The sequence below is a fragment of the Schistocerca cancellata genome, chromosome 2 (assembly GCF_023864275.1).
Source record: "Schistocerca cancellata isolate TAMUIC-IGC-003103 chromosome 2, iqSchCanc2.1, whole genome shotgun sequence".
Classification (NCBI taxonomy): domain Eukaryota; kingdom Metazoa; phylum Arthropoda; class Insecta; order Orthoptera; family Acrididae; genus Schistocerca; species Schistocerca cancellata.
This window is the reverse complement of record NC_064627.1, coordinates 570,157,683-570,229,771: the sequence shown is the minus strand read 5'-3', so window position 1 is coordinate 570,229,771 and position 72,089 is coordinate 570,157,683. Positions and strand designations below refer to the sequence as shown.

General features: G+C 43.8%; 1 protein-coding gene across 1 annotated transcript; it reads left to right on the top strand.

Moving 5' to 3' along the window:
* Positions 1 to 19,852: 19,852 nt before the first annotated feature.
* LOC126146916 (uncharacterized) lies at positions 19,853 to 41,663 on the top strand. The gene is made up of 2 exons (XM_049915652.1): positions 19,853 to 20,007; positions 40,588 to 41,663. Exon 2 carries the CDS (start codon positions 40,597 to 40,599, stop codon positions 41,380 to 41,382), a length of 786 nt encoding a protein of 261 aa, XP_049771609.1. The 5' UTR covers positions 19,853 to 20,007; positions 40,588 to 40,596; the 3' UTR covers positions 41,383 to 41,663.
* The last annotated feature ends 30,426 nt before the right edge of the window (positions 41,664 to 72,089 follow it).

Below are 72,089 nucleotides of genomic sequence, written 5' to 3'. Positions count from 1 at the left end.
TATGTATGGTCACAGGACACTTATTCCATCTTTTATTTGAGCTTCTGTATGTCGGTAAAATTGGCTCTGAACTGGGAATGCAACTCAGACCGCCCTTAACGCGGAATTTGATCCCTTCGTGGCAATACAGCTCGGCTACAATTTGTTGTTTGTTCAAAACTGCAGATTCCTCAACACCTTCACATATTATGCGTGAATGGGATCTGATCCTGGCCCGGCACTAAAGATTTAATTATGTATTATCAAGCTCTAGCATGAGAACACCTATCTGCTGGTGGATAATAAATTTGATTTTTAATGTATTTTCATTCGCTGTCAACACTAACGATATCTGACGTTTTTAACTCCCAGTGAGACACAGAACTATTTGCGAGATGACTGTAAGTTCAAGATGCTCTTCTGAGCAGCTGGTGGAGAAAACTTCGGTAGCTGACGTCTCTTTGTGTGTAGTCAACAACGATATGTGTGGGGCTCTATTCTCAGTGAGCGCTGAACTCTTCGTCATATTATTTCAGTTCAAACATGCTCACATGTCACTGCTGGTGCAACAAACCCATATTTAACGTTAGTTTTCTCTAGAATATAACAGCGATAGGTGCCGGGTTGGAGTCCTGGGAAGGAAAAAAATTAATGTTTCGTCTCGTCATTTCCGTTAACACATCTAGTTAATGCCGCGAAATTCCGATATGTCACATTTGACTGTGCTTCGATAGCAATCCGATTAGGTTCCGGGTTCGAATCCGTGTCCAACACACAGCTTTACCTCACGGCATTTCAAGTAAGTTACTTGTGAAGAAGCAATATTTAACATCTCTCGTAGTTCGTTAACAGGGACAATAGATGCTGGGTAGGAATTCGCGTCTGTTAAAAATGTTTGCGTTATGCTATTTAAAGTTGATATTTGCTAACTGATACTGTCTAAAATCGAGGTATATCACTCTCTGTATGCCTAATCAGGAATGACTGTTAGTTTCCGTCAGTCACGAAAACTTTGCTTAGTCTGCATGAGCTGGGTTTGAATCCATATGCAGAACAAGACGGTTCGTCGTGTCATTTAATGTTCATACATATTCTCAACTAGCTGCTCGTGAATAACTTAAATTTTTAATGTCATTTTGTGTTAAATAGTTCAAATGGTTCAAATGGCTCTGAGCACTATGGGACTTAACTTCTAAGGTCATCAGTCCCCTAGAACTTAGAACTACTTAAACCTAACTAACCTAAGGACATCACACACATCCATGCCCGAGGCAGGATTCGAACCTGCGACCGTAGCGGTCACGCGGTTCCAGACTGAAGCGCCTAGAACCGCACGGCCACATCAGCCGGCCCCCACCATCTGGTCTCAATGCATTACCTTATAATCCATTATATATAATCATTTTCATAGTACACTTGATATTATAGATGAGTAGGACACAAGACAGGACATAGATAATGTCCGTTTGATGTCAACAGTGTGTAACATTTTACTTTTTTTGAATAGGACACTGTTCCTCTCCAATAATTTTTAGATTAGTTACAATAAGGTTACGCTGCAAGAGAATTCGCTTGTATTTTTCAATATGTGGTCTGTTGTCGGTTTGAAGGCCTTCCATAACATCGGCAACGTAGTGCAACTCCACCGAGAGCTGTCTGGAGTAGGGTGGAGATAGCAATGTGAAAGTTGCGAGCTGTCGAAGACGATCTTCATATTCCTAATGCGATTAGGACATCGTATACTCTTGACGACGTTTAGCACCTGTGCGGTCAGTCACCCAATTTCAGAATTCATTTTGAGTAATCCTGCTAAATTCCCAAAATATTGTCTTTTTATATTGATGAGTAATATGGATAGTCGTCACGTTCATGTGCCGTCTACAACGCAAATTTAATGTTACTATCCTAGGAACTAACCTGCAATACGTTTTGTATTTCATAATCGGAACTATCTGCATTAACCGTCATCAGAGCAATGTCAGGGAACAGAATGCAGCAGTGCCTACTTGAGGACCTGCTTGAGTCGTGTTCTAAGGAAAGGGTAGTTGCTGATTCACATTATATTACACTAGCGAGAAGTACCGACTTTTCCTTTTCTCTGCAAACATCTAGAACTAAATTCAGTAACTAAATGCTAAGAATATATTTGCATTGTGCCAACTCAAAGATCAATAGATATGGATATAGATATAGATTTTTATATTTAAAGCCATTCTCGTTCTGCGTTGGAATAAACATCATTCATTATTTGCTTGTTCTTGTTACGATTGTTATTGTCATTCTCTCACTCGCAAGAGTCTTATGCTGATGCAGTACGAGTAAATTATGCCATTGGATACAAAGCGGTTTAGTTTTGAGACCTAACCCACGAGGGGGGAAGGCACAGTGGTCTGCTTCAGGAATTCCAAGCAATAAAACACAAAAAACAACCCAGGAAGGGTTCGAACAGCTACTTTCACGCAGAGACATGCATTTGGAATCTGTTCATCGTTACGGGGTCAAACAAGAGGGTAACATTACAGAAACAATGATCGGGCTACTTAGTATATAATAGAGCATACAGATTTCAAGGAGGAAACGTATGAAGACGCAGACTTCCTCGTTATCAATGCGGCATATCTTTCGTGTTAACGAAAGTAAATTCCCGCTTTACCTCTTCTTACGTGTCAAATGAAATGAATGCCATGAGGAATAGAATATTTGTTGACTGCGTCTCTTCTTGCTTCCATCCTCACCAACATATTTCTTCATTCTCGTGGTAATCATGACATTCTATGTGCATGCTGCAAACGATTGCAAGTGGACAAATTCGACATCGAGGTGCAAAGAGTTTGGTATCTTACATTATATTCAATTCGAATAAGCTTCCGGTGTATTTTTACTTCGTTTGTATTTTCAGATGATTATGAACGTCACGGAAATTTATCTCACATCCTTTATGTTGAATGAGAAACATTGAATGATCCGTTTTGCTTTCCCTACGTTGAAATGATATAATGTCGGCGTCAACAGCCTTCTTCCACGCCGGAAGCTGAAACTTGTATCATTCTGGATTAATGATAATTGAATGTCTCATATGTATACATAGCCCACAAGGCGACGTCAGAAACCATCAGGGGAGAACGCCGCATAAAAACCAAACGTGCGCGCGCGTCTCCACTCTGAAGAACCGTATCGGAGAATCACGGCAAGCATTTCGCTGAAGAGCTGCCTCGTCAGAGAGCCGAGAAATGGCAGCGTCGTAGCAAGTATTTGTCAACACTCTGATAGTGCATTTACTTCCGGGTGTAGGTCGGCGTTACCTCGCTAAATTCACTTGACATTCGTTTTCCACATCGAAGACTCGTACGATATAATCCACTGCAAGATGACACAATTAGAAAGCATATTTAATTTCTGGACTCCAAGAACGGCGTTCTTCACATAAGTAACACCTGTTTGTGTGTGCATTCGGGAGGACGACGGTGCAATCCCGCGCCCGGCCATGCTGATTTAGGTTTTCAATGATTTCCCTAAATCGCTTCAGGCAAATGCCGGGATGGTTCCTTAGGAAGGGCACGGCCGATTTCCTTCCCCATCCTTCCCTAATCCGAGCTTGTGCTCCGTCTCTAATGACATCGTTGTCGACGGGACGTTAAAACAGTAATCTCCACCTCCTCTGTTTGTGTGTTTAAGGTTGCGTTTTGAGGCTCAGGCAACATCGCAGTGACTATAGTCCGCCTCTGGCCGCCAGTGTGTCGTTAGCTCAGAGGTTCCCTTGTGCGTTGCAGTGCTTGTACTATAAGTTCGAATCACGGTAGAAGCCGCTGACTACAACCTTTTATTTTCCATTTTAATTAATGGAGTTGCAAACTGCTAGTAAAAATTTCTTATGCGAAATCTGAAGAATGCCTTTAAACATCAATCTTCGTCCGATTTCGGCTTAGTAAATTAAGTTAATATCATGGATTTCTGCTTTGCAAATTCCAAGGTGCTTCACTGTAAAATAGGTCCTGAAAAGATTCAAACCGACTGTCAACGATATAAATTTGAGCTTTGTTCGTCATATAGGTCTAACATGTCAGAAGGTTGTTTATGAAGTGCACATGTTCATTAATATAGTTCCCATCTTCTAAATTTTTGCAATAGCATTTAACTGTAGACGTTTTCTAACACCGGCGTTAGCAATTCCTTTCCGTTCTCTGAAACCTTCAAAACGACAGATTTTTCTGGTTTAAATCTGATGACCTTAACTATCACTTCCGATCAATAATAAATACTTCATGAACCCATACATGGAACTCCAAATGTGCAGTGTGCCTGCACTGCTACAGAGCATGCATTGCAAGGTATTCACACAGTTTATCGCATAGACTTACCATAAGGAATGAAACAAGAACTGTAATACACTTTACACCACAGACGCTCACTCTGGCTTGACGAAAACATCCAAACATTGACCAAAAGTTGCACAAATAATTAAGTTTGAAAGGAAAAGAAACGAGGTATGAAGCATTTATAAATTCATCGAATGTAGTGAGGTGGTTAAATTTCGTCCCAGTCTATAAAATTAATTTCGCGCCATACTCAGCGCTTGCCGATTACCCGCCTACTAATCAGGGCCTCTGTCTCCGTTGCTTTTGAGCGTGAATGGAAATTGTAGAAATTTTCTGTGGAGCAACATTTAATAATAAAGCGTTTTAAATCATCAAAAGCGATGAGCGGTAGCAGGCGCTTTCGATAAAGAACGGGGGAGTGCAGCGCCGCTGCTGTCGCCACGGCCGCTGCCAGTAGCCAGCAAATGGATCCCGGAGCTTTGCCGCATACGGCGTCCTGAGGAGGACAGTCTGCAGGAAATCTGCCGCAAAATCGTTACTAGATAAAATTTTGATATCGGTGTGTCACAAAGCGAAATAGATTGAATCTGCGCTACCATTACATTCACGTCTTCAGCATTCAGACAGAAGAGGCTATAAAAATATTTTATGCCAGCTGCTCTCGATCCACTGACATTATGAACAGAAACAACGCACGCTACCGCTAGACCACAGGCGTAATCAGCCTAGAGTCTCTCTATCTTGGGACAAGTTTTCCTCCAGGAAGTGCCGCAGTCTACAGTGTTGCCAGATTGTGCAGATAACCGGACTTAGAGAATTAGCGAGTTGGCCAGTTTTTTTGTACCATGTCGCGATCGGCGCGGACTTAGCCTCTGAAGCGGCCGGCCGCCGGTCGAGTTTTATGTCAAAGAGTGTACGTGTCACCTGTCAGTGACGTATCGTCCCATTGCACTCCAACTGCACACGCCCCACACCATTACAGAGCCTCCACCAGCTTGATCAGTCCCCTGTTGAGATGCAGGGTCCATGGATTGATAAGGTTGTCTCCATACCCGTACTCGTCCATCCGCTTGATACAATTTGAAACGAGACTAGTTCGATCAGGCAATATGTTTCCAGTCATCAACATTCCAATGTCGGTGTTTAAGGGCTGAGGCGAGGCATAAAACTTTGTGTCATGCAGTCGTCAATGGTACAGGGCTCCGAAAGCCCTACTAGCTGGAGGCATGCTTTGTCACAGAAAATGAGTGAACCAGACCCACAACAGTTGATGACGATTTATTAGAATTTTTCTGCTCAACGGCGGTTTCAAATGGCCTCCGCCACGTGGATTTCATGGCACGAGACATTGGGACTTGAAATCTAACGGTTGTCTGGTGCACTTGAGTGCCGTTCAACACCAGAATTTCTATACTTCCAGGCTTTTCCAGAATGTCGTCTTTGGTTTCACAAAGAATGGCCTCCTAATGTTTCCCAATTCTGCGAGAAGATGTACACTCCCGAGTACCAGTCTCAATGTGGACCTCTAGAAGTTGATGTTTTTATTAGTTTTACTTTTCTCAATAAGGTTTTACCTTCTGTAATCAGCTGTTACAGTAAGGCACACGTGCTGAATCAGAGGCAGAAGAGACGCAGTACAGCTCAGCATTCTTCCAATGATCAATCAGAAAACGTGGAAACGCGGTCATGTGGCAGCCAACTGCGTCTCTTGCAATTAGATTTTGCTGTAAGGTCAAATGATTTAGGCTATCTGCCTGAAACTGTCTTGCATTCCTCTGCTCTAAACATAAAACTCAAAACAACATTTTCTACCAAGGAATAAAACTGTACAATAAATAACCAAAAGAGATAAAGAAATTGCAAAAATACACTTATTTAAAAAGGCAGCTGAAAGTACCTGTTATGCAACACGTTTTATACATTGGAGGATTACTTAGATAAAACAGAGTAGGTGTTTGGTAAAGAAAATGTTATATAAATAAATAATAATAATGATTACAAAACATCCATCATTCCACATAACACATCCACACTACGTTTTTTTCCTTCTTTTTCCTTTTGTAGAAAAACTTACCCCCAATCTATTTATAGCACAATACTAACAACTCTTCCCCTTTCTGAGCTCAACATTTCACTCATTATAGAGGGATGCTGACTCAGTTTTTCAGGATAGCAAATGGGAAGTTGCGGTACAGAAAATGGCCCAGAGATCACCAGTGTGCGTGTGCTTGTGTGTGTAGTCAGCGAAGTGTCATGAAACTATGTGTGCATAGCGTGTGCAGTGACTGATAGTGAGATATGAGTGAACAGTGTGGCATTACATTATTTAACAATCAATTTGTAAAAAAGTATTGTATACCATGAATCTAATGATTGCCTCTAACTATAAGTCTGCAAATGTTTGTATATACTAATTAGTTTATTTTAAATTGGTCTAAACTTGTAAATTATTTTACATGTCCTATGTCCCTGTAAAAAGAGATCTACGGATGAATAAAGCTAATACTACTACTACTACTGCTACTAGATGACTATAGCTGCCTGTCTCTGTTCTTGTCGTAGTTCGCCTCTATTTCGCTCTTCTGCAGTGTTGCTGCCACAGAGCAGACAAGCTGTCTACCAATGTTAACTGTAACTGTTACTTGACCTTATAAATCTAGCTATTTCTTTTGAATACCTTAAAGTTATGTTATTCACCACTGTTGCCCATGAAAGTGGCATTCGACATAAATCCATATTTTCCGAAGTGTTTCAATGTAAATCGTATCATTATAACAAATTCAGTCTCTTCGAGAGGTACATATATGGGGGGAAATTATACAGGGTGATTCAAAAAGAATACCACAACTTTAGGAATTTAAAACTCTGCAACGACAAAAGGCAGAGTTAAGCACTATCTGTCGGCGAATTAAGGGAGCTATAAAGTTTCATTTAGTTGTACATTTGTTCGCTTGAGGCGCTGTTGACTAGGCGTCAGCGTCAGTTGATGCTAAGATGGCGACCGCTCAACAGAAAGCTTTTTGTGTTATTGAGTACGGCAGAAGTGAATCGACGACAGTTGTTCAGCGTGCATTTCGAACGAAGTATGGTGTTAAAACTCCTGATAGGTGGTGTATTAAACGTTAGTATAAACAGTTTACAGAGAATGGGTGTTTGTGCAAAGGGAAAAGTTCTGGACGGCCGAGAACGAGTGATGAAAATGTAGCACGCATCCAGCAAGCATTTGTTCGCAGCCCAGGAAAATCGACTCGCAGAGCTAGCAGAGAGCTGCAAATTCCACAATCAACTGTATGGAGAGCCCTACGAAAAAGGTTAGTTATGAAACCTTATCGTCTGAAATTGGTTCAAGCACTGTCTGCACCTGATAAGATTAAAAGAATCGATTTCTGTGATTTTATCCTTGCTCAAATGGAAACAGATGAATCTCGTTTCAAAGATTGTGTTTAGTGATGAAGCAACTTTCCACACTAACGGGAAAGTCAACCGTCACAATGTCTGTATATGGAGCACTGAGAATCCGCGGGAAACAACTCAGTATGAACGTGACTCGCCTAAGGTGAACGTTTTCTGTGCCATTTCAGCCAATAAAGTTTTTGGTCCCTTTTTCTTCGAAGGTGCTACTGTAACTGGACTACAGTATCTGGAGATGTTAGAGAATTGGCTGTTCCCTCAGCTCGAACAAGAAGCACAACAATTCATATTTCAGCAGGATGGAGCGCCACCACATTGGCACTTATCTGTCCGTAACTACCTGAACGTCAACTACCCGAGGCGATGGATCGGCCGCCAGTCAGCCCGTGACAGAGCACTTCATCACTGGCCTCCAAGAAGCCCTGATCTTACCCCCTGCGATTTTTTCTTATGGGGGTATGTTAAGGATATGGTGTTTCGGCCACCTCTCCCAGCCACCATTGATGATTTGAAACGAGAAATAACAGCAGCTATCCAAACTGTTACGCCTGATATGCTCTAGAGAGTGTTTAACGAGTTGGACTATCGGGTTGATATTGCTCGAGTGTCTGGAGGGGGCCATATTGAACATCTCTGAACTTGTTTTTGAGTGAAAAAAACCTTTTTAAATGCTCTTTGTAATGATGTATAACAGAAGGTTATATTATGTTTCTTTCATTAAATACATATTTTTAAAGTTGTGGTATTCTTTTTTAATCGCCCTGTATATTGTTGACTCTTCTAGGAAAGTACGCTCTCCGAGCTTTAACAATAAACCACGTCGTGGTGCACAACACCCCTCTTATGTTGTCTTTCAGTGGACTGGGATTAACATCTCCTTAACGCATTAGCGCTTTGTGAATGAACGTCTGACGAAAGGTGCTGTCATTCTTAGGGTCCTCTTTATTTCCTCTACTAATCATATTTGGTTCGGATGGCAACTGACGAGATTCAGGCAGTGGTCGAACGAGGGTTTTGTAACCTGTCTCCTTAGAGGATGGACTTTCCTCCAATGAATCTCGTTCTGACGTCTGCCTTACCTGCGATTAGTTTTATGTGGTGGCTGTACTTTAAACCTTCCATTACACATACTCCCTGAACTGATGTGACTGCTCTACCAATCATTTTTTGCAATATTATGAGGCAGTAAGTGACATTTCATTACACTGAGGCGACAAAAGTTATCGGATGCCTCCTAATATCGTGTCGGATCTCCTTTTCCGATGAGTAGTTCAGCAACAAGACGTGGAATGGAAGTCCTCTGCAGAAATACTGGGCAATGCTGCTTCTGTAGCTGTCCGTAATTCCGAAAGTTTTGTCAGTATAGGATTTTATCCACGAATTGGTCTCCCGATTGTGTTCCATAAATGTTCACTGTGATTCAGTCGGGCGATCTGCGTGGCCAAAACATTTGCTCGAATTGTCCAGAATGTCCTTCAAACCGATCGCGAAAGGCACTTGCGTCAGTCGTCTGCTGCCATAACCCTTTAACGCCAGATTTCGCCGCCCTGTCCTAACCGATACGTTCGTCGTACGTCCCACATTGACTTCTGTGGTTATTCCACGCGGTGTTGCCTGTCTGTTTGCTCTGACAACTCTGCAGACGCCAGCCACTGCGTAGCCCGTGATGAGAGGTAATGCCTGAAATTTGGTACTCTCGGCACACTCGTTACATTGTGGATCTCGGAATACTGAATTCCCCAACGATTTCACAGATGGATTGTCTCGTGCGTTTGCCCCGTTCTGCGTTCGAAGTCTGTTAATTCCCGGAGCGCGGCCACAATCACGTCGGGAACATTTTCATATGAATCACCTGAGTGCAAAGGATAATGCCTACAATCTTGCGTAAGCGATACTGCCGCCATCTGTATGTGTACGTAATGCTACCCCATGACTTTTGTCACCTCTTTACATGTTTGCACAAAGCGTCGATCCTCTGTAGGTATCCGTGCATTTCGCTACAATTTTCTAGCCTCTTATGAATATGACAGAAACTCTCCAATCCAAGGTAAAGGCGGACAAAAAAGCGTCGTAGGTAGTCATCAGCAAAAATAACTTCGTCCGTTTTGGATTTCGTCCGTTACAACTTCCATTTTTGTTTCACAGACTTTTAGACGCGTAAGAAGAATCTAAACACTCAACCCCTACTCCAGTTCATAGTCTAGTGTTTGCAGATGTGTGTGTGTGTGTGTGTGTTTGTCTAGATCTCTATATTGTTTGTCTAGATCTCTATATTGTCTACGCGGTCCCTCAAATTTAAGTAGGCTTTACTACATTAAGGGGAACTACAGATAGCGTGTAATATAATGCTCTGCTACACGTGTAAAACCTCATATGAGATTTGCTTAGTCAGGGACAATTGCAAGACTACACACAATTAAATGAAACTGATCATATTTTAATGGTATTCTCGTCGGCTTTAATTGATAACATTATCATTTTAAGGTCCACTGCTGCAAAAATGGTCTTTAAACATTTTTAACTGGAGTACACCGAAACTGCGAATACCGACTTTGCATACAGATGTCGGTCATTCAACTTACATAACACCATGCACATGACAGTTATAAAACGACATTGTACTCACATTTCGTCTTTCAGCATACGCACTTTAAAAAAAAAATGCAGTCATGTATATCTATCTTCACATGGTGCATCACTATTGGATGGGTATATAACTTAAACAACGCATCTACATTAAGCGAGAACGAGACTATCGACATTTATTTCTTTTTATTATGAACGTAGTCTCGTTCTCGCTTAATGTACACATATTATATTTCAATTACATATTTCGTATCGATAAACAGGAAGAAGTCCAAAAACGTTAGAATATCTTTCTGGGAACTTACCTTATTGAATGCACTGGAGAAGGCACGTCAATTAAACATTGACTCGTACTGTTATTTCACAACCACGATACATTACGTCGCTTCGCTTCCACTGATTCACCGTCTAATCTGTGTATATAAGTTTCATCTAAAGAAATCTGCAGCTTTTCGGCTCCGGTGTTTCATTTTGTTTTAAAAATCCAGTTTGGTTGCGCAGTCATTCCATTCGCACTTTGCAGTTCGTTTATCCTGGGGTCTTTCAATATAGAAGCGCACTGACAAAATATTTTTTTAAATTTTTTCCCTATTTTTAAAATTAGACTCTGTCCAAAAGACACAAATTCCCCAGGAAGTTATTGTTTTCCCCTGATGTCTTCTTTATTGGAAAACAGCTGCTTCACAGTTCGTTTGAACAACTAAGATTTTTGCATTGCCTATTTCTTTTATGGAGAATTCACTGCACCGCTAAAGAAACTGGTATAGGCTTGTGTATACAAATACAGAGATATGTAAAAGGCTGTCGGCAACGCCTACATAAGACAACAAGTGTCTGATGCAGTTGTTAGATCGGTTACTGCTGATACAACGACAGGTTATCAAGATTTAAGTGAGTTTGAATGTGGTGTTATAGTCAGCGCACGAGCGAAGGGACACAGAATCTTATAATTGGGGTTTTCCCGTACAATCATTTCACGAGTGTACCGTGAATTCCGGTAAAACACGAAATCTCCGACATCGCTGCGGCCGGAAAAAGACCTTGCAAGAACGGAACCAACGACGACGGAAGAGAATCGTTCAATCTGACGGAATTGCGATCCTTCCGCAAACTGCTGCAGATTTCAGTGCTGGGTCATCAACAAATGTCAGCGTGCGAACCATTCAACGAAACATGATCGATATGGGCTTTCTTAGCCGAAGGCCCACTCGTGTACCCTTGATGACTGCACGACACTAAGCTTTACGCCTCGCCTCGGTCCGTCAACACCGATGTTGGACTGTTGCTGATTGGAAACATGTTGCTTGGTCGGACGTGTCTCGTTTCAGATTGCATCGAGCGGATGCACGTGTACGGTTACGAATCGACTGGGGACTGTTGAAGCTGGTGGAGGCTCTGCAAAGGTGTGGGGCGTACGCAGTTGTAGTGATATGGGAACCATGATACGTCTAGATATGACTCTGATAGGTGACATGTACGTAAGCATCCTATCTGATCACCTTCATCCATTCATGACGGACTTGGGCAATTCCAGCAGGACAATGCGACATGTCACATGTTCAAAATTGCTACAGAGTGTCTCCAGAAACACTCTTCTGAGTTTAAATACTTCCGCTGGCCACCAAACTCCGCAGGCATGAACATTATTGAGCATATCTGGGATGCCTTGCAACGTGCTGTTCAGAAGAGAGCTCCAACCCCTCGTACTCTCACGGATTTATGGATACCCTGCAGGATTCATGGTGTTAATTCCTTCCAGCACTACTTCAGACATTAGATGAGCCAATGTAAATGGAAATGCCGTGTGTCTAGGTAGACCGTTCTCCTGGTGCAAGACTTTCGAGTCGACCCCACATCGGCGATTTGCGCTTCGGTGGGGATGAAATGATGATGATAAGGACAACACAAGGCCCAGTCCCTGAGTGGAGAAAATCTCCGACCCAGCCGGGAATCGAACCCGGGCAGTTAGATATGGCATTCCGTGGCGCTGACCACTCAGCTACCAGTCCAGTCAATGCCACATTTTATTACGGCACTCGCGAGGGCACTACACGCTATTAGGCAGGTGTACTAGTTTCTTTGGATCTTCAGTGTATATATCCTAATTCCACTCATCATACTTAACATTCCCTCTCACACACTTTTCTCGTAATATTTCAGTTTCTCAATGTCTGGCACTTCTAGTCGGATCTCTGTGGCTTCTGTTATTCTGGCCATCAAGTGAATTAGTTAATTAGTGACTGAAGTGCACAGGAAAGACGCCATTCTCGACCCAAAACGACTGGTAGTAAACGTCTCGCCCAAGGAACTCCGTGAATAAGCTATCGCTGGCTGAGCAAAAGTCTTTATGAGAATACCCACAGATGGAACCATTAGTGCTGTCGAAGCATCTCTGTTTTTTCTTCCGAAGGTTCAGGCAGAAGGAATAAGACAGTAAAGATCAAGAATTCTGTGTAAAGCGAAACCATCCGAAAGGACAGCTCTAAATGAATTCAAGAGAGACGAACGTATGGTGGTCACTAAGGAGGGTGAAGTTAATGCGAACTTTTTTTGGATGTAGTTGAATATTACAAGAAGAATGAAGAACTAATGGGGAAGCCGGTGTACCGTAGCCTCTAATGTGATCCGACGAACAAGGTCACAAAGAAACTGAAAAATCTGTTGTCAGACTACAGAATGGAGATCTCTCTTACCTTTATCAACCAAACAGCAACGGGTACCAAAGCTTCACAAAGAAGGATGTCCGCTCACACCTGCAGAGAACGGGATCATCCTCTAACGTACTTTTCAGTTAGGCATTTATCGGGAAAGCAGAAGCATCTCGTCGGAAAAACGAACTGTTTTATGAAGTGTCCAAAACATTTATAGGAAAAAACACTCACAGTAAAGGTATCAGCAACTAAAATAATGGCGAGCTTCGTGTCAAATCTTGCAGCAGCAGATACCATGGAGATCACTGGCGTAAAATTGCCAGAGACTTATGTGACCTGGTCAAATTATGCTTGCGGTCGAGTTACTTTAAATATAAGGGGACATTTTATGAACAGTGTGACGGGATTGCTATGGGCTTACCCTTGTCGCTTGTATCAGTTTATATTTATATGGAGCAATTCGAACAAAAGGTGTTAGGTAACACAGAACTAAAGCCATCTTGCTGGCTCAGCAATGTGGATCAGACGTTTGTTGTATCGACACATAATAAGAAAGAGGTACATAAATTCTTCAATTTTCTGAACAACTTTTATCGAAAGATCAGCTTCACCATGGAGATGGAGAGTGAAGTTGGCCTCCGGTTTATAGGTGTGTTGGTCTACAGACGACTTGATAAAACTCTGGCGCACAGAGTTTGTAGGAACCTTACCAACACAAATCGGCATCTAGACACCGCTTCGCACCGCCACCCAATCCAGAAGCGAGCTGCTGTGAGTACTACTCTATCTTCGCGTGCGTCTCGCAACAGTGACGGTAAGAGCTTGCGATCAGAGATAGATTTCCTTATGGAAACACTGATGGTCAACGGCTATGAGACCTTTCCATAAATAACAGTCTTCAAACAAAGCTGTAATACTAATAATGCAAATAAGAATGACGAGGAATCTCCTGCACATAACAGGAAACAACCGAGGCTGAAGCGACAGAACAATTTACATTTGGGATACCTTCCTCCCCCTCCCCCCCCCCCTGCCCCTCTCTGCCACTCTGTCAGTATCTGCTTTCACCAGCCGGCCGAAGTGGCCGAGCGGTTCTAGGCGCTACAGTCTGGAACTGCGCGACCGCTACGGTCGCAGGTTCGAATCCTGCCTCGGGAATGGGTGTGTGTGATGTCCTTAGGTTAGTTAGGTTTAAGTAGTTCTAAGTTCTAGGCGACTGACGACCTCAGAAGTTAAGACCCATAGTGCTCAGAGCCATTTGAACCATTTTTGCTTTCACCATTTACACAACGACGACGGTCCACCAATAGCAACCGGAAAATTTTTACCCGTTAATTACATTTCTCTGAAAATGCGTGGGAAAATAGTCTTTTATAAGCGAACGGGGCACTTCTTTCGGCAGTGTCGAGCCATCTACTGACATCAGTAGAATCCCGCAGAAGATTCCAGAAGAGGGATCAAAACGTCGATCACTGAAGAAATTTGAAGAGGAATATGACATGGCCTAACGACTCCAGAATATTTTATCGTCAAGTCGTATCTATCTGGGAACTCAAAGTAACAGCAATTTTCCCAATTAACGTGTGCAAATTTGTTTTAGCCCATTACTCAAATTAAGTGTGTCCTTGAGGAAGGGCGAATTGCTAACTAACACCCAACAACGTTTCGGAGATTTAGAATTAAAAAGCTTACTAAAGGAAAAGACATAATTAATCCAGTGCACAGCGAATGTTTTGTCACCAACTATCAGTTTCGCTGAAGGTGAGAGCGGGAGCAGAAATTTACAGATTGGCTCGCTAAGAAGTACATACCGTTGTCGAATTACTGTGCTGATAAACCTCTTACGTTATTTGATTTTCAAACAGCTGAGTAGAAATGAAAGTATTCATACATTTCTCTCTTTACTTATTCTGATCAACACTAAACTGACACACAATATTTTTTAGCGTAACCCAATCTGACTTTCAATAATCCCTACAAAAGAATGGCCCTGACTAACAATAGCCTATACCTTTCATGAATCACTTACCTCACAAAAATCTTCGTTACTCGAACTACTGCAATACAGCGAGCGCCAATACTGCCAGCTAAATAAAAGATTCGAACTACTGAAGGCTCTAACTACTGATAGGCATACTTAGCAAATGAAAGATTTTGATAGAGAACAAACAATGTATTTACCTTAATAATGTTCAAAAGTCATCATATATATATATATATCAGTTCATGATATCCAGTATTACAAATTTACTCTTTCTGATGGACAGACGTCCAGATCGTCCGCTCTCAAAATTCTGCCGTCTCTCTCCCCACATCCACCACTGCTGGCGCCTCATCTCCAACTGCGCAACGCTATGCGCTGTTCACATCCAACTGCCCAACACTACAATAGCAAATATTCCAAGAAAGCAAACCAGCCACAGACCGCACACAGCACAGTCAGTGATTTTCATACAGAGCGCTACATGGCGTTACCAACATAAAAACCTAAACAGCCTACTTACACATGGAACCTAAAGCTGATTGTGGAAACTGAAATCTGGCAGCCATAACTGCATTTCTAGAATCGACGTGTCCGATCACAAGTGAAATCTGCTTTTGGAACTCCATGTAAGCATACTAACGAACTCTACCACTAGTAGTTCATCAGTTATCAGCAATAAGCAGCTTCATACCACGATAAACGAAACCTTCAGTATCTTGATCGTAATATTTCGTGTAATTTTATGATTTTCTCTGTTCGTTATCTTTAATAACACTTTCAGTTAGGAAAAATATTGGTTGAAAATCAGTGAAGGGCCCTACACAAGCACCAACCAACCGAACGACCGATAAATTGAATGTGTGTCGGCGTTTTCAGCGACCGACCGACGAACTTTTCTTATCGAGATGTCGGGCGGGTAGGACCACACGGCATCGCTCCCCTCCCCCCCCCCCCCCCCCTCCACAAATCACTTCACACTTCACCAACAACTGGAGATTTTTGTGGGATATGTCGTGTGAGGAATATAGGAATAGAGATGAACGAATCCGTAGTGGTTTTTGTGGAACACAGAGATACTAAAAGATATATGTTTTATGATTAAAAATCCGTCGACCTTCAGTATTTCGGTTTTTAGAATTTATTTCGAAACTCATTGAGAATTAAATCTAAAAATCAAAATACAGACAGATTAGACACTAGATTTTAGATGCGATGCGTATCGAAAGTAAAACCTAAGAGCCGAAATATAGACAGTCAACAGGCATTTATTCTCAACATGTACTTGTTTCTTTACTGGCCTAATTCTAAACCTTCTGATAAGAAGAGCAAAATGTGATATTTTTTATGGTTCTAACAGTTACCAAGTCCTTCATTTATTATTTATATGTTATACTGATTATATGCTGTATGCCACCAACATTTTTAGTCTTTAATGAAATGATAACTAAATCGACATCCTAGCTGCAAACAGGCGTTGATATACATCATTGGGGACATGTTGAAAATGTGCGCCCTGACTGGGACTCGAACCCGAGATCTCCTGCTTGCATGGCAGACATTCTATCTATCTGAGCCACTGAGGTCACAGAGGATAGTGCAACTGCAAGGACTTATCCCTTGCACAGTCCCCGTGAGACCCACATTCCCGACATGTCCACTCCACTACTTTCGTGGTGCGCCTAATAGATGTTTGCCCATCACACTCATTACTCATGGCAGATTAATCTACCGAGTCCCATAGAAGTTGGGGATAGCATGTGCATTCGCACAAGAAGGTCAATGGCCAGGTAGCCATATTTTAACTATATATGAAGGAAGTACCTGTTCCAGAAATAACAGATACCATTGATGACCGTGCAGCTTCTCTAGAATGAAATGATAACAAGATCGACATCCTAGCTGCAAACAGGCATTGATATACGTCATTGGGGACATGTTGAAAATGTGTGCCCCGACTGGGAGTCGAACCCGGTATCTCCTGCTTACGTGGCAGATGCACTATCCATACATATATATTTTTTAATCTCATTTTGTTCGCTTTAGTTCGGTCCATCTGCTCGGGGCGGATGCCGTAAGTCATCCCTTTTAAGTTCGTCGTTGATCGATTAACACGCAGCAACAGCATGATTTCTGTTCGCAACACTTTGGAAAGGCGAACAAAACTGAAAAAATGGTTCAAATGGCTCTGAGCACTACGGGACTTAACTGCTGAGGTCATCAGTCCCCTAGAACTTAGAACTACTTAAACCTAACTAACCTAAGGACGTGAAATTTAAAATTTTCCCGGCGAACTGAATATTCAAAAAGATTTCGAGCTTGCAGCCGGTCGACGTTAGCTTCGATCCACGATATTTCGACTGGACAACTGCCAGCCATGCTCAGGTGAGCCATCGAAGACTGACGAAGGCGCCCTCCGTTCCGTAATATACAGGGTGTTACAAAAAGGTACGGCCAACCTTTCAGGAAACATTCCTCATACACAAATAAAGAAAAGATGTTATGTGGACATGTGTCCGGAACGCTTAATTTCCATGTTAGAGCTCATTTTAGTTTCGTCAGTATGTACTGTACTTCCTCGATTCACCGCCATGATTTCATACGGGATACTCTACCTGTGCTGCTAGAACATGTGTCTTTACAAGTACGACACAACATGTGGTTTATGCACGATGGAGCTCCTGCACATTTCAGTCGAAGTGTTCGTACTCTTCTCAACAACAGATTCGGTGACCGATGGATTGGTTGAGGCGGACCAATTCCATGGCCTCCACGCTCTCCTGACCTCAACCCTCTTCACTTTCATTTATGGGGGCATTTGAAAGCTCTTGTCTACGCAACCCCGGTACCAAATGTAGAGACTCTTCGTGCTCGTATTGTGGACGGCTGTGATACAATACGCCATTCTCCAGGGCTGCATCAGGGATTCCATGCGGCCGGCCAGTGTGGCCGTTCGGTTCTAGGCGCTTCAGTCTGGAACCGCGTAACCGCTGCGGTCGCAGGTTAGAATCCTGCCTCGGGCAAGGATGTGTGTGATGTCCTTAGGTTAGTTAGGTTTAAGTAGTTCTAAGTTCTAGGGGACTGATGACCACAGATGTTAAGTCCCATAGTGCTCAGAGTCATTTGATTCCATGCGACGGAGGGTGGATGCATGTATCCTCGCTAACGGAGGACATTTTGAACATTTCTTGTAACAAAGTGTTTGAAGTCACGCTGGTACGTTCTGTTGCTGTGTGTTTCCATTGCATGATTAATGTGATTTGAGGATAAATAATAAAATGAGCTCTAACATGGAAAGTAAGCGTTTCCGGACACATGTCCACATAACATATTTTCTTTCTTTGTGTGTGAGGAATGTTTCCTGAAAGTTCGGCCGTATCTTTTTGTAACACGCTGTATAGCGTGCAGCGAGTATTCCGCGCATTCGTCAAAATCATATGGAGAGACGAACCACACCGCCCGCCAGCAGCGTCCTCGCTTGTGGAACTGCAGAACTCACCTGTCTCCTGCGTTGTCAATTGCCGCGGCCATCGGAGTACTCTGACGTCTTCGTATGGAGCATACCTTAGAGATGACGGGGTTCCACGCATTATCTAGCTGGTAGCCATTGTCACGGTTGATAAGATTGTCTGTCATGCGAATTTCCACTGATTCTTTTATGACGGAGTCCCAAAAGGATGTTGCTGTGGCCAAAATTGTTGTCTTGTCATACTCCATTGAGTGTCCAGTGGAAATGCAGTGCTCAGCAAATTGCAGACTTGCTAGGTTGCAAAAGGCGAGTACAGCACTGATGTTAAGTGCAACGTTCTTCTACCGTTCGCAATGTTTGTCCTATATATGACATGCCACACTGAGAAGGTATTTTATAAATTCCCGCCTTCCGCAATACCAGATCGTCTTTCACTGATCCCAGCAGGTGTTTTTTAATTGTCTGTCTATTGTTTTACCTGTCTGCTTCGTATGTATTTTATTAGCATCATCATCCCTCTGTTCTTTGTTTTAAGTTCCACGATTTTTTTTTTTCGCCTTGTTACTCTTTAAATCTCCGATTTTATCGCCTGTTTTATCTTCATCTTTTTAACGAAGTCAGTAGGCTGAAGAGCAGCATACTAAGCTGCTGCTAGCCCGCCCCCTTCGGGGGGAATTGAAATTCAATAAATAAAAAAAAAGCGCCTTCGTCAGTATCGATGGCTCACGTGAGGATGGCTGGCAGTTGTCCAGTCGAAATATCGTGGATGGAAGCTAACGACGACCGGCTGCAAGCCCGAAATCTTTTTGAATAACCTAAGAACATCACACACAAATACAACAGCATTTAGAAACTGTTCAACTGAAAAAAAAGTAATGCCACGCTTTGCTTTTCTTAGTAGAGGGCTTGGATGTAGGATCGAATTTCTTAACACTCGTAGTAACGAAGCAAATGTTTCATGAATTAACGTCCGTTGAATGTCGATATTTCGGTTCTAGATTTCATTTCCGCTAAGCATCGGAAGTAAAACCTGAATACATACAGAAGTTCGAAGGATTTTTATTCTCTGTGCGTGACATCCGCAGTCTTTAAATTTTTCCAGAAACTCTGTCGTTGAAGTTTCGTCCGACTTCACCCAGTCATGTACATTAGAACAGCATTAATTACGTGCGTAGTGACAAAAGACGGACTTCTGTCGGGCGGTTGGTACAACAGCGCTACACGCGGGACAATTTGTTGGGTGGAGAGAGGGGGGGGGGGGGGGGAGATGTCGGCTGTCAAGTCGTCCTACTCGCTCAACATCCTGACAAGGATAGTTCTTCGGTCGGTCGGTCAAAACGCCTACACACGTCCAATTTGGGGGTCGGTCGGTTCGTTTGTGAGGCGTTTAAGTGAGACGCGAAGGCACGCGGCCTTGGCCTTCAAATGGGACCGCTGCGCCACAGCTGTATAATAAGGCGCTCCTCTCCGGCACATGACGTGTGATGTGTTAAGCTGCTAGCGTTGACGAAACGCACAAGCTAGCGCGCCAGTTAGTTCGGTCTCGCGTCTCACTGCGGTTGTACTCTGGTAGCTGCCAACATCTATAGCAGTCTTCGAAGTTATAAAATACTCGTACGTATTTTCACTGATATTTAAAAGCGTCCTTACGTTTCCAGTTATTCTTGAACTAAGGCGACTAAACTCTATTGCTGCTATTCAATTTGCTTCGTATTGCGCTAGTGAAATAGTGAACTACATCTTTTCACTTTCTACGTTAATTAAACTGTTGTTGTGATTTTATTTGGCAAGTTGTGGTGTGTGTGTTTGTGTGTGTGTGTGTGTGTGTGTGTGTGTGTGTGTGTGTGTGTGTGTGTGTGTGCGCGCTTTGATGATTTTTCCCTTGATTCAATCTACTTACTCTTCTGTTTTAATTTTATAATTGCCAGTTTAGGACTCTTCCTGCTACTTGATTGAGAAATTACCGTTCCGCGATTGAAACTAGTATAGATGTTTTCATGTTTGGGGGAAATTTACGACGGGAACGTGAGTGGGAAAACTGTGATGCTGTCTCCTTAGATAAAGTTGTGTTAGTAGCTTTTAAGCTGCTGCTGGTGGTGGTGGTGAAAGTAATAATGGGATTCGAAGGTCATCAAAGTTTCATTTTGCGAAGCTGTAAGTAGACTGAAATTCTTGACATTTCCATTTCTGAACAGCTCGTGTCGTAGTGGGTCCGTCAGGATATGTACCGCTGAACACCTTTATGATCTCCTATGCTTGTACGCGTGTTTATTTTTCTGCAGTGTGTCCGTTTCGTTTGTTATCACAAAGGCATTATTTATTTTCTTATAGTTCATTTAACGTTCAACATACTGGGAGTGGAGAGGGGGGATTCACAGTTCTGGAAATGTACTGCTCAGGAAAGGGATAAATTATGCTACCAACAAAATCTCTGAGAAATCCAGTACTATTAGCTGTGTGAAGTTAAATTTGCAAATTAGAAATGTTGTTTCGACCAACTCTTTACGTACACCAGAGAAATGGTTTACTGACGCACTTGTTTTATTGCAAAAGTATTACAGCTGTTACAAAACAATACTTTCTGTTAATTCGTTTGTAATTGGTCAGTGTGCAACCACGTTCAGATGCAAATTAACTTTGACCCATTAATTGGCTGGATCCATTTTATTAGTATATGTCGTCCAAGCGACCCATCGAATATTAAATAAGCGAATTCTATGTTTTTCGATATTTTCTACGAGCATTTAGATTTAAATTTATCTTTACTACCGTTTTGACTGATACGGACCGCAAAAATTTCCTCTCCTGTTCCAATCTTTGCATCTCGGGAAGTAATAACTCATCTCACTCAATTATTTGTCGGATAAATTCCAATATCTGTCCACCTCTAAAATTTGTGCTCTCTACGGCTCTGTCTAGCTTCGTGGAGGTTATTCCCTGTTGTCTCAAACCATGTCCTATCATCTTGCTACTTAAGATTGTATTCCTCATGCCGCGCGGGATTAGCCGAGCGGTCTAGGGCGCTGCAGTCATGGACTGTGCGGCTGGTCCCGGCGGAGGTTCTAGTCCTCCCTCGGGCATGGGTGTGTTTGTCCTCAGGATAGGTTAAGTAGTATGTAAGCTTACGGACTGATGACCTTAGCAGTTACCTGCCACAAGATTTCACACACATTTGACGTTTTTTTTGTTTTCCTCATACTTTTTTGCTGGCCGATTCTAAGGAGAACCTTCTTATTACCAACAACCAATTACATCACTGATTTCTATAAATTACGCAGAATATTTAGTGAGATCATTAAGTAGTCTCTTACTGAATCGTGTTAGTAACACAATTATAATTTCGAGTGACCCTAAATATATCAGTGATAAAATTCGCGTAAGGTATTGACTTGGCAGGAAGTACAACAACGTGGAAAGTATTACCGGAAGAAGGCGACCTGTACATTTATTCTAGCCGCGGCTTTGGGCTGGTGTAGGAATAATGAGTCATTCATTATATGGATAGAAGATGCGGACGAGACGTGAACCTGACACTTCGCCTGAAGATGGCAAGTAAGAAATTTGTTGAAACGTTGCCAGAGATCGACGCAATGAATCTGTCAACCCGAGGAGATTTTATCATATGGATAGAACGTTAAAGTGCAGTAATAATTGACGACAGCCTCCTCGAAACAAGTCATGACACACTCAGGAGCACCAATGGAGAAAGTGAAGGGCGATCATTCAGTACTGTTGCAGTATGAGCTAGTTTTATGTTTTTGTTCATTGATAGGAAATCAGTTAATTTCCGAAAGTAGCTGATTTCAAAATGTTTTATCAGTCTGTTGTTGAATATTATTGGAATGTTTTGATAAATTACTGAGCTAACGTAGGATTCAAATCTCTAGACAGTCATTGGCTTTAAGCTTCGTTAAAGATGCAAAACTGTGCTAGATATGTTAGAGAGCAATTAATTCCTACATAACGAACGGTATCATTAGGCCCACTAGTGATACTTAAACAACAGTTCTCTGCATCAGTCATTTATTGTACCATTAGACAGTTCAGTGGTTCACGTCATCTTCAGGAGAAAAATTACATAGCAACACTCCCAGTAGTGAGGGGGAAACACGTTTTTAATCCTTACTGAAACCAGATATCTAATTGCGTAGCTTTCCACCCGAATGAAATGCCTTATGGTGTAATAAGTATTTTGTCATCGTTGTATATTACACTGTTCAGACAAAACATTTATTGCGAAACTGATAACCTACTATTCTGGTACATTTCAAACAGTATGTCTAATAGATTATTTCGTCTAAATAGTTTACTGATTCAATCATAACATCCAGAAAGCATTTAACAGGTCTCACTCATCGCCTATACAGATTATTACTACATAATAAATGACTAACAAAAATTGTTTAATGTGTGAAACTTCCTGGCAGATTAAAACTGTGTGCCCGACCGAGACTCGAACTCGGGACCTTTGCCTTTCGCGGGCAAGTGCCCGCAAGAGCACTTGTCCGCGAAAGGCAAAGGTCCCGAGTTCGAGTCTCGGTCGGGCACACAGTTTTAATCTGCCAGGAAGTTTCATATCAGCGCACACTCCGCTGCAGAGTGAAAATCTCATTCTGTTTAATGTTTGTCTGCAGTAGCATACTCTCGATGAGATAGCTAATGATCTCGTAAAATTTATGGTGATATGACGCCCACAGTGACGAACACTGGAATATCGAGAGGCTTCCTCCATGAGCACAGTAATAGTGGAGTAGAACATGCACAGTAGCATAGGGATATGCCATGGCAGCACTTAAAACAATGTTTTAAATGAATCAGCCATACTTCCACAGCGATTTGTAGTGTTTGAAAACACGGCTAAACCGAACTTCTATAGCTACAGACTAGCAAAGATAAGGGAATGTTTCCCGCAACCACATCCTCGACCGCAAGGCTGAGTACTTGACCAACAAACGCGGCTGTCAAAATTTCGTAAATCACTTCACCCGCTCTGTGTACCGAAGCTCTGACGGTGAGATTGCACCCGGCTCGAATGAGTTTTTACTAAGTCTGTACACTCAGCTTTGACGGTTATCAATGGCGAACGTATCTAAAACTCAATAGCATCAAATTACTTAATTATTTTGTGTGTATAAATGAAGTTTTGCTGTAAGCGCTTTTACGTGATGAGAATTTGCGCTATTTTGCGGACAGATATCGCAATTCCGTAAAAATAACGTAGAGGCTGATCATTGTGGAGTTGTACTGCCAGCTTACGGTACCGCACATGTCGATGAAATGTATTTAAGTAAAAGGAAATCGTATTGTATTGATATTAACTCCCTACCTCACAAGAATCATTACTGCAGACACCGGCAATATTTCTGAATGGAGTGGGCATTGCGACAGTATGTTCAATTTGACATTTAGTAACTATATAAGCCTATTGTGGTTACATCCAGTTGCATGTACTGTCTGCCTTCTATTACTCTAATTACCAGTTAAATTGCGGGTGACCATGTCAGTGTTTTTCTTTACGCTTTGTTGAAATTGTCCACAAGACAAGGCAGAGTAAGATCATATGCATGAACAGAAGCAGAGGTGTAAGATGCAGCAGATCGTGAGGAATGTGGAGACGGGTACAAGTGTACTGCATTTCACAGGTTAAATAAATCGGCTAGATACATCATTTTACATGTAGAAACACTGAAAAATCATAAGGCAGCTACAACACGTTAATTCCATGAATGATCTTTTCCACCAAGCTCTGATAGTTCTAGAAAGGAATATCAAAGAAATTATGAAAAACATGGCTCAAGGAAAAATTTTTGTGCTGTCCACAGTATACCATAATACTTAAGGGAAAATTCTAGAGTTCTCACTGAACATTACTTCTACAAATGTAGATAAATATCCGTCACGCACGAGTGACATAGGAATTCTAGTGCTAAGCACGTGTTGTTAACGTTGTTAGTCAACCTGAGAACACATTAACAATGCTTTCTTGTGGAATCAAATAACAGTAATTTTGGTATGAGAAATAATTAACGTGTATTTGATGAATCCACCAGAGTTACCTACTTTCTGGTGGCTATTTAGAACGATGAAGATAGCAAGAAACACACAATAGTACATGTTAAATACGTTGCTAGCGTTTTGAGACGCAAAATCCCAAAGTTTGGCGATCTTTTACAGAAGCTCGAAATTTAGCGCGGACTTCAATGCGAGATGCCTATAACAATTTCCACAAGGAAACTCTCGAAATCTGGCAGAAAATCCAGAGAGATTCTGGTCGTATGTGAAGTATGTTAGCGGCAAGAAACAATCAATGCCTTCTCTGCGCGGTAGCAATGGAGATACTATCGAAGACAGTGCTGCCAAAGTAGAATCACTAAACGCAGCCTTCCGAAATGTCTTCACAAAAGAAGACGGATTAAATATTCCAGAATTCGAATCGAGAACAGCTGCCAACATGAGTAACGTAGAAGTAAATATCCTCGGAGTAGTGAAGCAACTTAAATCACTTAATAAAGTAAGTCTTCTGGCCCTGACTGTACACCTGTTAGGTTCCTTTCGGAGTATGCTGATGCATTAGGTCCATACTTAACAATCATATACAAGCGTTCGCTAGACGAAAGATCAGCACCCAAAGACTAGAAAGTTGTACAGGTCACACCAACAGTCAAAGGCAGGAGTAATCCAATAAATTACAGGCCCATATCGTTAACGTCTATATGCAGTATGAATTTTAGAACATATATTGTGTTCGAACATTATGAATTACCTCGAAGGAAACGGTCTATTGACACACAGTCAACATGGGTTTAGAAAACATCGTTCCTGTGAAACACAACTAGCTCTTTATTCACATGAAGTGTTGAGTGCTATTGAGAAGGGATTTCATATCGATTCCGTATTTCAGGGTTTGCGGAAGGCTTTTGACACTGTACCACACAAGCGGCTCGTAGTGAAATTGCGTGCTTATGGAATATCGTCTCAGTTATGTGACTGGATTCGTGATTTCCTGTCAGAGAGGTCACAGTTCGTAGTATCGTAGTAACTGAAGGAAAGTAATCGAGTAAAACAGAAGTGCTTTCTGGCGTTTCCCAAGGTAGTGTTATTATAGGCCCTTTACTGTTCCTTATCTATATAAGCGATTTTGGAGACAATCTGAGCAGCCGTCTTCGGTTGTTTGCAGATGACGCTGTCGTTTATCGACTAATAGTCATCAGAACATCAAAACTGTAAAAATACACTCCTGGAAATGGAAAAAAGAACACAGTGACACCGGTGTGTCAGACCCACCATACTTGCTTCGGACACTGCGAGAGGGCTGTACAAGCAATGATCACACGCACGGCACAGCGGACACACCAGGAACCGCGGTGTTGGCCGTCGAATGGCGCTAGCTGCGCAGCATTTGTGCACCGCCGCCGTCAGTGTCAGCCAGTTTGCCGTGGCATACGGAGCTCATCGCAGTCTTTAACACTGGTAGCATGCCGCGACAGCGTGGACGTGAACCGTATGTGCAGTTGACGGACTTTGAGCGAGGGCGTATAGTGGGCATGCGGGAGGCCGGGTGGACGTACCGCCGAATTGCTCAACACGTGGGGCGTGAGGTCTCCACAGTACATCGATGTTGTCGCCAGTGGTCGGCGGAAGGTGCACGTGCCCGTCGACCTGGGACCGGACCGCAGCGACGCACGGATGCACGCCAAGACCGTAGGATCCTACGCAGTGCCGTAGGGGACCGCACCGCCACTTCCCAGCAAATTAGGGACACTGTTGCTCCTGGGGTATCGGCGAGGACCATTCGCAACCGTCTCCATGAAGCTGGGCTACGGTCCCGCACACCGTTAGGCCGTCTTCCGCTCACGCCCCAACATCGTGCAGCCCGCCTCCAGTGGTGTCGCGACAGGCGTGAATGGAGGGGCGAATGGAGACGTGTCGTCGTCAGCGATGAGAGTCGCTTCTGCCTTGGTGCCAGTGATGGTCGTATGCGTGTTTGGCGCCGTGCAGGTGAGCGCCACAATCAGGACTCCATACGACCGAGGCACACAGGGCCAACACCCGGCATCATGGTGTGGGGAGCGATCTCCTACACTGGCCGTACACCACTGGTGACCGTCGAGGGGACACTGAATAGTGCACGGTACATCCAAACCGTCATCGAACCCATCGTTCTACCATTCCAAGACCGGCAAGGGAACTTGCTGTTCCAACAGTACAATGCACGTCCGCATGTATCCCGTGCCACCCAACGTGCTCTAGAAGGTGTAAGTCAACTACCCTGGCCAGCAAGATCTCCGGATCTGTCCCCCATTGAGCATGTTTGGGACTGGATGAAGCGTCGTCTCACGCGGTCTGCACGTCCAGCACGTACGCTGGTCCAACTGAGGCGCCAGGTGGAAATGGCATGGCAAGTCGTTCCACAGGACTACATCTAGCATCTCTACGATCGTCTCCATGGGAGAATAGCAGCCTGCATTGCTGCGAAAGGTGGATATACACTGTACTAGTGCCGACATTGTGCATGCTCTGTTGCCTGTATCTATGTGCCTGTGGTTCTGTCAGTGTGATCATGTGATGTGTCTGACCCCAGGAACGTGTCAATAAAGTTTCCCCTTCCTGGGACAATGAATTCACGGTGTTCTTATTTCAATTTCCAGGAGTGTATTTAGAAAAGATATATGAATGGTGCGAAAAGTGGCAGTTGACCCTAAATAACGGCCGGCCGCGGTGGCCGTGCGGTTCTGGCGCTGCAGTCCGGAACCGCGGGACTGCTACGGTCGCAGGTTCGAATCCTGCCTCGGGCATGGGTGTGTGTGATGTCCTTAGGTTAGTTAGGTTTAAGTAGTTCTAAGTTCTAGGGGACTTATGACCTAAGATGTTGAGTCCCATAGTGCTCAGAGCCATTTGAACCATTTGAACCTAAATAACGGATAGTGAGGTTATCTACATGAGTGCTAAAAGGAACTCGTTGAACTTTGGTTACACGATAGATAAGTCTAATCTAAGGGCCGTAAATTCAAGTTAATACCTAGGTATTACAATTACGAACAATTTAAATTGGAAGGAACACAAAGAAAATGTTGTGGGGAAGGCTAACCAAAGACTGCGTTTTATTGGCAGGACACTTAGAAAATATAACAGACTTACTAAGGAGACTGCTTACACTGCGCGGTGCGGGATCCTTACCAGATAGGAATGACGTAGTATACGGAAAAAGTTCAAAGAAAGACAGCACGTTTTGTATTATCGCGAAATATGAGAGAGAGTGCCACAGAAATGATACAGGATTTGGGCTGGACATCATTATGAGAGGCGTTTTACGTTGCGACGGAATCTTCTCACGTAATTCCAATCACCAACTTTCTCGTCCGAATGCGCAAATATTTTGTTGACTGCAACCTACGTAGATAGGAAGAAACGATCACCACGTTAAAATAAGGGAAATCAGAGCTCATACGGAAAGATGTTCACTCTTCCCGTGCGCTGTAAGAGATTGGATAGATAATTGTGAAGGTAGTTCGATAAGTCCTCTGCCAGGAACTTGAATGTGATTTGCAGAGTATCCATGTAGATGTAGAAAGCATATTCATGCGTTGTAAAGAGCGTGGTCTGCATTTATGACTGCTTTGTCGCCTTCAAACTACCTACGGAACTGCAAACTATCCTAATAGATAACAGAAATGGGACCTGACAGCGAAATCATGACTAATCAATTAGTTAACAATTACAGGCAACAAACAAAATGGCTCAGCACAGCGATACATACTCTGGGGAGCGTAAGCGTAAAATGTACTACTCTCACCACAGCTGCTTCGTGCGACAGTCTTTCTACATCGCTGTAAATTACAGAAACCATTTGAAGCGTTTCTTTCTCCTCTAATGGTCTTCTCCTGCTGCGACTGGGCGGTGTTCTGAGACATACATACAAGCAGTATCTCACTGACTCCTGATACAGCGGCTTCCTGCTGTTTAAAGTCGCTTGTCAGAGGACACTCGTCTTGCTCAGATTTCTGTTCGTAGAAACGTACGTTCGTGGTAGATCTATAGGGCAGAAATCCCATACAGACTTTAAAAGAAATTTTGTGAGTGATGAATTTAACATTATACGAAGGGCAGTGACGGTATAAGAAGGTACTTCTCACAACACAATCACTTTGAAACATCGAACTGTTCGTACTTACGGCAGCCTGCTTAGTTCATCCAGTGTCTCACCCGAAACCTCGAAAAAATGATTTCCGCGGTAAACGGACGAAAGTAAAATACGGCCAATAAACAGTACAGGGAAGAAAAGCTATTGGAATGTTGACGCAAAAGAATGTTAAAGATTAGCTGCGTATAGCGGGAAACCAATGAAGTTACTGAATCGAATAGTGCAGAAGAACAAAACTTTTGGCTCTACTAAAAGAAAGGGTGTACTGATAAGACATATCCGATATTACGTCTGTAAGATTTTGCCACTCGGTCTTCTTGTAGCTTTTACAAAGTCTTTAACCTGAATGTTTTAATGTGCACAATATCAGTTTTAATGATAGTTATACTTCTAAGCAGCACGAAATGAATCTTTAAAAAGATTCTCGAGGCTGGCTGAATGCCGGAGAAACAGCATGGAGCGCACGTAAATCACTGTCCCCCTAATTGAGATATGCTCATTAGACATTAAGTGTTAAAAATACGTACTTCACGAAAGAACCAGCTGATTATCAGCCACGAAGGCAGGCAATAATTAAGTTTCATTAGTCGGTAACAACCTCAACTGTACCAGACAGCCGGCCGCTGTGGCCGAGCGGTTCTAGGCGCTTCATTCCGGAAACGCACCCCTGCTAAGGTCGCAGGTTCGAATCCTGCCTTAGGCATGGATGTGTGTGATGTCCTTAGGTTAGTTAGGTTTAAGTAGTTCTAAGTTCTAGTGGACTGATGACCTCAGATATTAAGTCCCATAGTGCTTAGAGCCATTTGGACCATTTGTACCAGATACTTCGAGAATAATTTGTTACTTGATCGTCTTTGAAAAGTTCTGCGGTCCACATCTGTATTAAAGCTTAGTTATGGCAAGGGATCTTGTTATTGGAACGTGAAGCATTTCGTTATCGACCACTAGTTTGAAAGACCACAGATGCGCCTTACGACTCTCTCCTCGTTTTTGGCCAACATTTTTAGACCCTAGGATACAGTTGGAAAATTGTCACTGACCAAATACACGGCAAGTTCAAATACACCTGTTGTAGGTATCTAGGCAGTCGTCTTTTTACTGCAGAGCAACACATCTCCAATAATTTCGGTTTCCGTACGGAGTATACACCTAAGTGTTTACGCGCTGGGCCATATCTAATCTTTTCTGCAATAGGTAACACAACAAAAATGCTAAAACAGATCTATTGTCGATGCGGCACAGCTCACATTTTATAACTTCGTTTTTCCAGGGTAGATTATAGCAGCAGTGGAATTTAGCTGACATCTTTGTAGCAATGGAAACTTAACATTTACTCGCTGAAGTCCAGGACAACATTGTTTCCTATATCATAGAGATTTATTCAAGATGCATGGTGCCCCAAACATTAAGGGTAAAAATGTCCTCCTGAGGGAGATCGTGCCAGATTGTCCAACTTGTGGGTTAATTGTCGAAAACCTGAGTTGACTATTGGAGGTTCCTGCCCATAATTCTCCAAACGTTCTCAACTGCTGAGGAGTTCCGGCCACCTGTCTTGGCGAGCTCGAAGACAAGCAGTGGAAACTAGCCGTCTGCAGTTGGACTTTATCTTACAGAAATGTAATGCGACTTAGGGCAGCAAAAGAAAAAACTGAGCGAGCGAGTGCAGTTATCTTTACATAACATCAAATATTATAAAATATACTTTTAAATGAATGAGGTCTCAACCCATCAAGTCCCCCCAGGGGGTTCACAACTCTTTTGTGGACACGTGCGTAGCGAGCACGGGACCCCGAGCTAATGTGGCCCTCCTTCCTTTTCCGGGCTGCATACCTTCCCTTTCCTCATCCTTCCCCCTCCCCCATCTTCGCCCCCCCCCCTCACCTCTGGCTCTTTCCTTCCCTTTCTCCCCCTCTGGGAGTATGGTTTGTGCCTACGTCCGGAGACGGACGCTCTAAACTGTTACAAATTCTTTGCTTTCTATACTTGCAAGTCTTCGTCCTTCCTCTGTCCTTCTCTTTTCCTTCCCGCTTCTCTCTGCACTTTTCTCCGCTGCGGCGTTTGAGACCCCTCTTCTTTCCTTTCCCTTTCTCTTTTTTCCTCCCTGTGCGTGTCTGAAGGCCGACCCACGCACTTCCATGCGTAGCCGGTGACGGGGTAACGCGTAATTCCCCGCCCCGGGTAGACAGGTAGGACACGTACGTACCCCCTGGTAACGGCCAGGCCCAGGGAGGGGTGATTACCTGAGCTGATACCTTCCGAAAGTGCCGATTGGTCCCTCCGTCCGTTTGTCGGGAGGTGTGACCTGAGGTGTGAACAATCACCTAAGGTGGGAGTGCCCTCAGTGAGGGCCCCCACAAGGGAGGAGCGCGCCATCGGAGACGCTGGTAATCGTGGGGGATTCTTCCGCAATGGTTTCCTCACCTTCCACTATGTCTGCTCACAAACGTAAGTTCACTGAGTCTCAGCCACAGACAGTTCTTCCATCGTTGCCACAGTTCCTTGTTGTTTCTCGGTCTGACGAAGGTCACGACTTCTCCACGGTCAACCCTTTCATTATTCAGAAAGGTGTCGACGCAATTGCAGGTCCTGTAAAGTCTTGTTCCAGATTACGGAATGGCACCCTGTTGTTAGAAACAGTCAGTGCCCTCCAGGCACAAAAATTGCTGCGTACTTCTCTGCTCGACACCTTCCCTGTCCGGGTGGAACCGCACCATACCTTAAATTCCTCGCTTGGAGTCGTTTATACACGCTCCCTCGATGGATTGTCTGACGAAGACATTCAGCACTACCTGTCTGACCAGGGCGTAACGGCTGTTCATAGAGTTATGAAAAGGGTTGACACGAACATCATTCCAACCCGCACTGTCTTCTTGACATTTGACAAAGTTCAACTCCCATCGAAAATCAAAGCAGGCTATGAGATAATTTCCGTTCGCCCTTATGTCCCAAACCCTACGCGATGCTATCGGTGTCAGCGGTTCAATCACACCAGCCAGTCCTGTTCCAATCCGGCCAAATGTGTTACGTGTGGCAAGGATGCCCATGAGGGTGCTTGTCCACCTCCATCCCCTCGCTGCATCAACTGTATGGGTGACCACGCTGCTTCCTCTCGAGATTGCCCCGTTTTTAAGGACGAAAAGCTCATCCAGGAAATAAGAGTAAAGGAAAAGGTGTCGACCTTTGCTGCTCGAAAATTATTCGCCAGTCGCCAGCCCACCGTGCCTCAGACAGGAAAATACAGCACTGTTCTTGCTTCTCCTCGGCCAACAAAGGAGGCGGCCATGCAGACTTGCGACCTCACCTTTAGTGCCACGGTCGTCGGATCGGCCAGTGCAAAGATCGCCCGTTCAACCTCACCACTTTCGCCTGCCCACTCTATGGCTCACCCTTCATCGGGTTCTGCTAAATCTCGAGCCCAAAAGTCAGACACCAAGCCTTCCAAAAAAGAGCATACTCGTGAAGAGTTTTTACATACCGCAACTTCCCAACCATCGGTTCCTCCTTCATCTAAACATCATACTTCCAAGAAGGCTACAAAGAAACCCAGTTCATCTCCTTCTCCGCCAAGGCGTATCCTATCTACAGCACCACCTGGCGGAAATCGCCCTCGGCCGTCTTCTGTGTCGCCGAGGCGCACTGCTGGTGGCCGGTCAACCGGCCGATCGCTGGTGGCAGGAGCTGCTCCTGACCAACCTATGGATCAGGATCTTCTGCCTTCGGCTGAATGCCATTCCATGCTGTCGGTCGCTAGCTCCGAGCAGTCTTTGAGTTGACAGCAACTTTGGTCACATTCCTCCATTTTCTGTTCACCCCATGTCCATTATCCACTGGAATATCCGCGGCATTCGAGCCAATAGGGATAAATTGTCGATCCTCTTACGATCCTACTCGCCGGTCATCTTCTGTCTTCAGGAAACAAAGCTGCGTCCCCCATGACCGCTTTGTTCTCCCTCATTTTCAGTCCGTCCGATATGATCTCCCCTCTGTTGAAGGCACTCCAGCCCATGGAGGACTCATGATTCTTCTCCATGATACTCTCCATTATCACCCAATCCCCTTAAACAGTTCCTTCCAAGCTGTCGCCGTCCGCCTTTCCCTCTCTGAATACACGTTCTCTCTTTGTACTGTATACATTCCATCGTCCACACCAATGGCATGAGCTGATCTTCATCTTCTTGGTCAGCTTCCACTCCCCTATTTGCTGGTTGGGGACTTCAATGCCCACCACCCGCTTTGGGGATCTCCACATCCTTGTCCACGTGGCTCACTATTGCTAGACATCTTCCACCAAGCGGATCTAGTTTGCCTCAACACTGGGGTCCCTACATTTTTGTCTGCCTCCACGACAACTTTATCTCATTTGGACCTTGCGGTCGGTACTGTTCCGCTGGCTCGGCGCTTCGAATGGTTCGCCCTTGATGATACACACTAGAGTGACCACTTTCCATGTGTCCTTAGACTGCAGCCTCAACTGCCATATGTGCGTCCGAGACGCTGGAAGTTTGCCCAGGCCGACTGGACACTTTTTTCGTCTCTAGCGACATTCGATGACCGTCACTTTCCCAGCGTTGACGATGAGGTCACACACGTTACCGACATTGTTCTTACAGCTGCGGAACGTTCAATACCTCGCACCTCCGAATTGCCCCGGCGCCCCCCAGTTCCTTGGTGGAACGAGGCATGCCGTGACGCAATACGCGAGCGGCGACGTGCTCTCCGCGTTTTCCGCCACCATCCTACTTTGGCAAACTGTATCCGCTATAAGCAGTTTCGAACGCGATGCCGTCGTGTCATCCGCGATAGCAAGAAGGCAAGCTGGAAATTTTTTATTAGCTCATTTAACACCTTCACTCCCTCCTCGGAAGTTTGGAGTCGGCTTCGACGGTTCTCAGGCGCACCTAGTTTCTCCCCGGTCTCAGGGCTCGCTGTCGCGCATGATACATTAGTGGACCCCGTCGCCATTTCTAACTCATTGGGTCAGCACTTTGCTGAGATTTCGAGCCCTTCAAATTACCCGCCAGCGTTTCTTCCGAAGAAACATGCAGCGGAAGTGCGACCTCTTGCTTTCTCCTCTCAAAATCGCAAAAGCTACAATACTGTTTTCTCCATGCGGGAACTCCAACATGCACTCTCTTCTTCTCGCTCCTCCGCCCCAGGACCGTATGGTATCCACGTCCAAATGTTGCTGCATTTATCAACCCATAGTCTGCGTTACCTCCTTCGCCTTTATAATCGAATTTGGACCGACAGTACTTTTCCCAGACGATGGCGGGAAGCTATCGTCGTTCCTGTTCCGAAACCTGGAAAGGAGAAACATCTCCCCTCCAGCTATCGCCCCATTTCTCTCACGAGTAGTGTCTGTAAGGTTTTGGAGCGTATGGTGAATTACCGTTTAGCCTGGTGGCTGGAATCCCGCAGACTTTTAACACCTGCCCAATGAGGATTCCGAAGCATCGTTCTGCAGTTGACCATCTTGTTGCTCTCTCCACTTATATCATGAACAATTTTCTCCGGAAACGCCAAACGGTAGCAATATTTTTTGATCTGGAGAGAGCATACGATACCTGTTGGAGGACAGGCATCCTCCGCACACTGTTCTCTTGGGGCTTTCGAGGTCGGCTGCCCCTTTTTCTTCGTGAATTTGGCAGAGCGCACATTTAGGGTGCGGGTGAACACTACTCTCTCCCGTACTTTCTCCCAAGAAAACGGGGTACCCCAGGTCTCCGTGCTGAGTGTTGTATTGTTTGCCATTGCCATAAATCCAATTATGGATTGTCTCCTTCCTGGTGTCTCGGGCTCCCTCTTTGTGGACGATTTTGCGATCTACTACAGCTCTCAACGGACCAGCCTTCTAGAACGACGTCTTCAAGGATGTCTCGATCGCCTCCATTCTTGGAGCATCGACACCGGCTTCAGTTTTTCTCCCAGTAAGACCGTTTGTGTTAATTTTTGGCGACGTAAGGAGTTTCTCCCGCCCTCCTTACATCTAGGTCCTGTCAACCTTCCGTTTTCTGACGTCGCTAGATTCTTCGATCTTATGTTTGACAGAAAACTGTGCTGGTCCTCCCACGTTTCCTATCTTTCGGCTCGCTGTCTGCGATCCCTCAACACCCTCCGTGTCCTGAATGGTACCTCCTGGGGAGCGGACCGAGTGGTCCTTCTCCGCCTCTATCGCGCCTTAGTGCGCTCGAAATTGGACTATGGAAGCATTGTCTACTCCTCTGCTCGGCCGTCTATTCTTCGGCGTCTCGACTCTATCCACCACCGTGGATTACGTTTAGTATCTGGAGCTTTTTACACCAGCCCAGTGGAAAGCCTTTGTGCTGAGACTGCCGAACCTCCGCTGTCAAATCGGCGAGCAGTCCTTCTGAGCCGTTATGCCAGCCATCTGTCTTCCATGCCTGCTAATCCAGCCCATGACATATTTTTCGACGCCTCCTTTGATGTAGGGTATGCAGGCCGCCCCTCCTCCCTGCTACCACCGGGAGTCCGCTTCCGTCAATTGCTCCATTCTCTTTCCTTCCGCTTTCCTAAAACCTTCTTGACAACTTGTGGTACAGCACCGCCTTGGCTCCGTCCCCGGATCTGCCTGCTTTGTGACCTTTGTCGATTTCCCAAGGATGGTACCCCTTCACTTGTTTATCGTCGGGCATTTGCTGCTCTATGTGCACAAATGACGGAAGCCACATTTATTTACACCGATGGCTCGAAAACATCGTTAGGTGTAGGGAGTGCCTATGTTGTTGGCGACACCCCAAATCACTTTCGGCTTCCCGACCAGTGTTCGGTCTATACTGCGGAGCTTTACGCTGTTCTCCGGGCTGTCCACTACATCCGCCGCCATCAGCGGATACAGTACGTCATCTGCTCCGATTCTCTCAGCTCTCTCCTCAGTCTCCAAGCTCTTTACCCTGTGCACCCTCTGGTCCACCGGATTCAGGACTGTCTGCGCTTGCTCCACCTGGGGGGCGTCTCGGTGGCGTTCCTCTGGCTCCCGGGACACGTTGGTATCTGCGGAAATGAGGCGGCCGATATTGCAGCCAAGGCTGCAGTCTCTCTTCTTCGGCCAGCTATTCCATCGATTCCCGTCGCCGATCTACGGAGCGTTTTATGTCGTCGTGTTGTTCATTTATGGCACGCGCACTGGTCGACACTTCCCCAAAATAAATTGCGGGACGTGAAAACTCTTCCTTGTGCTTGGACCTCTTCCTCCCGAACGCGTCGTCGGGAGGAGGTAATTTTAACTAGACTCCGGATAGGGCACTGTCTTTTTAGCCATAGACATCTTTTAAGCGGCGATCCTCCCCCACTCTGTCCCCACTGCTCTCAGTTGTGGACGGTAAGACACCTTTTAATTGAGTGCCTCTATTTTACTCCGTTACGCGCCCGTCTACAGCTGTCGCCTGATATATCGTCAATTTTAGCAGATGACACGCGATCGGCCGATCGCGTTCTAGAGTTCATTCGTGCCAGTGAAATGACGTCAGTCATTTGAAGTTTCTTTTGGGACAACCAACCCCCTTCTGTAGTGAAATTTTAAGCCTTCCTTCTGCTTTTAGTTTCTCCAATTTTAAGACTTTCGTCCCCATTGCTGCTGGCTTCCGTTTTCGGTTTTTTACTGCTTCCTAAGTCACAGACCGGGCGCTAATGACCTTAGCAGTTTTGCGCCCTAAAACAAAAAAAAACATCAAGTCCGCAGCTCGTGGTCTCGAGGTCGCGTTCTCGCTTCCCGAGCACGGGGTCCCGGGTTCGATTCCCGGCAGGATCAGGGAGTTTCACCTGCGTCGAGATGACTCGGTGTTTGTGTTGTCCTCATTATTTCATCACTATTTCATCACTATTTCATCATTATTCATGAAAGTGACGAGTTTGGACCGAGGAAAGGTTGCGAATTTGTACGGGCGCTGATAACCGCGCGGTTGAGCGCCCCCACAAACCAAACATCATCAACCCATCAAAGCGCGAAAGTGAATAAAGACTTTGGGTGTATTAAGACACGAAGCTGTGAAACATCGCACATCAGTTTGTAACTGTGTATCTCTCTTCCTTAGGCTACAATGAACTTCCATAACGTGACCTTGACATGTATGTTACAATCTTCGGAAGGCTAAAATAGCAGTGACAATTATAACAAATCGTACCAAGAAAAATGTCTTTGATGGGTCTTCAATGTGCCTTTGCATTGAAATGGCGTACTTTCGTAACATGTAGGTTACAATCCGAAAATTAAACATTAATAAGTTTCCCATCATTTTATGACAACAGATTGAACCAATAAACGAAGGGTTTTCGAGAGATCAATTTACTGGTGCTTCGACTTGGCATATAATTCTAGGAAGTAACTTACAATACCAAACCCATCAAATACGGGCGTCTATTGAAGGCCAATATGGTGTTTTCAGACTCTGTACTAAAGAGATGCATATGACGTAGATGGCGTTCCTCCATCTCATGGGTGGGTATACGCTGAAACGGACGTTCAAAATTTCATGCCTGATACTGTTCTACATTTTCGGAAACATGCCCCAACATGCTATTTCCCGCTATGAATTCAGAGACTAGGCACGCTCAATTTTTACGTTCGAATACACGGTCCGTGTGCCGATGGCTTGTGGGAGGGAAGCCGTAAAAGCATTAGCTTTGTGTGTACAAGATCGTGTAGCAACTTTCGATGTATCATATATGGACGTGCAAAATAGGATCCAGCCAAGCATTTGCCTGAACGTGCTTAGACTAAAGCAGAGTATGAGGGTGGCCGATGTACCAGCCAGTCGCTGATCCGCCACTCTGATTCCATCTTCGTCTGGCACACCTTCCTGTCTCGCAAGCTAGCACGTTGCGTTTAGACTAACAGCAGGTAACAAATTGTTTGACAGAAAAACATAATATCCATTTTACTTCATTTGTTTCTCGTCCAAGTCTTGGTTTAAGATCCCATGTAAAATGTGTAACTTTGAAAATGAAGGTTTGTAACACTGCATAACTTACACAACGCGAGAACTCCCTACTACCATCTGGACATATTTTCAGTAATTATGCAGGGTAATCTTATATCCATACGTTACGCGGCTGAATCTCGTTCGTTTTCTCGATCATCAGTTAACGTTGTTTTTATGTTTTTATTCACTATTTTTATTCACTGTCAAAGAAAAATTACGTATTCAAGAGCGAATTTATTAAATTTACAGTCTCAGAGCAACAACTGAACCCATCTGCTCATGACCTCACAATTGCTGTTGTGTTGGTTGGACGTTCCATTGGTCACTTTGTTTTGTAATGATGTGGAATGTCATTTTACTGAATGTTAACGCAACCGATCTTTAAATACGGTAGCATGACTGGCCATTTACAGATTTCGTGAAACAAAAAATATTTGCTTTAAGAACATTTTTGCAGTAAATAAGACAACTTCCTAAATAAAAATTCATCTGAGCCCAAGAAGAGCTGTCCAGGTGGTGGCCTGCGTCCAGCAACATTTTAATAGTGACTACAGCGCTATTGTTATACTATATGTAACCAGAACGTTTAAACGTATCTATACAATTCAATGTTAGCTAACAGTTTAAAAATATAGATGAAGTTAAGGAATTCTGCTACCTAGGCAGAAAAATAACCAATAAGGGACGGAGCAAGGAGGACATCAAAAGAAGACTAGCACTGGCAAAAAGGCACTCCTTGCCAAGAGAAGACTACTAGTGTCAAACGAAGGTTTCAATTTGAGGAAGGAATTTCTAAGAATGTACGTTTGGAGGACAACATTGTATGGTAGTGAAACGTGGACTGTGGGAAAAGCGGAACAGAAAAGAAACGAAGCATTTGAGATGTGGTGCTACAGACGAATGTTGAAAATTAGGTGGACTGGTAAAGTAAGGAATGAGGTGGTTCTGCCCAGAATAGAAGATACAAATATGTGGAAAATACTGACAGTGCAGGTTCAAATGGTTCTGAGCACTAAGGGACTTAACATCTATGGTCATCAGTCCCCTAGAACTTAGAACTACTTAAACCCAACTAACCTAAGGACAGCACACAACACCCAGTCATCACGAGGCAGAGAAAAGACAGTGCAGGGACAGGATGACAGGAAGTATGTTAAGACATCGGGGAACGACTCCCATGGTACTAGAGGGAGCTGTACAGGGCAAAAACTGTAAAGGAAGACAGAGATTAGAATACATCCAGCAAATAATTGAGGACGTAGGTTAAAGGAAGAGTTCGATACAGGAGAGGAATCCTTGCTGGGTTGCATCAAACCAGTCAGAACAATGCCGACTCCAAAAAAAGTAATATCTATAAAGGTTGCTGGTCTTTTTAGCATTCATGTTTATAGTCTACTAGAGGTGTAGCAAATTAAATTGAATGAACAATGTTTGCTGACTGTCACTAGATTTATTTTTGCAGAAAGGAATTCAGTGTCTTCATCGTTCATCTGGTGTCGTCTGTGAAACGTCAAATGTTTGTCATTAGCTCTTGTAATCCAACAAGTACGAACAATTCATATCTCCCAAAAATCTGAAAAACCTCACTGAAATCATTTATCGGCGAATGACTCTGTCGTGGAATGTTACGTCTGGTTTAAGAACCAGGGAGTCCAATGAGATGTGACGAAGCTGTGTGCTGGATGATCGGGTATTCTATGTTGTACATTAACATGCAATTCCATTTTTTAAAACTTTATGCGAAGATCAAGGACAGCGATGCATGATTCGACCAACCCATCAGCTTCCACGCTCTCCTGTGTCCTACATCGAGAAAGTTCCTGGTATGTAAATAGGACTCAATCATTAGCGAGGAATTCACTGAATGTACCTTGATTCGTGTAGAGAATTATATATTTTCAGTATTTCCACACTTCACAATTTCAGTACCGTTTAACATTGAGTGGATGCTGTTGCCACATCGGACGAAATTTCATAGATTAAAACTTTTCCTTTTACTACAAATAATCAGAAGAAAATCTCTCTAATGCCATCCCATGGAGCAAGCGTCGTTCGTCCCAGACAGCGCTTAGCTAACTCGCTGCAGTCATTTCTTTATCTCTGGCTGCCTTCGGCCGCGTAGCGAAAATTCACATAATGCACACTTTACACACGTACCGAGAAGTCCACAGAGCGATGGGGATAGCATGTTGCGCCGTGCAAAGAGACATTGAAATTCCATGTAAACTGAATCAGAACATTTTAAATGCACTATTAAATTAGAAGTTTCTCGTTTCTATGCAGAGCACGCTCCTCGCATAGAAATTAGTCAATGGCTTGATAATGTGTTAATGGCTTGCTAAGAGTCAGAGTAGTTGGTATTTAAAGCAGAATCAACGTGAAATAAATAGGTTTCTTTTTTCAGACTTTTGTGCAACAGTTTCAAACTCCGTGTCAGGTCACGAAAATTGACAATGGCTGCGAGGGCGGTGTGCTAATCCTACGCCCCTCCATACTGCCTCCAATGCCGCCATTGGCGGTGGATGGCACGGTGGTCGGTCGGTCCGATGGGCATGCCAGGGTCTGTGGACAGTTTACGCACGTAAAATCGTTACCTCAAAATCTGTCATGCTTTCCTTTCCCTTTTTTTTTGCTCCCCGTCTCAAGTGAGGTGGCTCAACTTACCTAGACTGGATGGTGCAATGCGCGCCTGAAAGAAGCAGCAGTTTAGATTGTTCTCTGTAAAACCACGGAGTAAGTTATGGTCGGAGCAAGGCACATTCAAAAGTAACGTAATTCAAATCACGTGTCTGCAAGTACGACTAAGACCACCATAATAAACTGTATACAGTCAATGTCTGTGTTGATCCTTGAGCAAATCAATCGTCAATTTAGTCGTCAAACTGAAAGAGAGTTCTCCGTTATTATGAAGCCGAAGTTTTCAGGGTAATAAACTTGTTTTTTTTTTCACCTTAAACAATATCATGACCAAATATTTAGCAAATCTTTGGTAGTTAATATACGTCCAATTTTTAATGAAATTTATATTCAGGGGACGTTAAGCTAACAGGCTTCCATTGTAATCCATTATTTGATTTTTATCTCGTTAGTCACTAGTATTTTGTTCTGTTGCAGGTGGCGAAAATGAAGAGACTTCTGAGCTTTCTCACACTACTCTTCGTTGCCTGCCAAATGTGCACAACGCAACAAGCTGTCGTGACTGCAACTGATCAATCTGGCCGCGTGTCCGGTGTGCACCCGTTGATCGGCGATGTCAGCCCCTATGCGAGAGAACAAATGGGTCCGAGGCTTGACACCTGTCAACAGGACTTCGTTCAGCCGGTCGCCGATTTTATTCTCCGCGTCTTCAGAAGTCAGACTATAAAACGAGGAAAGCAGCAAGTCAAGATACCAGATGTCCACAAGACCAAGTTCAAGGGTGTCGGCCCCATTGGTTTTACAGTCCGCTTTGATGCCACAGAAGGCTGGCTGAGGGATCTATCCTCCCTACGGCGGGTCGGAAACGTAAGCATATCCCGTTATGGCAACAATGTAGTAATGGAATTCGGCGCGGGACTGCAAAAAATGGAGTTCGGTTATGATAAGTACGATCTCAAGGCTGGCCCTTTCTCAGCCAAAGGTCATATTAGTGGGGAAGTTTTCAACAGTTCAGTAACGGTCAGGGTCTCAATGGACGTCGGTGGTGAAACGTGCGGTCTCGTTCTACTGGACGTGAAGATAAGCATACCCGGAGAGATTAAAATGCAAGCGACGGGGATGGGAATGCTGAACATGTTTTATTCACAAATTATGTCGTCAGTCACCAAGAAATTGGAAGAGGGCCTGCCCAAAGCGGAGGCTAGTCTTAGCAGGAGCATTCAAGAAGTTTTTCAGAAGCTGCGCTGCGACGACGAACATGGTCTTATTTAATATGTCGTTTGACGAATCAACGAGGAATGTAAAATATAGTCAAATAGACAAGTTTTCATTCCTCTGAAGTATTCCTCGTGTGTCAGATTGTGAAAATGGGGATGACTACGCATGGACATAAAATTAGTCTTAAGTGCTCAAGTCAGACGAAGAAATACGAAGTTTCTGTGAAATATGACGGAGAAGTACTTTCTTCGTAACTTTTAAATGAAAAATGTGACACCCGATTTTTTCCTTTCTAAATTTGTTGTAAGTCATAATAAATCGGACTGAGAGACTTATCTTTCACTGTTTATGCACGAAAACCTAACATAAATCTTCCTCTACATGTATATTTACTGTCTTCACACAGTTTGTTCATTAATTTCACATCTCCAATTAGTACTGTGATATTAGGCTACGCCAGTGTATGTATTGCCGTATCGAGAAATTAATTTGATTATTAGTATTATTTTCACAGATTAGATTATTAGGTACAGTCAAGTCGACTCCGCGTTACATTCTTCTTCGAAAGTGATAAACGTAACATATACGAAGTTAGTCATTGGAAGCTACAAGAGTGACAGCTACATGATAAGGTGCGTAGGGACATTTCAGGACCACACACATCATGGGAAATAAGTCGTCCTGAAGAGAACTCCTGCAAAGACAATCGAAACCTAGTTTATAATATTTTTTTTCAAAATGAATGCCTCTTCAATTTCTCGTTTTCGGGTGTAGGTAAATCTGTTAAAACACCCGTTATGTCAGCTAAACAACGTGGTACCGGGTGGTTTAGTTTTCACATTCTGAAAAATAATCTGCAGTAAATTATGGTGTTGTGAAACTGTCATTCCATCTGCAGCCAACTATGTAGAAATAATATATATACTATCTCCGGTGGGAAAATGCACGAAGAGAGGAACGTTATCAACGTCAACGTCCCATCGGCGTCATTAAAGACAACCATACACGAGCATTTTGTTGACTTGGGACAAAGTATCTTGAAAAAGGGCAGAGCGAGATGGCAGGGCCAGTTGGTGAGAGCGTAGCTAAAAGTACTGATCCGTGCACCATCCCTACTAAATGTCTCCAGTGAACTGCATTTTCTAAACATACTTCACTACCGGGGTTTCCGTTCGTAATGAAGATTGTTACTGGCAATCTTCGTTCACCCGTAGAGAGAGAACTGCTTCTAGATACTGAAGGTGTAAATGAAAACCAGTAGACTTAACGATAAACGTTCTTCGCCTAGTAACGGATGATTTGAATAATTACTACTGCTATTCAGTGCAAAACATGGTTGCACAGTGAAACTTTACATCAGTTTCGCCAGCTAAATTCTCACACTTGCACAGAGAACTGAATTGGAGCAGTCACAACTTAGAGCTTCATTTTCCGTCAGATCTGCAAAGCTTCCGCGCAGATACGTAATTTTTTTTAAAAAAAAGGAGAAAAATAGTTTCGTCCACTCAAGTTAGCGGTTCCAATGTATTGGAACTCAAATAATGACAATACTCTCAAAAACTGCATTTCTTTGCATAGAAATGCAGTAATCTTGTGGTAGTGATATTTGAAATTTAGTTCAGATTATCCTCGGTGTACGAAAACTTCATCACTCAAGAATGGGGTGTATACTGTTCTGTAATGTTTATGCCTCAAAGGAAAAGTAAATGGCTAATTGGTCTAATTATTTGCAAATCTGGTATGAAAAATCATCCACTGTCCTTTCTAAATTGACTCCTTTCCACCTGGTTATCATTTAAATGAAAATCTAAATCTATTTAACAAGCACGTAAAGAATATTTCACATACAACTGATTAAATTCTACAAGTTGATGACTAACCGTTAAGAGAGAAAAGGGTGAATTGTTCCCTAGACACACTAAAACACGAATCTCAAGAGGGGCTACTTAAAAAAAAAATAGTATTCAGATCTTACGAGAGAGAACGCAGATGACACTATGAAAACAATCTCGACTAGCTGACGGGTGGATACCGGTTGCTTTAAACGTTGACTCTTCTTTATTGTTTCTGTCAAGATTGTGAAGGTGAAGATTTGTGCAGTTTGGATTTATGTGAAAGTAATATATTGTTTCACAAGCAGCGTTTCTTCGACAATACAAAAATTTTGCTGACATTTTAGACATCGAGACACTTAATTACCAATTAAAGAAGATATCGTTACCGAGTACATGGGAATGGTTTTCTAAAAGTAATAATCATAAGTGTATACATCTTTAGAGTTTTTAATAAATGTCATTATCTACTCATCTCACGAAAGAACATGGGGAAATTTACTATTAATTACACTATTTTTCAGCACGTGGTGCCACCTTCGTAAGTTTTGCATGTAATCATGAAATCATGAATCCTAGAGGCAGTCTCACCACTTTTTCAACCTCTCCTTCGATGAGAAAATTTTTTACGCAGACGACTATAGAGTTGTGCAATAAACATTTTTTTCCTGATTGTTTTGAAACTAGTTTTACGGTACCGGAAGAAAGCAAAAGCCAGATGAAGTGAATTAACTGTTTCTCCCATTTCGTTGATCACCACAGGGAAATAATAAACACGCCATTTCAGAGAAATAGAAAAGTATCAGTTACACAGTACAGTAAGAATTTGTTCTTCCACCGATGTAACTGGAAACATAACTACTGCACTCGAGTTTCAATCACTTAAACATACAATTTCATATTTAGCAAGCGCAGGCATCGCCTGCTAGAAATCAGCGACCGTTACAAATTAAAACTGTTGAGAAACCACAAGTAACAAGTTTTCTCCCATGACATGTTCCTCTCGCCATACGCGAGCATCTAAAGAAATTTGACAGCCAAATATATCTGGCTCTGTACAGCGCCGTCAAACACAAAAATAAAAAAAATGTGCGTAAGTACAAATACGTAGGTCAGGTATACATAAAATTGTCAAAGTACGTATACCGGCCACACGTGATGACCGTTCGATACGCCATAAAGAACACTGTAATCTTCATTACAACCGCACAGCACTGGGTGAACAATTGAAGGCAACCAACCATACTTCAGGTAAGACTGACGAGTTTTGGCACCGCAGATATAGGCCAAAGGCTGAATGTATTGGAGGGATTGGAAATATTCATAGAAAATATAAACCCAGAAAATTTTTTAAAAGAGTTTAATGTGAATAGACCCTTCTGGTTGTTGCAGGCTTTAATGGAAACAAGCGGTTCTAACGTAGCTGTTAGCTAAATCCGTAGTGACCGTTCCTGGAGTGGTTACACGACGCCTGCAGCAATGAATGTTGACCGTCGCTATGTTCAACGTGAATAACATTTACTGCCTGCTGTTTAAATCATAAATATGTAAGATATAGTGTGTCCTAAACTGACATGTCAACACCCAAGCTTGAAGTTTATATGTAAGTAGTGGTAGATGAGATGTAAACAGTGTACTATGTTCGGTGCAGTTATAGTACTTACAGGCTCCTTTGGTGCTTCATTTGAAGTGATTATACTCTAGACGAAAATAATTTCAAGAAGGCCTCGGTTTAAGCAGTATAATAGTTTTCATTCACAGTTGCTTACAGTGATTGTGAACGAAGTATGACGCTTATCAGTTTGCTCAAGTATGTACGTTCTTCGCGCTTGCCGTTCACTTCTAAATATTACGTAAAGCATTCTCTTTGCTGCATACCATTGAAATTTAAACGCTGACGGTGACTGGTGTTTTCATAATCATAGCGCCGCAGAATGCCATTATGAGAACGAGTTGTTCCAGTTTCTTACCTTTGTCACATGTCACTTTAACAATTTTTGCTGCTCTAATCTTAGACTTCACGCGTTTTATTGCAGTTAGGTCTGTCAGGGTACTATGCTTCCTGAGTTTCTCATATTCATTTGTTTCGCCATATTGTCCGTATGTGATTTACGGTTGCTGAGGGTATTTTTGTTGAGTGGTTACAGTTATAAGAAAATGTTTTTCTGAGCAGACGCGTTTCGCTTAAGTAAAGCTATCTGCAGGTAAAGACATTTACAATTTGTTTTCTAGAATGAAAGACACTTGGTTCACAAACTGTTTTTACCTACGGTAATTTCTGCTTGGTTTCTCTCCTACATCAGGAAATACCGTCTGTTAGAACGTCTTTCGTTTCTTCCTTCGCTAGGCACTGATAATTGTGGTCTAATTTTACACTGATCTGCAGAACTATGGTTTTTACTGTGTTTTAAGAGTTTCATTTTTAGAGAAGTTAATAGTAGTATATCGACGGATAATATATTTGTTTCAGAAGTGGATACTTTTATGACAAAAGTACCAGGACGCTTGTTCATTAAAATAGTCTATCTAGTTACGAACTATGTCTTCGTTGTCCGCTGGAGATTTCCATGTATACAGTCGTCGAGGTAGTAATTCGAACCAGATATTAGTGACTTCAGCGTTTTCGCCGGCCGGTGTGGCCGAGCGGTTCTAGGCGCTTCAGTCTGGCACCGCGCGACCACTACGGTCGCAGGTTCGAATCCTGCCACGGGCATAGATGTGTGTGATGTCCTTAGCCTAGTCAGGTTTAAGTAGTTCTAAGCTATAGAGGACTGATGACCTCCGATGTTAAGTCCCATAGTGCTCAGAGCCATTTTTTTTTTAAACGTTTTCTTCCCGGCAGAATTGTAGCGGACCGTCACCTCTTTCAGCGCTCTTCAACCAGACCCTACAAGACCTTCAAATATGTTATTTCCTAGTTTGGAGTTAATCTCTTATTACGATATTAACTCTGCGATGTTTTGTGAGGCTAAGTACGTTCTTGACTTGATCATAGACGAGTCCACTTCTTGCTCATTTGTATCAGCAGTTGATGCGTACACTTGAGTGCTGTTGAGGCTCACTAGCTAGACTATGTGTTTAACAAGGTAAATCTGTCTGATATCGGACAAACTCTGTAGCACTCTCTGAAAAACGCTCCGAGACTATAGCAGATTCAGTAAAACGCTGCCTGCAGTCGCTCCACTTCAAAGGGTGAGGATGAATTAATAAACAGACGGAGTAGCAATTAGCTCTCCTATGTCATTTTTGGCTGCTGGTATATTTGCGAAGAAATTCGAGAGGTCTCTTGGAGGAACGCCTGTAAACCGTTTTACTCAGTTACGTGGTTGATACTTTCATTGTCTGGCCACAAGGAGTCTAGCAACGTGATTTCCACAGGTCTCTCTATAGCCTACACACTGGAACAGATCGCACAGTGGAGGAAAGAGAGCCACGAGGTATGTTGTTCCTCGACTTGGTCTACAAACAGATGGAAAAAAAGGCGTTTTGGAAGACTCCGGCAGCAAGAGCATTTCGAATCAGGGACGCCGCAAATTCACGATAAGAATTAAGTTGTGATCCTTGAGATTCTCCGTGCGTAATGACTATTCCACAATGTTTCAGAATGGAAGCCGGATGGTACCCACATCTTGCCTCGATATGTCGGCTTCAGGTGAGCTATGCACTGAGGAAGTGGTCCTCAAACTTTTTTTTCTTTCCAAACCGTGGTTGTTAAATCTAAGCATTGTAAGGCGTCACACCAATTATTAGAAGTTCAAGAGACCTAAGGAATAGGAATTATAAGCGTTTATTGAAGCCTTAGATACTGACGAATCTTTTGTATGTAAGCGGATAATGCTTGTTTTTCTGATTGTCAGGCATATTTTCCAGACATCTTCATGCTTTATTATCTGAAAGAATACCAAGCGACTTCAGCAGACTTTTTTTTCAGTCAAGACTTTCGTATTAGGCCAAACAGAAGAGACGGTTTTAAATAAGATAATAAAAAAATTGCTACAAAGAGACAGAATGGCGTAAGATTGCTCTGTTTATAAAACGGTTTAGAAGTCAGTTTTATCTATTGTATTCTGCGTGCGTTTTTGAAAGTAACTCTTATCGGGGTTGGAAACAGTGGCCGCTTTTCCCGACGAGTAATGTGGCCACTTTCTCGATGGGATGCGTTGTCTGCATTAGTGATACACAGAATGTACTAATCATCTGAAAGAAATAACATGGAACTATACTTGCAGCCCAAAAGACGTTGTTTAAACATCGATATTATAAAAAAGTATTACTCTCCATAAAGTGAGATAAGAAGAAAAAATCACGTACCTTACACTAGATAGCTCAAAAATAGTTTCTGCTAAATTATAACGGAACAAGCTTCCAATGCCAATCTCACTGACAACAATGGCGATGTATGTTGGAACTACTATGACCACTTCTCGGCAGACACCAGTGGTGTTAAAGGGGGGGATGGTGATGCCTCTTTCTCTTGTCCTTGCCACTTTACCACACCTTCCCCTACCATCTTCTTAGTGATTGAGATCTTCCATAAGTATATTAATACAGTATGAGAAACTATCACAAAATATTTACTACATGTTTTGTGTGTAACTTTCCTTCTGTTCCTTGCACTGTACTGCAACAGCCTTAATTTGATTTCATAGTATTTGCTACAAACATGTTCTGATGTACCACATCCGAAGATGACAGTCTCTATAACGCACATAAACGAATCAGCTACTTCGGTGTGATATTTATGCGACAGCAGCTGATCGGTCCAAATTGCGCACCCTCGTGAATTGATAGCAATGAAAGACAATAAAATATTCCACTTCTGACATCTGTCAATCCCGCAGTGACGACGCTACTTCACACTCTGTCCAAGGTAGGTGGCAAATTTTACTTATTCATGTTCGAATTCACCAACGTCAATTGAAATTAATCACATCTTAAATTATTACTGACTCTGCAAGTATATTTGCTTGTTATTGAGTAGCAAAAACACTCTTGAGAAGCTGTTCACGTTATTTTACCTTTTGGGAATATGCTGTTGCGAGAAGCATGCTATTATAAAACAAGAGTGAAAACTGCGGACGGCATGCACAGCTTGACTACTGGTACCCTAGGACATTATCAACGAAGGGATAGGATACATTATAGAGGTCTGCAGCGGGAGAAAGTAACAGTTCAAAAAAAGGAAAACAGAGAGCAACACTTTAGTTTGTGTTTCAGCCGTAGGTAAAAGAAAGAGCGTGTCAAAAATGTCCTCCGACATGAGTCTATAGCCATTCTTTTCCCTAGCCATCTTAAAGTAACAGATTTTCATGTCGAAAATGGGCCGATCAGAACCGCTGCAGATTCTGCAGTCTCCAGAATTTGATGTAATTGTAAGAAAAGTATACACAGGGGAAAACAGATCGTGCAGTCACAGAACACCCTGTGCGTACCAAGCAATTCGGCAGTAACTGAACTTAGTCGAAAATGTGATAACTGAAGAAAAATTCACAAGCAAAGATCGCTAATAAAGTGTTTTACTGGATGATCGGTTTCGACAGAGCTGTGCTGACACCACAGCTGTCGAAACTAGTCATGGAATGAAATGATTTTTTTTAGTGATCTTGGCCTGTGAAGTTTTCTTCTGGTATCGGTCACACATTGTAGGTCGTCCCCAGACTGACATTCGCGGTTACTCGAATATATACCGGATGAGTCACCTAACGTTAACGCTGGATATATTTCGTAAACCACATCAAATACTGACGAATCGATTCCACAGACCGAACGTGAGGAGGGGGGCTAGTGTAATTGTTTAATACAAACCATACAAAAATGCACGGAACTATGTTTTTTAACACAAACCTGCGTTTTTTAAATGGAACCACGTTAGTTTTGTTAGCACATCTGAACATATAAACAAATACGTAATCAGTGCCGTTTGTTGCATTGTAAAATGTTAATTACATCCGGAGATATTGTAACCTAAAGTTGACGCTTGAAACCTCCGACGTTCAGTTGCGTGTTGTAACAAACACGGGCCACGGTCGGCGAGCAGCATCTGCAGGGACATGTTTACGGTGACGACCGTGTTTACGAGTGTGGCTGTTGCGCACTGTTGTGGTTTGGTCTAGCTGTCGCAGTGTCCCCATGTAGCGCTTGCTGCTATTGTTATTCTGCATTCGTCTCCGCACGCAGACTAACTGTAGTACACCGTGTTACCAGACGTCTGTGATAGTGTAGTGTTGTAGGAACTGTGACCATGGTGTATTCGAACTCTGAAAAGGCGGAGATGATACTCATCTATGGCGAGAGTCGTCGAAATGTAGCTGAAGCTTGCAGGGTGTATGCAGAATGGTACCCGGACAGAGAGCATCCAACGTGCCGCACATTGCAAAACATCTACCGCCAACTATATGCAACAGGTATGGTCGTAGCACGCAAACGGGTCCGTAACAGGCCCGTCACAGGAGAAGCGGGTGCAGTTGGTGTGTTAGCTGCTGTTGCCATGAATCCACACATGAGTACATGGGACATTGCGAGAGCCGGTGGACTGAGTCAAAGTAGTGCCGTGCGCATACTGCATCGTCACCGCTTTCACCCGTTTCATGTGTCGCTACATCAGCAATTACATGGTGATGACTTTAATCATCGAGTGCGATTCTGTCAATGGGCATTAACAGAGAATACGTTGCAGTTCTACCTGTTTACCGATGAAGCGGGTTTCACAAACCACGGGGCAGTGAATCTACGGAACATGCATTACTGGTCCGTGGACAATCCTCGCTGGCTCAGACAGGTAGAGCGACAGCGACCGTGGACTGTAAATGTATGGTGCGGAATCATTGGCGACCACCTCATTGGTCCTCACTTCATTGCAGGGGCCCAAACAGCTGCAACATACATCGCGTTTCTACAGAATGATCTGCCAACGTTGCTCGAAAATGTCCCACTGGAAACGCGTCGACGTATGTGGTATCAGCATGATGGTGCACCTGCATATTCCGCAATTAACACTAGGCTGACCCTTGACAGGATGTTCGACGGGCGTTTCATAGGACGTGGAGGACGCATAAATTGGCCAGCCCGTTCTCCTGATCTTACACCTCTGGACTTCTTTCTGTGGGGTACGTTAAAGGAGAATGTGTACCGTGATGTGCCTACAACCCCAGAGGATATGAAACAACGTATTGTGGCAGCCTGCGGCGACATTACACGAGATGTACTGCGGCGTGTACGACATTCATTACGCCAGATATTGCAATTGTGTGCAGCAAATGATGGCCACCACATTGAACATCTATTGGCCTGACATGTCGGGACACACTCCATAATCGAAAACGGAAACCACGTGTGTACGTGTACCTCACCCCTCATGGTAATGTACATGTGCGTCAGTGAAAAAGACCAATAAAAAGGTGTTAGCATGTGGACGTAATGTGCTGTTCCAGTCTCTTCTGTACCTAAGGTCCATCATCGTTCCCTTTGGATCCCTACGTAATTCGGTGCTCTCCGATACACACGATCGAACAGCGGAGGAGTGGTACTCAAGCGTCAACTTTAGGTTACAATATCTCCGGATGTAATTAACATTTTACAATGCAACAAACGGCACTGATTACGTATTTGTTTAGATGCTCAGATGTGCTAACAAAACTAACGGGGTTCCATTTAAAAAACGTAGGTTTGTGTTAAAAAACATATTTCCGTGCATTTTTTAATGGTTTGTATTAACCAGTTACACTAGCCCCCCTCCTCACGTTCGGTCTGTGGAATCGATTCGCCAGTATTTAATGTGGTTTATGAAATATATCCAGCGCTAATGTTAGGTGACTCACCCTGTATATTCGAAAATGCAGTAAGAATATAGGTCTACTCCCTCCTGATGTTCCCCTTTTAGCCAAACAAGAGGCAGCTGGGCTTTATAAACGTTGCGACATCGGCTTTAGGCGGCCGGCGGCTTGGCTGCGTGCCCTCAATTGGACGAGGACGCTACTGTGTATCCAAGCAATGAACATAAACAAGGCGCCACTCACGCCCCGTCTTACAACAACTAGTGCGTCGCAGAACGCTTTCACGAAATAGTTACGGCATTCAATAGGCAGTCTTCAGTATCCGTGTTGATAATGTGGGTAATTCTGTCTTTAAATTACCGTAAGTTTGATAGTGCGCCTGAGCGTGCAGCCAGTAATTGAGAGTAGCAGAAATGAGATCGGCGATAAACTTAAAAGCAAAACTGGAGACCACGTAGCTGGGAACAGAATAACGCATGACGGATTAAAAAAGAAGAATGTAACAAGCAGCAACAGCATCAGCATACGGTGCATTCCTCGCTAAAAGCAGTTCACTAGGATCAAACGTACGACCTAAGTTGAGGAACAAATCTCTGAGAATTTTTGGTTCAGAACAAAGACTTGTGCGGAAAAGGACCAAGGGTAGGGGAAAATCCCGAAGTAAGTGTTTGAAATGCTGTTACAAGAGGATCCTGGAAACTAACTGTGCTGATAACAAATCAGGTTTCACAGCAGAATATGTGAGAAACACTGACGAGAGGGACAGGATGACAGAAAGTGTTAGGACACAAGGGAGTAACTTAAAAGGTGTTAGAGTCGTAGAGGGTAACAACTGTAAACGTACACCGGAATATATGCAATAAATGATCGAAACCTTTAGGTGAAATGCTGCTCTGAGAGGTTGGCACAGGATGGTACAGTGACAGGCTGCATCAAACCATTCTGGATGATGATGATGATGATGATGGAGAGGGGAAATGCGAGTAGGACTCGCGCTCTGAGAGTTCCGTACAAACATAGTTGTACGTACAGAAAATAATGATAATTCCGTGTGGCTAAATGGACTATTGAAAGTATTTCTGTTGAACGCCACTTTGGCTACTTGCGTGTCCCTACTAAGTGCTATGTAGAACTGCACAAGAATGAAGAAACATATCAGCTGTAGGTTTGTTAGCCATCCCTGCGCTAACGTGATGTGAAATAGAAAAGTCCACGCACTACCAAAAAAATCGTGATGACTGGGTGTTGCGTGATGTCCTTAGGTTAGTTAGGTTTAACTAGTTCTAAGTTCTAGGGGACTGATGGCCATAGATGTTAAGTCCCATAGTGCTCAGAGCCATTTGAACCATTTTTGAACAAAAAAATGGGCATTTGAGAGCGGATTGCTATTCTCCTCCCCTCTCCATTTTCCCACCTCACCGTAGCTGTCGAAGAGAGTATTAAACGTACTGCTTTTGAAGAACAGATGTCTGTATTTGAATGTTTCGATCGTTAGACTTAACAAGAGAATAATACAAAATAGTATGATTTCGCTAGTAAGGGAAATGAAACATATTTTAGGCACAAAATATTTCATTCGGAGAAGACAACCAGCTACACTGAGAGCGTGCTCGATGCCATTAACTACCCAACGAAAGCGAAAAACAAATTATTGCTGAGGCGACATGGAAAAATCGCTAACGTCTTTTGTTCCCCGAGAAGTGTTAGTAAACCATGAGAGGAGATGCCTGAAAGTGGATACTCTGCCTCTACTCTGCTACCTGCAGGGACTTCAGAAGTGCTCTCTAACTAATAATGTTACAACCTCGGCTCCGAACACTTAACGAAAAGATGGTAAACATGCTAAGCTGATTAATACTTTCGGGGAAGAACGAAGAGCACGTTCACGGCCACTTAGAAGAACTGCTAGCATTAGTGTGGCAGACGAACAACGCTTCGAACAACAATCACCACCACCACCACCACCACCAACAACAACAACAACAACTACTACTACTACTACTACTACTACTACTACTTATGGCATTTTTGGATTTTGGTTTATGATCTCAATTCAGTGATGGACGTACTGTCCTGTTACAAAACAAAAAGAAATTTCCTGTGCATTATTAAAATCACAAAACATATGAAGGTTAATGCAGAACGTTGGGGAATAGCGGAACAGTTTTCTTTATTTAAATAAAACTACTTACGCACAACGAATGTGGTAGTGTTTCTCAGTAAATGTAGGCACAATATCCTTAAATATTTAGTTCACATTACATGTAAATAACAGAAATTTTTCATTCTTTAAATCTTATCCGTTGCTGATGTTAGCTCTGTGTGTGTTGATTAATATGAGTTCTGAGGTTGAAAAGAAATGCTTTTTCACAAGTTTTGTAAGCTTTATGGATTACGAATCATGTGGTTGTATCAGGAGATATTTGCGGAAATAAGCATCTTTTCGTCGAAAGAACAATTTGACTGGTTCACAATGCAGTGTTGTTGGATGTCAGAGACGAAATACAAGCAGATCACTTACAACTGTACAATGCACAAGTAAATTTCTTATAACATAGTAGTGGTAAGTGCTTAATTTAAACAAATACTGTAAGACTCTTGACACAAATACTTGATAGGCACAAAGCATATGTTCCATGTAGCAGTTTCAAAGCAAGCGATAAACGTATGCTATAATAATTCCGTAAGACATGGATCAGGAAGTTAGACTGACCAGAGTCCAGCTGCAGCTGCTACGAAATTTGTTCGGTAATTGTAATGTTAATTCTGGAGAAAAGCCACATCCTCTGTTACAGGAAGCTGGAAAGTTCTGAAATGTAGTGAAATTTTTCGCTCTTAGACTCCGTTTGCTCTTTATAGCTGGTTCCCCCATTCTTGCAGAAGTGAACCGTAGGCCTCTAGAAGAGCGTAGCGTTCCAAAAGATTGAGAAAGGGCAAAGGTCATCCCCGTTTTCAAGAAGGGACGTCGAACACATGTGCAGAACTATAGACCTATATCTCTAACGTCGACCAGTTGTAGAATTTTGGAACATGTATTATGCTCGAGTATAATGACTTTTCTGGAGACTAAAAATCTACTCTGCAGGAATCAGCATGGGTTTCGAAAAAGACGATCGTGTGAAAACGATCTCGCGCTATTCGCCCACGAGAGGGCGATAGACACGGGTTCCCAGGTAGATGGCGTGTTTCTTGACTTCCGCAAGGCGTTGATACAGTTCCCCACAGTCGTTTAATGAACAAAGTAAGAGGATATGGACTATTAGACCAGTTGTATGACTGGATTCAAGAGTTCCTAGATAACAGATCGCAGCATGTCGTTCTCAATGGAGAGAAGTCCTCCGAAGTAATAGTGATTTCAAGTGTACCGCAGGGGAGTGTCGTAGGACTGTTGCTATTCACAATATATATAAATGACTATGTGTATAACATCGGAAGTTCACTGAGGCTTTTTGCGGATGATGCTGTAGTATATCGAGAGGTTGTAATAATGGAAAATTGTACCGAAATGCAGCATGATCTGCAACGAATTGACGCATGGTGCAGAGAATGGCAATTGAATCTCAATGAAGATAAATGTAATGTACTGCGAGTACATAGAAAGAAAGCTCCTTTATCATTTAGCTACAGTATAGCTGGAAGCAGTTAATTCCATAAATTATATGGCAATAGGCATTAGGAGTGATTTAAAATGGAATGAACAGATAAAATTAATCGTCGGTAAAGCAGGTGCCAGACGGAGATTCATTGGAAGAATCCTAAGGAAATGCAGTCCGAAAACAAAGGAAGTAGGTTACAGTATACCTGTTCGCCCACTGCTTGAATACTGCTCTCCGGTGTGGGATCCGTACCAGATAGGGTTGACAGAGGAGGTAGAGAAATTCCAACGGAGAGCAGCGCGCTTCGTTAGAGGATCATTTAGTAATCTACATCTACATGTACATCCATACTCCGCAAGCCACCTGACGGTGTGTGGCGGAGGGTACCTTGAGTACCTCTATCGGTTCTCCCTTCTATTTCAGTCTCGTATTGTTCGTGGAAAGAAGGATTGTCGGTATGCTCCTGTGTGGGCTCCAATCTCTCTGATTTTATCCTCATGGTCTCTTCGCGAGATATACGTAGGAGGGAGCAATATACTGCTTGACTCTTCGGTGAAGGTATGTTCTCGAAACTTTAACAAAAGCCCGTACCGAGCTACTGAGCGTCTCTCCTGCAGAGTCTTCCACTGGAGTTTATCTATCATCTCCGTAACGCTTTCGCGATTACTAAATGGTCCTGTAACGAAGCGCGCTGCTCTCCGTTGGATCTTCTCTATCTCTTCTATCAACCCTATCTGGTACGGATCCAACACTGATGAGCAGTATTCGAGCAGTGGGCGAACAAGCGTACTGTAACCTACTTCCTTTGTTCTCGGATTGCATTTCCTTAGGATTCTTCCAATGAATCTCAGTCTGGCATCTGCTTTACCAACGATCAACTTTATATGATAATTCCATTTTCAATCACTCCTAATGCGTACTCCCAGATAATTTATGGAATTAACTGCTTCCAGTTGCTGACCTGCTATTTTGTAGCTAAATGATAAGGGATCTATCTTTCTATGCATTCGCAGCACATTACACTTGTCTACATTGAGATTCAATTGCCATTCCCTGCACCATGCGTCAATTCGCTGCAGATCCTCCTGCATTTCAGTACAGTTTTCCATTGTTACAACCTCTCGATACACCACAGCATCATCTGCAAAAAGCCTCAGTGAACTTCCGATGTCATCCACAAGGTCATTTATGTATATTGTGAATAGCAACGGCCCTATAACATTCCCCTGCGGCACACCTGAAATCACTCTTACATCCGGAGACTTCTCTCCATTGAGAATGACATGCTGCGTTCTGTTATCTAGGAACTCTTCAATCCAATCACACAATTGGTCTGATAGTCCATATGCTCTTACTCTGTTCATTAAACGACTGTGGGGAACTGTATCGAACGCCTTGCAGAAGTCAGGAAACACGGCATCTACCTGTGAACCCGTGTCTATGGCCCTCTGAGTCTCGTGAACGAATAGCGCGAGCTAGGTTTCACACGACCGTCTTTTTCTAAACCCATGCTGATTCCTACAGAGTAGATTTCTAGTCTCCAGGAAAGTCATTATACTCGAACATAATACGTGTTCCAAAATTCTACAACTGATCGACGTTAGAGATATAGGTCTATAGTTCTGCACATCTGTTCGACGTCCCTTCTTGAAATCGCGAAAGCATTACGGTGATGATAAACTCCAGTGGAAGAATCTGCAAGAGAGACGCTCAGTAGTTCGGTACGGGCTTTTGTTGAAGTTTCGAGAACGTACCTTCACCGAGGAGTCAAGCAGTATATTGCTCCCTCTCGGGAAGAGACCATTCGGATAAAATCAGAGAGATTAGAGCCCACACAGAGGCATACCGACAATCTTTCTTTCCACGAACAATACGAGATTGGAGTAGAAGGGAGAACCGGTAGAGGTACTCAAGCTACCCTCCGCCACACACCGTCAGGTGGCTTGCGGAGTATGGATGTAGATGTAGATATAGAAGAAGTGGAGTATGGATGCAGATGTAGATATAGAAGAAGCTACTTTCACGACGAGCTCAATAAGTATATGAATGCGACACCAAGCGGAATCTGAAACTGTAATACATCATATGTAAACTGAAAATGTAAATTGAAGGTGAAGGGAGGGAGAAGGGAAAGGAAAGGGAAGGGATTCTGAGCTGCATCGGCACATCACGCATAATCCATGCTACTAGCCATGGGCGAACTTATACTGTTTGAGATGTCTCATTAAGTTAGATCTCAGAATATGCTCTACTACTATACAACGAAGGACATCAAGCAGAGTCAATAATAGTTTTGTGGATCACTTCTGTTTCCCTTGTTGTAGGCGGTTGTGACCTCTACTTTCTTCCACTCGTTGGGCATAGCTTTTGATCAAATCACCTTCGGTATATGACTTTCAAAATGGGTGCTAACTTAGCTACAAATCCTGTATGGAATTTTTTAGTTTTAGCAATTTTAGCTGTTTGTTAAAGACAATCGGCTATGTAGTATCTCACACACTTCTATTCGTTGGTGCTGTTGTAGTAATATATTTTATTGTGTATGGCGATGAATGGTAGCTGCAGTAGGTCTTAGTAGTTACACATTCTTACATTTAGAACAGTCATGAAATTGGAATGGTGGTACTGCTGGCTAAAAATTAACTTCGATCTATCACTATGCACCCGAAATAAATACTTCTATACTAACTGTCAGTTGAAAGCTCTGTCAGGCGGTTCTCCGTATTTATCACATATTATCGTGTTAATTCAAATGCCATGCCCAAAAATGGTTCAAATGGCTCTGAGCACTGTGGGACTTAACATCTGAGGTCGTCAGTGCCCTAGAACGTAGAACTACTTAAACCTCACTAGCCTAAGGACATCACACACATCCATGCCTGAAGCAGGTTTCGAACCTGCGACCGTAGCGGTCGCGTGGTTCCAGACTGAAGCGCCTAGAACCGCTCGGCCACATCGGCTAAAGCCATGCTCCTTAGTGATTCTATACACGGTGTTAATCTCACGCTTTGAACTTCTTAATATTAACAACGTACTTTTATTTGCTTTGAAGACTGACTATAATAACTTTAGAATAATTTCTTATTCGCTTTAGTGGCTTCAGTTATACAGGGTGATTCTAAATTCCTGTTACAGGCTTCTAGAGGTTGTAGAGGGGACTTAGTAGACTAAGCTTTCATAAGGAACCCAAGTCCGGAAATGTACTGTTTGGATGTAAAATCAGTTTGAGGATAAGAACACTTTAATCTCACGCTTAACGCCACGCACACAGCGGAGACACTGAACTGACATGTGTAGTGTAGGAGTACATGATATGGACAATATTTCGAGTACTTATTCTCGGTTTCTCTTCTGCGTGATGAAGGACGCCCTCTTCGAAGTCGAGAGTGCAGCACGCATGTGAAGCACCACAGCCAAGCCTTCTCGTTTCGAGCGTACCAATTTCTTGCAGCCGTTGCTATTGTTGGACGAATGTGTTATGTGATGTCATAATTACTACAGAGACCTGACGGCGCGCCCTCTTTTCAGCCTGGGTGCGTGTCGTGAAGTGGGAGATTTGAAAGTGATACGACCTTCTAACTTCTTTCATGTGTACAAGGGACAATCCTGGACATGGGTTTCTTATCAAATCTTCATCTACTTAGTCCCCGCTACAACCCCTAGAAGTCTGTAACACATTGACGGTGAAAAATCGCAACATCATGCGTTGTGTTGCACAGGTACCAGATGTCAGTTTATGGTATGGAGTTCCACGCCTGTTGCAGTTGGTCGGCCAACACAGGGACTGTTAATACTGCTTGTGGACGGCGCTGGAGTTGTAGTCCGCTGATGTCCCATACGTGCTCGATTGGAGACAGCAGTCCAAGGCAACATGTCGACGGTCTATAGAACACATGAGGTTACAACAGTGGTATGTAGGCGAGCGTCATCCGGTTACAAAACACCCAATGGAATGCTGTTCATGAATGGTAGAACAACACGTCAAATCACCAGACTGACGTAAAAATTTGTAAACAGGATGTGTGGGTGAGCCGTGGCGGCTGGCCCTTGGGTGTTCTACCCGCATCGCTGATATCGATATTCGGCTGTCTCGATGTCTTTGGCTGCTCTCCCCGACGGTTTTTCTGAGTGAACGTGTGACGACAGAGTCTCCGGTCGGCGTTCAACGAGCGCCGGCGTTCAAACAAGCCGGCGTCCCTAACCGTGGTGCATGGGCCTCGCCGTACTCGCCGTCCTTGTCTTTTGCTGCGCCGCATGTACGGTGCCGATCATTGGGCACCTTGACGTGCAAAATTGTGGTGGGTTCATCGTCTTACGCTGAACAGCTCCCCAGCTTGTAATTTGCAAGCTCCAAGTTACGTATGACTTTTATTCTGTGTTTAACGACGAAGACTGTTGAAACTTATTGTGGCATGGGTAGCTGCCGGAGATGTTCTGAACTTGGTTCCACAGTGGCTATTTTAAGGACGCTGATGCTCCTCATTTCGTTTCTCATAATCTGTGTAGTATGTGTTTTAAGTGGTTTTCATGCAAATTTTAACTTGTTTTAGGACATATTGACCGCTTTGGGACTGGCTGCGGTTGTGCACGTGCCCGGCAGCCGTAGAGTTAATGGTTTAATCATTTGTCACGGCAGGATTTGGTTGTTGTTGTTGTGGTCTTCAGTCCTGAGACTGGTTTGATGCAGCTCTCCATGCTACTCTATCCTGTGCAAGCTTCTTCATCTCCCAGTACCTACTGCAGCCTATATCCTTCTGAATCTGCTTAGTGTATTCATCTCTTGGTCTCCCTAACGATTTTTACCCCCCACGCTGCCCTTCAAAACTAAAGTGGTGATCCCTCGATGTCTCAGAACATGTCCTACCAACCGATCCCTTCTTCTAGTCAAGTTGTGCCACAAGCTCCTCTTCTCCCCAATTCTATTCAGTACCTCCTCATTAGTTATTTGATCTACCCATCTAATCTTCAGCATTCTTCTGTAGCACCACATTTCGAAAGCTTCTATTCTCTTCTTGTCTGAACTATTTATCGTCCACGTTTCACTTCCATACATGGCTACACTCCATTCAAATACTTTCAGAAACGACTTCCTGACACTTAAATCCACACTCGATGTTAACAAATTTCTCTTCTTCAGAAACGCTTTTCTTGTCATTGCCAGTCTACTTTTTATATCCTCTCTACTTCGACCATCATCAGTTATTTTGCTCCCCAAATAGCAAAATTCCTTTACTACTTTAAGTGTCTCATTTCCTAATCTAATTCTCTCAGCATCACCTGACTTAATTCGACTACATTCCATTATTCTAGTTTTGCTTTTGTTGATGTGCATCTTATATCCTCCTTTCAAGACACTGTCCATTCCGTTCAACTGCTCTTCCAAGTTCTTTGTTGTCTCTGACAGAATTACAATGTCATCGGCGAACCTCAAAGTTTTTATTTCTTCTCCATGGATTTTAATCCCTACTCCGAACTTTTCTTTTGTTTCCTTTATTGCTTGCTCAATATACAGATTGAATAACATCTGGGAGAGGCTACAACCCTGTCTCACTCCCTTCCTAACCACTGCTTCCCTTTCATACCCCTCGACTCTATAACTGCCATCTGGTTTCTATACAAATTGTAAATAGCCTTTCACTCCCTGTATTTACTCCTGCCACCTTCAGAATTTGAAAGAGAGTATTCCAGTCAACTTTGTCAAAAGCTTTCTCTAATTTTACAAATGCTAGAAACGTGGGTTTGCCTTTCCTTAATCTTTCTTCTAAGATAAGTCGTAGGGTCAGTATTGCCTCACGTGTTCCAACATTTCTACGGAATCCAAACTGATCTTCCCCGAGGTCGGCTTCTATCAGTTTTTCCATTCGTCTGTAAAGAATTCGCGTTAGTATTTTGCAGGATTTGGCATGTTTATTTAATGTTGAATGTGCCTTTAGGCAACTGGAAGTTTCCTGCTTATTTATTGGGAGTCGGGGAATGTTGGATTATTGCTCCATAAGAATTTGCGGGCATGCTGATTAGATATTGCAGTGTGGCTATCATTTGACCTTGTTTTCATTGCAATCTATTTGTGCTGCAGGCCATTTGTTAAGTCTGCTCGTTTCTGGCATCAGTGCGGTTTTGTCAGGACTGCTCACTGTGAGGCCGGTCGGACTATATCTAAATATACACCGCCTGCTAGTGAGCCTGTGCACAAGCCGTGGGGAGTGAACGCTCGTATTGCCTGCTGGCCGTAGCGTTATTGCTTCCAAATACTGCTGTGGGCCTTAACGCTGCTCTCTAAAGTTAAGTGCAATTTGGGAATCATTCTGAATCATTATGTCCGTTAGTTAAGTGAGGCCACTTTGTTAATATTGGGGTTTCTGTAAGTCATTTTACTGGTTGAGCTATTACTAGCCATTATTATTTAACACTTATGTTAATCATTTGTGTATCTTTAATGAATGTACAACTTGTTATTTTTCCTGTTTTGCGACCTCAGTTGGCCCACTTTGCATTTTTAGTACAACCATGTTTCACTGTGGACCTTTATGTGGGCAGTTCAGTTTTATTAAGCTTTAAGATCTTTGTTTTTTTTCATGAAGTTGTGGTATTATGTGGCTGTGTAACTTTGGGTTGGAAGTGTATAGTGTTACTAGTCTTTTGAGATATGGTTAAACAAGAACGGTTGTTTATGATTGATTATTCACCGTGCCTACTATCTATGATTTTGGTTGCGGACGCAAAATACGATTCTTATTCATGTCTATGAAGATTTGTATATAGCATCAGTAAGAGGGCAAATGTCCGAATTGAAGTTTATAATAAAGTCTGTTTTGAGTCAAATTAAAATTGTAAAACAATCACAAACTTGTCCATCACCAGTGATCCCGGGCTTCCTATTTCCTTTAAATAACTGTGGTGAATTGTGATTTTTGATTTTCTATAGAATTGAGTAGTACCTCAGTTAAGTGGGATAATCACGGGAGTACTCCTGCTGTCATACGAAATCGCACCCCAGACCACAACTCCATGTATGTGCAGGCCCAGTGTGTCCAGCACATAGGCAGATTGGTTGCAGGCCCTCGATTGGTCTCCTTCTAACCAACACACGGTCATCACTAGCTCCGAGGCAGAACCAGATTTCATCAGACCTCCGACCTACCCTCCAATGAGCTCTCGCTTGACACTATTGAAGTCGCAAATAGCGATGGTTTGGGGCCACTGAAAATACGATGTGGTTAAAACTCAGTGAGGCTTTGTTACGTTAAATGGATTGTTATCTTAAAAAAAAAAAAAAACTCACCACATTCTGTCTCAAGTGTAACTAACGCTCACGACCGTTACACTGTGTATTTAAAGCAATCCTGATTTGCATCCTCGTAGTGGCGCTACTAGCGCCACTATTGTGCAAGTGGCGCGAAATATTGAATGGACATCATCTTCCAGTTGTAGAAACACGCTTATCAACGTTTCTTTATGTCGCGCAGCTCCTTCTTGATGCTGAGATTTTTTTCCGTTAGTGCATTTCCAGGTTTGCCAAATCGGCCGTTTTACTGCCATGTGCAAGCCAAGCAAGTCATCAGCACTGCTGGGCCATGCATCAACGCCCGCCGTGTGTCGGTCTCTGCCTTGTGATCACTGATACCGTTCTGAGGCGTCTACCGTTGACACAGCCAGGCTGTGAACCAACGACTGCTGCCTGACGGCCTAGCCATCGTGTCTCCTTCTAAGCGCTATGGCCTAACCATCATTGTCACCTTCACTCTGTAGCCGTACCCACGAGACAGCCAGCCAGGGATCCTATTGCCACCTCGTGGTCGCCGATATGGACTGAGGTCCTCCCAGGTCCACACCTCACGGTTCAGATGCTGCCAGACACAGCGCCCCAGCCGTCAGTATGGATTCGTCACCCAGACGTCACTGCCGTCTCTTGCCAGGCTAGCCACCTGCCTGCTTCGCTCTGGCCACCCTAGTCGGGACGCTGTCACGCTACTGTGACCAAGTAAAAAAAAAAAAAAATTGAAATTATCGTATGGCGCCAGTGCCGGGAGTTCCCAGGCAGGAAGTTCTGCCGCCAAGTACAAGTCTTATTGAGTGCGACGCCACAATGGTCGACTTGCGCGTCGACAATGGGGATGAAATGATGACGAGGACAGCACAACACCCAGTCTCAGAGGGGAGAAAATCTCCCACCCGAGCCTCCGTACGTGGCATTCCAACGCGCTGACCGTTCAGGTATTGGGGCGGACACCATGACCAACCAGTAACCGCTTGTAATGCGCTGGTAGCCACAGCCTTCGCTGCCACACTGCCTCTTCGAGAAGATCATTCATGCCCACACCACCGCGCCTGGGTTTTATCCGAACACGTCAGGAAAGCCCAACAGTACCGACTGGCCGCCGTGTCAACCTCAACCCACAGGCGCCTGGATGCGGATATGGAGGGGCATGTGGTCAGCACACCTCTCTCCCGACCGTATGTCAGTTTCTGAGATCGGAGCAGCTACTTGTAAATCAAGTTGCTCCTCAGTTTGCCTCACAAGGGCTGAGTGCATTCCGGTTGCCAACAGCCCTCGGCAGATCAGAAGGTCACCCATCCAAGTGCTAGCCCAGCCCAACAGTGCTTTACGTCGGTGATCTGACGGGAACCGGTGTTACCACTGCGGAAAGGACGCCGGTGTCTAGTTTTTATGGTTAACAAAAAATATCTATGACATCATTAGGTTTACCTTCGTCGTCTATATTTCCGCTCACCTCCAGCAGGGACCAACTCGCACTCTCCATTTTCCCAGACACAATAATAGTAAAATTGTGAACATCACATAACGAAAATGCATAGTATCCTGCAACTATAACATCAATGTGTGACAACTAGAATCAGCCAACTCATACAAATACTTGAATGGAACTATTTATAGGGTATGAAATGGAATGATCATATAGGCTCAGTCGTAGGTAAGGCAAGTAACAGACTGCAGTTCATCGATAGAAAATGCAGACAGGCTACAAAGGAGACTGCTTACAATTTATTTGGGCGTCTGTCTTAGAATATTTCTCAAATGCAGTGGAGGCACACCAGACAGGAGTAACAAGGGACGCTGGAAGTATCACGAATGGTCCACACGGTTTGTGTGGTATACCGCAGAGAGTCTCGGAAAAGTTGAAAGGCCTGAATAAGCATGGATGCGAAATATCCCGTGAAATCCTGCCTGAAAATTAATGCTGTTCTTCCGGTATACAGCGTAGCTTTTCTTTTTTTTCATTTTATGCACAATATTTCGACGACCGACCCAGTAGTCTTTTCAGGTGTTGCGGGTTGTGCTGTTATGTGTACTCGCTTCCTCCAACTATACACAGGGTGATTACAATTACAGTTAAAGTTTCAAATCGCTGTAGAAATAACACCGCAGGTCAGAATTAGGTTAAATTGCAACGAATTATTGTCGGAGAATGGGGAAAACGTATGACAGAAGAAAATTAATAGTTACAAAATGTAGCAATAGATGGCGCTGTAAACATCATAATTTAATAGTGGTCGACTACAAATGGCAAGTGAATCATACAACAATGCCTAAGGAGTAGTTTGATGTTAAACAAACTGTACTACTCAGTGTGCGTGGGTGTACGGGTGTGATACTGTTATTACGTAAGCCCATCCACCACGGCAAGGTCATATCACATCGTATGGGAAAATTTTAAATTATCCTGAGGCCAAAAACCGCATAAAAAGCCTCAATCAAAATCTGATCGGATTATTAATTTCCGTGTAACTGGCGCAAAACACGTTCAACATGCTGTCCACCGTTTTCTGCAACAAGTTGAAATCGAGAAACAGCATGTCCCACAACTAATCAAAGTGTTTCCGGGGTCACGTGCAGAATGTGTTGCGCAATACGTGCCTTCAATGCAGCTAAGTTTGCAATCGGAATACTGAACACAACATCTTTCAGATGACCCCACAGCCAGAAGCCACACGGATTAAGATCAGGTGATCACGGCGGCCAGGCTGTAGGGTAATGACGGCTGATGATTCTAGCATTTCCGAAAAAGCGCTTCAGCAGCTGCTTAACTTGATTTGCAGTGTGCAGAGGTGCGCCATCTTGCAGAAAAATGATCCCATCTACACATCCACGCTGCTGGAGAGCTGGAATGACGTGGTGAGCAAAAGACACTCGTAGCGTTTGCCAGTGACGGTACAGGTAACAGGATCGGAAGCATCACTCTCTTTGAATAAAATATAGCCTTATAATAAAAGATGGCGTAAACCCCCGCCACACAGTGACCTTGATTGACTTGAGAGTGGATTTTTCGTTGCCCATATTTGACAGTTCTGTGTATTGACACATCCTGTCAGACGGAAGTGGGCTTCGTCTGTCCACAAAATCTTCCACAGTCTATCATAGTCCGCTTCCACGCGTGCAAGAAATTCTGAAGCAAAGATCTCTCTTGCAGGAAGGTCAACAGAAAGCAACTCGTGCACATGGCTAATTTTGAATGGACTGCAAAGAAGAATGTTTCGTAGGATTTTACGCAACGTGCTCACGAGTATGTCCAATGTTTGGGAAACTCTCCGTGCGCTACACGTTTGGACACCACCACTACTCGTCTCCTCCTGCATTGCTGCGGCCACTGCTTCCACTGACATCGAATCAATTAGTTCCCTCCCTCTACCACATTGCACACCAAAAGAACCCGTCTTTTCAAATTTCCGAATCATTTTCTCCAGACCCACGGCAGTCTTCGGACCAACGCCTTTTTTTTTTTTTTTTTTTTTTCCAAACCCTTCAGTGTCCGAAACTTCTGCAGAGCGACTTGTGCTCACTAATCATCTTTGTAATACAGCTTTACAAGCAGAGCCCAGTCCTGCATTGAGACAGTCACGGCGAACGTCGCAGACGCGAGAGGAGGAAAAGCTGTGTACCCGGCGTGTTTATACCAACTTCAATGCATCGTGCGCATAACAGGTGTTTTCATTTACGTTTTCTGACACATATAGCGCCATCTATTGATCAATTTTCACAGTATTTATTTTCTTCTGTCATACATATTCCCCCTTCTCCGATAAATATCGTAGCAGTTGACGTCATTCTGAACAGTAGTGTTATTTGTACAGCGTTTTGAAAATTTAAGTATTATCTCCCTGTATATAGAATGTCCTAAAAAAAAGCACCTACAAAGTTGAGGGATAGGTTCCGTATAAAGAAGTATGTAAGAATGTCTAGTAGGCGTGGGCTTTAAAATGCATAGCCGCGCGGGATTAGCCGAGCGGTCTGGGGCGCTGCGGTCATGGGCTGTGCGGCTGGTCCCGGCGGAGGTTCGAGTCCTCCCTCGGGCATGGGTGTGTGTGTTTGTCCTTAGGATAATATAGGTTAAGTAGTGTGTAAGCATAGGGACTGATGACCTTAACAGTTAAGTCCCATAAGATTTCAAACGCATTTTTTAAAATGCGTAACTTAAGAGGTATGAACACTTGTTCGATACTGTGAAACAACTCTTCTAACGCAAAGTCTTCGCTTTCCATATTTTGGGAGGAGGAAACATTGACAAAAACGAGAAAAGAATATCTAGTAAGCTCGGGGAAGAAAGAAACTTCCCTAACTGTGATCTTTTGGGTTTTGGGGGATGGTTTTTTGAAATTTAGACGTCTTAAAACAATATTTTAGCGCTTTTATCAGCAGAAGTACCAGCACGGCGTATCGGCACGTACTGTCACAAATCAAGCACTGCTTTAAGAGCTACGAGCACTTGTTCATCTTCGCTAGTGTAAAATCTTTACCAGACAAGTGCTCATAGTTTTAAGGTCTACATTTTAGAACCCTTGTTTACTAGACGTGTAATTTCTTTATTATTATTTTTTATTTGTGATAAGTTCCTATGGGACCAAACTGCTAAGGTCATCGGTCCCTAGGCTTGCTTAGACACTACTTAATCTGACTTAAACTAACTTACGCTAAGGACAACACACACACACACACACACACACACACACACACACACACACACACACACACACATGCTCGAGGGAAGACTCTAACCTCCGAAGGGAGGGGGGGAGCCGCGCAAACCCTGGCAAGGCGCCCAAGACCGAGCAGCTACCCCGCGCGCTGTTTATTTCTAGTTTTGGTGTCAGAAACCTGTCTCTAAAATTTGTTGGTGTTTCTTTGGGACGCCCTGTATATATCTAAAGTTGTACGAAGATTCTGTGGCCATTTCGATATACAGGGTGTCCATAAAGTCCCTTTACAACTTCAAAACTTTATTACAACGGCAGTTCTTGAATTATTTTAAAAAAAATTTCTTTTATTGTAATCAGTGTTTATAAAAGTTTTTTTGACAATGTTTAATAGATATGGGCGCCTTTAGTTGCACGAAGCACATCAAGACGGTACTCGATTTCTTGCCATGTTCGCTGTAGCATAGTGTCAGCAATGGTGGCAATGGCTTTACGAATCCTTTGCTTCAAGTCATGTCCAGTATGTATGTTTGATACATGATATCTTTTATATACCTCCATAAAAAAAAGTCCAAGGGAGTGACATCTGGCGAACGCGGTGGTCAAGTAATTTGCCCATCCCTCCCAATCCATCTACCTGGAAATTTTTCATTGAAGAACCGACGAACGTGCAATCGCCAGTGTGGTGGTGCACCGTCTTGCTGGTAAATGATAGTTGGTTGTACGACAATCAATTGTAGTGCTACATATTCGGTCAGAAGGTCAAGGTAAGCGCCGGCCGTTGTGGCCGAGCCGTTCTAGGCACTTCAGTCTGGAACCGCCAGACCGCTACGGTCGCAGGTTCGAATCCTGCCTCGGGCATGGATGTGTGTGATGTCCTTAGGTTAGTTTTGGTTTAAGTAGTTCTAAGTTCTAGGGGACTGATGACCTCAGATGCTAAGTCCCATAGTGCTCAGAGCCATTTGAAGGTCGAGGTAAATGTAAATATCTGCAGTAACGGTTGACTTGTTGAAGAAAAATGGACTTTGCACATGATTCCACATCACACATTCATTTTTGGACTATCCCGGTGAAGCTCCCTAGTCACATGGGGGTGTTCAGATCCCCAGATTCTCACATTGTGTTTGTTTAATGTCCCAGAAACATGAAAAGTTGCCTCGTCACTGAAACAAACTCGCTTGAGGAATGCCTCATCTTCCGAAAGGCGTTCCAGCATGTTGAGTGCAAACTCTGTCCGTTTTGGCTTGTCATTTGGCTTAAGTGTCTGTAACAGTTGCACTTTGTGAGCGTAAAACCGTACGTTCTTGTGGAGGACTTTTGCACAGTTGAACGTGGTAGTTGCAACTGTCTGACAGCAGTGCGGATGGACTTCATAGGTGAACAAGCGAAGACGTTTGAAACGCGATCGATGTTTTACTCTGATGTTCTTGGTCGCCCGCTCCTCCCTTTATCCAGTACTGACCCTGTCTCCATAAATTTTTTGTGTCATGCACGGATTGAAGGGCGCGATGACAGATCTCTTCCATACATAGTTCTGAAGTTTCGTTGAGTCTGAACACCCGATTTTGTCTCAGTAAACCAGGACACACATTGTGCCTTCTCTTGAGGAGTTGCCATTTTATAGAGGTTCAGTTCCTTCCATCAACAGAGTACCTGAAACACAAAATTTTAGTTTATGTAAAAACTTTATTGAACAGTAATTACAACGAAAGAAATGTTGTTAAAATATTTCAACAACTGCCGTTGTAATAAGATTTTGAAGTTGCAAAGGGACTTTATGGACACCCTGTACAGGGTTATTACAAATGATTGAAGCGATTTCACAGCTCTACAATAACTTTATTATTTGAGATATTTTCACAATGCTTTGCGCACACATACAAAAACTCAAAAAGTTTTTTTAGGCATTCACAAATGTTCGATATGTGCCCCTTTAGTGATTCGGTAGACATCAAGCCGATAATCAAGTTCCTCCCACACTCGGCGCGGCATGTCCCCATCAATGAGTTCGAAAGCATCATTGATGGGAGCTCGCAGTTCTGGCACGTTTCTTGGTAGAGGAGGTTTAAACACTGAATCTTTCACATAACCCCACAGAAAGAAATCGCATGGGGTTAAGTCGGGAGAGCGTGGAGGTCATGATATGAATTGCTGATCGTGATCTCCACCACGACCGATCCATCGGTTTTCCAATCTCCTGTTTAAGAAATGCCGAACATCATGATGGAAATGCGATGGAGCACCATCCTGTTGAAAGATGAAGTCGGCGCTGTCGGTCTCCAGTTCTGGCATGAGCCAATTTTCCGCGGGCTACGCGTGAAACTTGCCCGCACGCGTTCAACCTTTTCTTAAAAAAAAAAAAAAATGGTTCAAATGGCTCTGAGCACTATGGGACTCAACATCTTAGGTCATAAGTCCCCTAGAACTTAGAACTACTTAAACCTAACTAACCTAAGGACATCACACACACCCATGCCCGAGGCAGGATTCGAACCTGCGACCGTAGCAGTCCCGCGGTTCCGGACTGCAGTGCCAGATCAACCTTTTCTTCGCTCACTGCAGGCCGACCCGTTTATTTCCCCTTACAGAGGCATCCAGAAGCTTTAAACTGCGCATACCATCGCCGAATGGAGTTAGCAGTTGGTGGATCTTTGTTGAACTTCGTCCTGAAGTGTCATTGCACTGTTATTACTGACCGATGTGAGTGCATTTCAAGCACGACATACGCTTTCTCGGCTCCTGTCGCCATTTTGTCTCACTGCGCTCTCGAGCGCTCTGACGGCAGGAACCTGAAGTGCGGCATCAGCCGAACAAAACTTTATAAGTTTTTCTACGTATCTGTAGTGTGTCGGGACCATATGTCAATGAATGGAGCTACAGTGAATTTATGAAATCGCTTCAATCATTTGTAATAGCCCTGTATATTCACACATGGTGAACTACAATAATCTAGGAAATTAAATTTTTTTATAGAACTTCCGGTTTTGTACCGTACTCTGTTATAAAACGTTTCATATTAGAAACATTATCGGTAAGTAATATGTTTGCTCTTCCGTCTTTCGATGCGATGTGTACACACATATTTTCAGTGTCACTGCTGTTTTGAAACGGAGAGTAGGCACAGTATTCCTTCCCTTAGCGGTCGCACGATAATATGTCAACAAATGCAGGCACCATCGCTGACGCGAGTTAACGTTACGTCAGCCAAGTAATGCGAGTATCTTCTCATGCCGCTGCAATCCGGACCTGTAGGCTGGCATGAGTTAGCAGAGTGACACTTCCCGAGCACAAGGACACAGTAGGACTCACTTGGCGCCGGGTGCCCGGCGGGAAACTGGCGTCAACAGGCGTGCAGGAATTCCAGCCTCATTGGCGCGGCTTTAATGTCTGCGCTTTCTGTGATACGCGCAGTGTAGACGAAGAGAAATCCGCGTACATGTACACCTTCAAAAAGAGTTAAAATGCGTACATTTCTCCTAGCACTGGGAAAAAGTCTGGTCGGTGTGAAAAGTAGTGGAAGAGTGAACTACACTCCTGGAAATTGAAATAAGAACACCGTGAATTCATTGTCCCAGGAAGGGGAAACTTTATTGACACATTCCTGGGGTCAGATACATCACATGATCACACTGACAGAACCACAGGCACGGAGACACAGGCAACAGAGCATGCACAATGTCGGCACTAGTACAGTGTATATCCACCTTTCGCAGCAATGCAGGCTGCTATTCTCCCATGGAGACGATCGTAGAGATGCTGGATGTAGTCCTGTGGAACGGCTTGCCATGCCATTTCCACCTGGCGCCTCAGTTGGACCAGCGTTCGTGCTGGACGTGCAGACCGCGTGAGACGACGCTTCATCCAGTCCCAAACATGCTCAATGGGGGACAGATCCGGAGATCTTGCTGGCCAGGGTAGTTGACTTACACCTTCTAGAGCACGTTGGGTGGCACGGGATACATGCGGACGTGCATTGTCCTGTTGGAACAGCAAGTTCCCTTGCGGTCTAGGAATGGTAGAACGATGGGTTCGATGACGGTTTGGATGTACCGTGCACTATTCAGTGTCCCCTCGACGATCACCAGTGGTGTACGGCCAGTGTAGGAGATCGCTCCCCACACCATGATGCCGGGTGTTGGCCCTGTGTGCCTCGGTCGTATGCAGTCCTGATTGTGGCGCTCACCTGCACGGCGCCAAACACGCATACGACCATCATTGGCACCAAGGCAGAAGCGACTCTCATCGCTGAAGACGACACGTCTCCATTCGTCCCTCCATTCACGCCTGTCGCGACACCACTGGAGGCGGGCTGCACGATGTTGGGGCGTGAGCGGAAGACGGCCTAACGGTGTGCGGGACCGTAGCCCAGCTTCATGGAGACGGTTGCGAATGGTCCTCGCCGATACCCCAGGAGCAACAGTGTCCCTAATTTGCTGGGAAGTGGCGGTGCGGTCCCCTACGGCACTGCGTAGGATCATACGGTCTTGGCGTACATCCGTGCGTCGCTGCGGTCCGGTCCCAGGTCGACGGGCACGTGCACCTTCCGCCGACCACTGGCGACAACATCGATGTACTGTGGAGACCTCACGCCCCACGTGTTGAGCAATTCGGCGGTACGTCCACCCGGCCTCCCGCATGCCCACTATACGCCCTCGCTCAAAGTCCGTCAACAGCACATACGGTTCACGTCCACGCTGTCGCGGCATGCTACCAGTGTTAAAGACTGCGATGGAGCTCCGTATGCCACGGCAAACTGACTGACACTGACGGCGGCGGTGCACAAATGCTGCGCAGCTAGCGCCATTCGACGGCCAACACCGCGGTTCCTGGTGTGTCCGCTGTGCCGTGCGTGTGATCATTGCTTGTACAGCCCTCTCGCAGTGTCCGGAGCAAGTATGGTGGGTCTGACACACCGGTGTCAATGTGTTCTTTTTTCCATTTCCAGGAGTGTATAATTTCACTGACGGATTTCTTTAAGAGAGAAATTACTACGCTGAAAAGAACGTAGATCACATATTCTGGCTGCTGTAGTCTAGATTTTCCATGAGAAAGACAAAAACGTCTGAAGATTAATGGCAGGGGTCGGGAGGGGGGGGGGGGGGGCATGCCCTCACCTTGAAGGTAACAGCGATCCAGTGTTTGACAATTCGTGAAAACCAAAACAGTCTCTTTGATCGCATATGTACTAGGGTTGACTGAAAAGTAATGCCTCCACCTTCGCAACTCTTCAACAGTCGGCAGCATTGGTATGCAGCAGGTACTGGCTTGTTCCGTAGCCTCTTCTCTACAGCTCGCGAGAAGCCTTAGCGTTGAACGGTTGTATTGTTACATTGTAAAGTATGGAACCCTGCGCAGACGGTCTTTCAATGTGATTTAAGCAACGTGCAGTCATTGAATTCTTGACAACAGAAGGTGTCACCCCAAAGAAGATTCATCAGAGAATGAAAGCAGTTTATGGTGATTGTGTTGATGTGAGTACTGTGCGTCATTGAGCGAGTAAGCTTAAAGATAACAAGTTTGTTTGTGTGGCCATCCTCTGCAGCAAGCATATAAATATTTGTTCTGTAAATAAAACTGCCTTTTCCTGCTGCTAGTTACTTTCTTTATCCCATACGCGTTTCGCCTTCCCC

What these genes read in the sequence shown, in the direction of transcription:
- LOC126146916 (XM_049915652.1), top strand. Translation starts at nt 40,597, where the DNA reads ATGAAGAGACTTCTGAGCTTTCTCACACTACTCTTCGTTGCCTGCCAA.